Here is a 70,838-nt window from a genome sequence, read left to right as displayed (position 1 = left end):
CCTTGATAAACTTTGCAGGAGATAATTCCCAGTTCCGAAGAATTCATGCGTATTTTTGTTAAATATATCAGTAGCATGAGCTGGTCTTTCAGCTTTTCCCAGCTCCAAAGGAACAAGACTGGTCCTTCACTGCTTGCTGTTTTACCACTCTCTTTTCTTGTGACATATTCCAAAATCACTATACTTTTCAATGCAGGGATTTTTCCTTGTCCTCTTTTCCTTCACTTTTTTCCCTATTTTGCTTGAGGTAACAGAACTGCTCTAGTGCCTTTGTTTTCTCTCTAAGCTGATTCATCTCCCAAGAGATTCATTATTGTACAAATAGTTTGAGGGTTTGTTTTTAACACAAATGCAGGGTTAACAAGTTGAAGAAAGATGTGAGAAAAAAATAGGGCAACAGATCCTGACCTCAATACTGTAATCTCTGGTACTTACAGTTCTGAAATTTGTCTGATTTGGGAATATGAGCAGAGTGAAGGCACCACAAACATGAATAGAATTGGTAGAAATAGGACTAAGAATAAGCAATGAAAATATTTCAGAAGAAACTCTGGAGACTAGAGTAACAGACAGCAAGTGGAAATCCATACTGCTGGACTTGTCCAAAGTGTCTCTATTTCATTTTGGAATGATCAGGAGGATGGAAGTGAAATGAATAAATAATCTAATTAGTCAGTTAATTCATGACTTTTGATACTAATGAAATGTGTCTTGGTGGGAGTCAGGGTGTGATAAGTGTTCACATTCAAGCTGGTTTAGGAATATTATTTAAGAAAATAATCAGATGATGCTGAGTGTGAAAATAAAGTTATCCTAAAGGCTGTGCAAGGTGCTGCTGATACCAGCTGGGATCATCCCAGGCAAGGGCTTCTTTGAGTCAAGAAATGCTGGTGATTCCTGCAGGTGTGTGCCTGCATTAGATTGATGGGCTCAGTGAATGCCTTGTGAGAACTGAGCTGCAGCTCTTTGTAGGAGCTGGTTTTGCTCTTTCATGTAAATGTGTGTGAATGTTTACAATGTTTAGATAAGGTTTCTTTACTGACATGAGTCCAAAATGCAGCACCACTCTGGTGCAGTAATCTTGAACCTCCCTAGCCTGCCAGGCTCAAGAAAATGGAAATTTTTGGAAACCAAGGGCATAACTCCTGCAGACATGCTCTGGAATGCTTTCTCACATGGTTATGTTTCAATGTTTTGTGCTGACAGCTTAAAGCAAACCATTTGAAATGAAGTTTTCTCTTATGCTGACAAATTTTCTGATCCTCAAACTCATCCAGTCTCCTGGGGTTGTAGAACCTGTTTTAACCTTTAGTGATACTTTCACTTGTAACAGATAGAAATAGCAAGAACCCAGCTGAGTACAAAAAGCAGGTCACTAGGAGAGAGTCATATTCACCATATTTAATGAATGATTCTTTAGGTTTTTGCTGCCTTCCAGCAGTGCGTGCCCCTTGTGAGGGTGGCTGATGCAGCAAGCTACACTTGCGTGTCTGGATGCTCCAGCAGTGAGCAGAATTCCTGCTTCCTACAACAAACAGCAAAGATAAATGCCAGGAATTAGTTCTTGCATCCCAAAGTAGCGCTGCTCTAAAGCACTGCTCCTGGAGCCTCTGTCCCTAAACTGGCCTAGTGATTCTATAAAGACCAGTTACAAGCCAGAAAAATTGTAAAATTTAGGGAAGACTAATTTTGACCTAAATTACATGAAATAAAACATTTTCCTAGGAAATAGGCTGTTGGGAGGAATTTTATTTGCAGTTCTGTGACAGTCTGTGGGAGTGACTGCTTTCTGGAAACAATAAATGCAAGATCTGGCCAGTTTTTTCACAGCTCCCTTTTAGCACTGGACACTGCCATCAGTGGGGACCTATTCTAAGTGGACTGATAGCCAGAATAGTGAAATATTTTTTAAAAAACCCATAATCCATTGTCAGGTATCTCCCTGACGTGCCAAGGCAGAAGAGTGGCGTGATGTTTATTGCTTCAGATCTCAGAAATTCTTTAGCATCTCTTCTGTTTTCTAATATAATTTGGCTTCCCTCACCAGAAAATGAAACTTGTAGGAGCTCAGAAACCTGTGATTGTAACTTTATCAGCCTAAACCACTCAGTATATTTGTCCTTAAATGTTTTGTTTCTTTGTTTTCTGATTTTTATGATGGCAGCAATGCACTGGGTTTCACTTTCCCCAGCATCACACCCTGCAGCAGGAGCCTGCCTTGGCACCAGGTGCCCTCTGCACTCAGCAAGACCTTCCCCAGAGCAAACTCTGCCTAGTTTGGGTGGGTTTTTTGCTTATACATCCTGAAAATGAAAGTCTTAAAGGGCTTTTCCTCTTCACTCACAGGGTAAATGTCATTGTGTATATTGCTTGTGAATTTTAAAGTTTGTATAGCCAATCTTGCAACTTTCTCTGCTCTTGTGTGTGCAGCCTTTCCCTGCCAGGGCTCATAAAAACCTTTTTTATGTGCCTGGATGACTCTGGTTTGAAAGACCACCTCTCTTTTCTCTTTTGAAATGACTTTTCAATAAGTTGACAGCATGGTAAATGGATAATACACCATGTTAGCAGCACATTAAAAATCCATTTCTGCCACTCAGGCTACTTTAAAATGCTCCCAAGGATTCTAAATTGTTTTCTAATCCTGGCACTGCTGTTCCTGAAGAGCACAGAACATAAAACAAGAATTACATGGGCTCCAAACTCTCTTTACCTGTGCTAATGCAGGAAGTAACCACTTCCAGAAGAACAAAATGGAAAGAGATTTTGCTGTGAGGATGGACCCACAGCAAGGTAATGAGAGGGAATAGTGAAAGAATACACTTTAAAGTATAAACTGAGCTTATGCGGAGATTCAATAATTTGAGATGTGTTCTGCTTAATTAGCTAATTAAATTCCAGTCTTGTCATTTAAGCACTTAGTAGCATTTCTCTGTGCTCATCTTGTGAGGTTTAGCTTGGTGTGGGTGAGCAGTATTGTCCCCAGTGCAGGTATAGCACATTATAGCTCACACTTTGAGCAGGTTTTAGCATGTTTCAGAAGGAAAGATGAGTTCTGAGCATGATCTGTGTTAATATTACAATCACTCAGCAACGGTTGGTTGAAAGAAGTTTGTTTTGATTAAGATGATAGAGTTTCTGTTTGTTGTTTTACCACAACAAACTTTGTGGTAAAATGCTGCCTTTGCTCCTACTTCTCAGTTTTATGCAGAAAGCTGGAGTGAAACATAAACACTAGAAAAAAGTGGTGTTTCCCAGCCTTGCCTCAATTTTAGCATCTGTACATCATTTACAGTTATTGTGAGGGCTGATGCTGAAGTATTTAACTGTCTCCTCTGTGTGAGACAGATTTCCCGGCTTCCTGTGTTTCTGTGGACGCATTTTTGATTCCTTGGGAGCTGTGTCAGAAGGGCCCTGTCTAGAGAGGTGCTTTCTCATGTTTGCTCATTCCAAGTTCATTGTTTTGCTCTTCTCTGCTCTTGCTAAGCCTCCATCAGTGACTAAAAGTGTGGGCATGGTCTTGTGGGAGAGCGTTCTCCAGATTTCCTCTTTACCGCTCTCTTTGTTTGGTCTGGAGAAGATTTATTTCTGTTTAATCTAACTGGATTAGCCACTGTCACACTGGTAATACCAATGTCTGGATTTATCCTTGCTTTTCTCAGTCACCAAGATGGGAATCTCTTTGATGTGCACACATTTCTTGTAAAATCTTGTCTATGTGCTACAATCATCACAAACTGGATGGTTCCTTGGACATAATTATGCTCAATTACTTAATCCTATTGTTTATTTCAGTAGAGATGAACCACAGTTTCCCAAAAATACACCTATACCAAGTATTTTTCACTTAAAAATTACACAATGTCTATCTGGGCAGGTCTTCAAACTGCTTCATGCCCCCAAAGCCAGCCAACTGCATTTCATTTGGAATTCAGGGAATGCTTCCATACACTAGAAAAACAGTTTTCCTCTGACACTTCATGTTCTAGAAAAATGTCATATTTTTATTTAGGAAAAGTGACTTGTAATCACATTTTTCACTTCTTAAAAAATACAGCTTTAGGCAGTCCTGAGAAGAAAAATCAAACCAACCAATCCAGCCTAAATCAGACAACCTTTGCTACCACCACTGTATCTGTTTAGTAATTATCACAATATGTCTATGGCAATAACCCAGAGACCTGCTCAGGGTTTTGTTTTGGCCTGTCATTGAGCCAACCACACTAATTCCTGACTCTACTACAAAATTTGAAGATACCATGATTGAAAATATATTTGGAGTAATATTAAAATAAATATCTGCTTGCACACTAAATATATTAATTAAATAAAGAATGTGTATCATGCACGTATACCACACTGCAATTATGTTCTAGAATTACAGGGAAACTTAATTATGCATATATTTAAAATACAGCCTTCTCTCCTTTTTTATTCCTGCTTTCAGATGATAAATATTTGACAATTTTGTAAGTGCCTGCAGAAGAGCACATCAATGGATCTGACTCTTAATCTGAGTATTTTTTGATTTCACATAGCCTTGACTTATACTCTAGTTATTATAGTGTACAACCTCCACAATATCATATTATTATGTACAATATTATTACATTATATTACTATATTTATATATTATTATTTTATATATAATATTTCAAGTTCTTTTATTCATGTTAACTTTGAACACTCGGGTAAAAATATAAAAGCTCTCTATAAATAAAATAAATATATTAATAATTGCAATAAGGCATAAATATCTGATAATTCATATATAAAACATTCATGTTAACGTTGTGGTGTCTTTGTGGTGCTCTGTCTTCCATCAGAACCAGCTCTAGTGTTGGGTAAGGGTTGTCTCCAAGTATTTGGGGTGCCAACACCTGTCATCAGGACTCCCAGCATTCCTCATGCACCTGCTCAAAGTATTTCTTGAAGATCTTCAGGGCTCTCTGATGGGACACGTTCATCATTTTGCAGGTGTTCTTGGGTTGCTACAATAATGATAATAGCAAAAATTAGCAAAATGTTATAGTCAAAACAGTGGTGGAAATAAGAAGAACATATTGCTGAGAAGGTATTGGTGGTTGTTCAAGGAGATGTTTAATCAGAAGGACAGATCTGCATGAATGAACAGAGAGAAGATATTTGAGTATCGGGAATGCTTCCTGGCTGACTTTGATTACTGACATGTGCCTTAGGGCCTTTTCTTACAAGTGTCCTGCCTAATGACAAGTCCCAGGATTTGCCTACAGGTGATGCCTCTTTTAGGAAACTCTAACTTCCATCCAGACTCTAAGAATTCAGGTAGTTCCTGTAAAACCACTGCTGAGCAGCAGCCGTAATGCTCAACACTCTGAAACTAAGGGTCTGCAGAGCTGGCATCAAAATTTTGCTGTTGACTTTAGTTGGCCAGGATGCTGAGATGATTGATTTCATGTTATGTATTGTTTTTTGAAAACAAGAGAGTGGTACATTCACATAATTTCATATTTTTATCTAGAGTGTCCCTAATCCAGCCAGGGGAGTTGGAACTAGATGAGCTTTAAGGTACCTTCCAACCCAAACCATCCCATTGTTCTATGACTAGAAATAATTCATGAGAAACTTACTCTCTGTGTTTTCTTTAAAGTTGATGTTATGTAATCCATTTTTCTCTCCATCACAGAAATTTGGCGGTTTGCTGTATTATTCTTAAAGAAAACTTTCAGTCCTTCTATGGTTTTTTCAAGTTGACAGGGAACATGACTGCACTAAAAAAAAAATCAAGTAACAGCAAAATTATATTCTTCCAAATGAGTTAACTTTTATCTTTCAGTAAATCCAATAACTATTTTCATGCATAGCAAAAACAGAAATTCTGTGTAAATACAGAAAGTGGTACTTTCCTATGTTTTCTTTGGTTTGATAAAAAATCAGCAGGAGAGAAAAAAAACATATTTAAAAATTTGTTATTAAGGAAAATAGAGAAAAGAATTGTAAAGGCAGACTAAAATCCACTGGGGTTGCAGCTTTATCAAAACCACACTGAGTAGCCTGAGGATGTTAGTTCTGCCAGCTCCCTCCTCCAGCTATACCTCCCACACAGGACAGAGGCACTGTACCCCTCTGTCTATATCTTAGCCTTCTTTAAAGCTGCAAGCTCTAAATATTTTTTCCTCTAAAACAACAGGCTGCCTGTTCTTAATTATATTTCATGAACCTTTTTTCAGTTCACAGAACTTGAGAAATCTGCAGACCACAAACTGAAACCACTGATCAACATGGTTGTGGGCAATAACTTCTTGTGCCAACAAATTGCCTGTTTCAGACACAAACTTTGTGGTGCTTTATAACACTCAACCTGTTTGCCAAGAGGTAAGAACATTTTAGTGCTTCAAGTACTAACCCTATTCACCCACCTTTGGGTCTAAATGACAGTGATGTTCAGGGTCTGCACCTCAGGCAGTAATGCTGAGAAAAGCCTCAGAAGCAATCTCTCTGCAAGAACTTCTGAGATTGCCTTCGGCAGGAGTACAACCAAGTCTCAGAGACCACAGTCACTGAATTGGTTATTTATTTCCATAGTTTCACTGAATTTGACAGAACTGCTCATGAAAAATTAGCATATGTATTCCCTTTTAGTGGGATTAGGTCTTTTTGTAGTCTAACGCTCTCTCCCTCAAGATCTGCTACAAAGCATCATTATTTTTCAAATAATTATCAACAGCAGAATAAAGAAGTTTGAAAGTCTTACCTGAAATTTCCCCGTGGGTACTGGAACAAAGATCTAAAATTTTTAAAAAAAATATACTGTTAGAAGTATATTCTAACTTCTATTCTACAAGTCTTCTCTAAGTGACTGCCACATTGTTAAACATCTCAAACTACGTATCATCTTCATCAGGTTTTCTATTTCTGAACTTCCTTTGGGGAAACAATTACAGCACCAGCTTCTGAGGAAAGCTTGACATGCAATGCCTCGATCATCTCAACTTTTAACAAACAAAACACAGGACATACAAACTGGAGCTGAAACTAACCCAGACTTCATTTTATATTTCCATCAAAAGAACTGTAGGAAATGAAAAAAAGAGATAACGACCCACCTCTTTGTTTGTTAGAGTCCTTAGAGCTTTGAGGTTTTCTTTAAATTCTTCTGCTGCATCTCCCATTGAGCCCGGTAAGCAGCAACTCACCAAGAAGATATAGAGCAACAGCATTTTGGGTTCAAGGAAAGCTGTGTTTGATTTATGCACCATACGCTGCCTATATATACCTTGAATATTAGATGAAAGGGAAAGTTTTCTCATATAGGAAAAGGCACAAGACCATTGTGTGAGTTTTCATAGGTACTGTGGGATGCCTCATTGGGGACCGTTTGGGGGTTTCCTTCCTACTGACATCAAGTAAGGGGAAAATACCTTTGTGGATAAGAGATTTTCTTACATGATATCAAAAACTCATCACAGGAAATAGGAGCATTCCTTCTGTAACACAGATCTTTATGTGGTTCTATTCTTAATTTTAAATCACATAATCAGAGAGATGGAGATCTGAAAAGCTATGTAGTTTTTACATCCCACTCAGTAATATGCCATTCTTTGTTCAGTGGGATTTTCTAAGATGAACAGTTCAAGGCTGAGTAAAAAATACCAGTAACTTCTTAGACAGACCCTAATGTTACTTAACCAGTTTGGATTCTTTACCTTTCCTCCCTCACCCTCATTGTTTGGGGCAATTCAGCATAGAACACATGGCTGGAAAAGGCATGGATTTAATTGACAGCCCAGCAGTGAAAGCATGGCAGGTATTAATGGCTAGAACTAGCTGTCCTGGCATCCGGTGAAAACCTTGTCCCTTAATGTAAGTGGAAAAACTCTATCTACTGAAAAAACCCAAAGTGTTCAAAGATGGCTGAAACCTACTTTCAGATGACTGGCAAGGGCTTATGACAGGGTAACACTCACTCATTAAAAGGTTACAATTTTACAGCAAAATTGGAAAAATCATTTAATGATGTGAGAAGAGTCATCTGGTTTTCCATAGCTACCTGCTTGAGAGGTCCAGAAAGAGAAAAGACCTTGTGCACATCAAATTATCAGTTTCTCAACACATAATTTCATGAGCAGATCTGTTTAAGTTTTGTTGAAAATACTGTTTAACTAAGTTTTTAAATACTGTTTTTAAATTCTTGTCCTAAAATTCCACAAGAAAAGCATAACTATGAGTTAAAAAAGCTGTCCTGAAAGGATCTTTTGACCCTAACTGGAAAAGCTCCCAATAAAGCTTTTAACACTAAACTTATGAAACACTCTGTTGTCACGCCACAGCCAAAGAAACGTAAGAGGTCCCCGGATGAAAATGTTGGGCTCTTAGAAGAGCATGTAGAAATAATACAAGATATACTTCCATTCCTCCGCTGAAATCAGCATTTGGCTGCTCTTATAGTAGTTTAGACTGACAAGTTAAAAGTGTGTAACTGCTTTTGTTCTTCTGTCTACGTTCCAAACAGACTGACAGATTTCTAGAAGGGATGACATGATAATAAGCGCTATAAACACCGCAGGAAAGAGGTTGTCCCTTCTGCTCCTCAGCCTTTCATGTTCACACTCATATTCATAGATTTATGGACTCTGAAAAGCTGATAACTGCGCTGCGCAAAGGAGAACAATCACAAGCGAAGAAATAATTCCCACTAAACCATCCCACAGCAGCATAAACACACACAATATTTAAAGAATAGATTTCACATTGGTGGGAAAATAGTGTGTGTGAAACAGAAAACTCTACCAGAAACAGTGCCGAAAATGATGTCTCCTAATCATCAACTTTCGCAGAATGTTCCAGAGGTGAGACTGGCTACAGAATCAGGGTGTGATCCATGAATCATCTAAAAGCAATGTGGAAAAGTGTTGCTATAGAGAAAGCACTGTGCTGCTGAATGACTGAGTCATACTGAGGCAGCTATGGGGCACGAGGAGACACAAAAATGGAGTATAATCTGGGGTCTCCTCTCCAGAGGAGCTGTACTGGCTTCTCAAAGATGGGTGTGAACTTTGGCAATAGTTTTACAGGATGTTCAGCCAATATGGACACAAGTTTCTTCTTGTCTCGAAATCTGAAGTGGCCATAGCTTATGTTTTATGAACCTTTTTTGCACTCATAAAAGATAGGCTTATCACCAGAGTACAACTGTAGTGAAAGCCTGAATTGTTTGCCACAAAACCACCTGCTGGCTACCAGCTTCTGATAAGGTCCAGACTTGCTTCACCTATCATCCCTGTTACTCATTTTAATTACAGATGATGAGACTGAGCACAAAGGGCTGTTTTCCAAAGTTTGCCTCTGTCACCTAACTATGAACTTGAATTGACACAAGAACTACATGTTGTTTCCCTTCATGGAGAAAATACTGTCAACATGAAAATATGCTGGCAAGCTATTAATCAGTTTTGGAGTTGGCTGAAAGTGTAGATAAATTAGATTCCCAATGCTGTTGGCTCGTACAGTGAACATGAGATGGCTCCCAGCTGGCCAGGGCTCCTGGGTCAAGGTAAGGGTGTGCATGGCACGTGCAGCCTGATCCTGTGTTTATTCTGGTGGGAGTGCTGGTCCTCAGGAGTAGAATAACAAACTCCAGAGAAGCAGGAAGAAGGAGCAGTCCTCTGGCCTGGACTTTTTTTCTAACTGGATGATGAATAGGGGATAGGGAGCAAAGAGGAAGAAGATGTGGATTAAGACTGGTACAAGGGGGCAAGGAGCTCTGTTGGCTCTAGAGAGGAATGAACTTGACCAGCCAAAGGGAGTGATCCCCTTTCCTACCTCTGTTCACCTGGAACTTTCCTGCAGCCCCTAAAACTGCCTGTCTTGGTTTCAGCTGAGATGGAGTTAATTTCTTCCTCAGTATTTGGTACAGTGTTGTGTTTTGGATTCAGAATGAGAATAATGTTGATAGTATACTGATGTTTTGGTTTTTTCTAAGTTGTTGTATCCTAAGTCAAGGATTTTTTTTTTTTTTTTTTTTTTTTTTTTTTTTTTTTTTTTTTTTTGGTGTCTCATGGTCTGCCAGTGAGGAGGTACAGAAAAGGAACAGTGAAGGACCACAGCCAGGACAGGTGACCCAAACTGGCCAAAGGGATATTCCACACCATGGAACATTATGCCCAGTAGATAAACTGGGGGAGTTTCTTGGAAAGGGTTTGGCCTTGGTCAGCAGGTGGTGAGCAATTTTATTTGGCATCAGTTATTTAGGGTTTTTTCTCTATTTATTTTCATTATTATTGTATTCTACTTTGTTTTCAAACTGCTCTTATCTCAAGCTACAAGTTTTAGAGTTGTTTCTTTTCCCCATTCCACCGGGGTTGGGAAGGAGGAGCCAGTGGCTGTGTGGTGCCTCATCACCACAATATGAGCAGATATTAAAGCTATTAGAGAGTGTCAAAGGGAGGACAATGAGGATGGGGAAGGGTCAGGAGAAGAAGCCGTCTGAGGAGCGACTGCGGGTGCTTGGTCTGTTCAGCCTGGACCAGACTGAGGGGAGATCTTGCAGCAGGGTACAGCGGCAGATACCGATCCCTTCTCTGTGGTCACCAGAGATAGGACTTGAAGTAATGGCCTGAAATGGTGTCAGGGCAGGTTTAGGTTTGGTATCTTTTCACGCAGAGGGTGGCTGGGCACTGAACAGGCTCCCCAGGGAAGTGGTCACAGCATCAGACTTGTCAGTGCTGAAGAGGCGTTTGGACAAGGCTTTCAGGCCGATGGTGTGACTCTTAGAATGGTTCTTCGCAGGGCCAGGAGCTGGACTCGATGACCCTTGTGGGTCCTTTCCAACTCATCTTATTCTGTGATTTCTGTTAGGTGATTTCCAGCTGGGTTCGACACAGGGTACCGCCTCAAAAGGTCACGGCTCCTTCTGAGCCCTCAGGGCCAGCGCGGGCCGTGCGCGTGCCCGACGGCGCTGCCGGCCCCGCGGGGCGGCGCGCGCGCGGTGGGCGGGCCCGGGGGCGGGCCCGGATCCGGGGGCGGGCCCAGGGGCGGGGCCGGGGCCTGGCGGGCGCGGGGCGGCAGCGGCGGCGAGCGGAGGTGACCGCAGGGCTGAGGGAAAGGGGGCGGCGGGCCGGGGACGCGGTACCGCGGCGGGGTACCGCGGCGGGCTCGGCTGCGCTCGGGCGGCGGGCAGGGCAAGGGCGTCACCAGGGCATCTCTCTGGAAAACGCCCGCCCCCGGCGCCGCGCGGGGCTCCGGGCGGGAAAGCCCCGCTGCCACCTCTGCCTCGGCAGGAAATGCCCTTTCCCGGGCCGAGCCCCGCCGGGCACCCCCGGAGGAGCCGCAGGAGGGCCGAGCCCGAGCCCTGGGCCCCGTGGAACACCCCCGGAATGCGCAGCCATGCACACCCCACACGGGCGGGTTTGCAGTGGGTCGGTGACGGAGTCGGAATTGATTCCCCCGTCAGTGCCCGGGGCAGCTCCCACCCGCGCACAGCCCGGTGCTCCGTGCCCGCCCCATGGCCTGGGAAGGCTCGAGTCTTCCTCGTCACGGCAGGAATTAGGACGAGGTGATGCCCGAGGTGCCTGTGAGAAACAGGCGTTGGCAAAGCTTGCTCGGTGCTGGGTGTTGCAGTACAACAGTGGGTTATCAAAGGGAAGAAAATATTGCGGCTTCTCTTGTGTTTGGGGCATTCTGAAGGCACGTGCATAGTGTTTGTGAAGTGGAATAAAGGATTGTTTGGGGGTATTGTGTTTGGGTTCATGATCCATAGGATGCTTGGAGTAGTTTCGTTTCTCAGTTTGATACAAATAAGGTTTTGCCTTCGTATGTTTTGTACCTTGAGCAGTAACTGAAGAATCTTAACTGTGTTTTTAAATATATTCATCATACGTTGGGCTTTATAGGTGTTTAGTCAGCCTTCAGGATCCATTGTGATTACTGCCTAGTGGATTTTTCACAGAGCTCTGTTTTACAGGATTTACAGTGTTCACACCTCTGACTTTGGAACAGAAGTTGTTCAGCAAAAATGTCGAGCATTGAAAAAATGAGTATCCTCGGAGTGAGGAGTTTCGGGGTAGAAGATAAAGACAAACAAATTATCACTTTCTTTAATCCTTTAACTATTTTGGTGGGACCAAATGGTGCAGGAAAAACGGTGAGGCTCACTTTATGTTTGGATTTGAGCTATAAATAGGTCTGAAAGGCCTTAACATGTGAATAATAATTTCTACAGAAAGGTATTAATGATATTGCAAGTCATGGTGTTTGCTGTAACTATTGTGTTGTTTAGTGTTATTAGAAATCTGCTTTCATGCCTGGAATTTGCAGAGTGCTGGTTGATATTTTTTAATAGGAAATTGATCCAGATCCTGATTAACACTGCTTTTGCAAAGTATCATGTTTTCATGGTACTCAAAAATTGTTATTTCTCTTTCTTTACATGTCTAACTCATTTGTGAACGTTTGGGCTGTTACTGTGGATTTGCCTGTAGTCCATCTTGGTTACTCTAAATCTGTCTATGTTCTTGCTTCTGTTTTCTTAGACTATTATTGAATGTCTTAAATATATATGCACTGGGGATTTTCCTCCTGGCACCAAAGGAAAAACATTTGTTCATGATCCAAAGGTAAGTCATACTGTCTAGATGTAATGTGTATTTACTCCTAGATAAAATACTCCACTGCATTCAATTTGTAAATAAAACGGGAATGCTCAAGTCACAGCCAGCCTTGAGCTGAAATGAGGAAAGACAGAGAGCTGGGGCTGATTAGAACCCCACAGCTGGAGAGGCACATATTCCTCTGGACCTCGAGAAGAGTTTCCCTCATTCTGTTTTTGTTTTTGGGTTTTTTTTGCTTCTACCACAGGTTGCCAATGAAACGGATGTCAGGGCTCAGATTCGGTTACAGTTTCGAGATGTCAATGGGGAGCTCTTAGCTGTGCAGCGCTCCATGGTCTGTACCCAGAAAGGCAAGACTCCAGAATTTAAAACACTGGAATCTGTCATTACTAGGACAAAGTAAGTTATGAAGTGTTTCTTCTTACTTTGGCATGAAGATAAGTTTGGATTTGGTATAGTTTTATGCATCAGATTAAAGAAAATTATGTAACATATTCCTTGACATAGCTGCTAGTGCTTTCTGATTATAAAGATGTGTAGTTTCATTACTTTAATCTGTTAGGTGATTAAAAAATCTCACATCTGATAGCCGTGGTGTTAAGAAATACTCATTTATGTTGACTTGCATTTGTTTGAAAACTTTATTAGTAATAAGAGTGGTGAGGCCCTGGCACAGGGTGCCCAGAGAAGCTGTGGCTGCTCCATTTGTGGAAGTGTCCAAGGCCAGGCTGGACAGGGCTGGGAGCAGCCTGGTTCTGTGAGTAGCATCCCTGCTCATGGCAGAGGAATGAGGCGGGCAGTACAGACATTTCCAACCCAAATAATTCCATGATTCCTTGATTGTAGGATACGGTTTGAAAGTATTGTGTGGAGTATGTAGGCTTTACTTTCTCTAGTCCCATTTTCAGTTTCAGATAGTTTTTGGCCCGTGTTTAACTCCCGTCCCCGCTGTTTGAGTATAATCCTTTAGCTCCAGAGCTCTCCTGCCCCCTCTGGTGGTTCCTCAGAGTTCCAATCTGTGAAACAGTCTTACTTCAAAAATTGCCAGTGTTAAATGCCTTTGTTGAGCATGGTGATTTTCTGCTTTAAAATTGTTACTTGTTAAATTTTTTGAATGGGTATGTTCAAATGAGGTTGTATTGTTAAAACGCAGTTCACTTTTTGAAGGAGTTGCCAGTAACTTCTTTGGGGATTTTCTTTATCTCCACAGGCATGGTGAGAAGGTCAGTCTGAGTTCCAAGTGTGCTGAAATAGATCGGGAGATGATCAGCGCCCTCGGTGTTTCCAAATCTGTGCTTAACAATGTCATTTTCTGTCACCAAGAGGAATCCAACTGGCCATTAAGTGAAGGGAAGGCCCTGAAACAAAAATTTGATGAGATCTTTTCAGCAACAAGGTTTTTCCCTTTACTTTAATTAAATAAAAACTAAATAAAAAATGTCTTCTCATAACATAAATGTTAATAAAAATGTCTAAGACACTGTTTCATACATCAGTGTTGCTATATAGCCAAAGCAGCTGAAATTTTACTTTTTTTAAAGGTATATCAAAGCACTCGAAGCTCTGCGTCAGGTACGACTGAAACAAAGCTTGAAAGTAAAAGAGTGTCAGACAGAACTGAAATATCTAAAACAGAATAAAGAGAAAGCACAGGAAATCCAGGAGCATCTCAGCAACAGAGAAGCTCAGCTGGCTGCTTCTAAGGAGAATGTAATATCAATTGAGAACCAGCTTGAGCCTCTAAAGGTAATTTCCATGAGGATTATAGTACAAAACAATAAAAGAAGTGAAAGGTGGATGACTTTCTTGGTTAAAATCTTGCACTTTTGTATCTAATCCTTTGCCCTGCAGCAGAATCAAGCATACCTCAGCTCACCTGGCAGATGCTGCTCTAATCTATAAACAGTCACTGAAGGGTTAAGAACTGAATTCTTATAGCAGCACTGGGGTTTTTCAATTTAAAATCTCTCAAGTTTACCTGGTATCTAAAACCAATTTAACCTATAACTAAAACAAAAACCAAACTAAAACTTATGATTCCCTATTTTAAAAACATATTAGTGAAACTGGAGGTTTTGCACTTAAAATAATTGATGATGGGGTTCATGAAGTGATGAGAATAATTGATTATGGGGTTCATGAAGTGATGAGATATTTTATTTACCACATTCTTTTGCAGAGCTCTCTGGCAGTAGTTGAACAGAATCTCACAAAAGTAATGAGGTTGGATAATGATGTGAAGGCCCTCGAGAGCAGGAAGCGGCAGATGGAAAAAGATAATCAAGATTTGCAACAGAAGATGGAAAAGGTTGCCTTTATGACAAAAAACTTCAGATTATTTTACTTTATCAATCTGAGAAAAACAGTTTTCCAGTTTTGCTTGCTGCAGATTTTCCCCCTGTATGTCTTATTATAGAAATTCTGCATGTGAAGTTTCAAACTCTTATTTCTGTTGTAGTAAAAACTATACATTTTTAAAACATCAATAATTGACTTATAAATTTGTATGTGGTGTGCAGGTTTTTCAAGGAACTGATGAACAGCTGAGGGATAGATACCAGAACCACCAGAGAATAATGAAGGAGAAGGAGAAGAGATTGTTGGACTGTAAGCGTGATTTAGATAGAGCCACTAAAGAGTGCCAGAGATTTAACAGTGAGAAATCAGAGCTGCTTGTTGAACAAGGTATTTTACACTTTGTTTATAGTCTTGTATGTTTTCTAATGTAATTGAGATCTGAAATGGAACTGTTGATAATTGAAGTGATCTGAACTGGACAAAACTCCTAAATTGTGTATTAGCTCAGGTTCAGCTGCACAGTGGGGTGTGAGAGGCTTGCTGGTGGGCAAGTTTTGGTGTTTTTCTCCTGGAGTTTCTAAAGTGCATTTTTTCTGAGCTATAATTACAACATGTAGTACACTTTGACATCTAACAGAGAAGAAGCATGAAAGCTGGATGCCTGGCTTTCTCCACGTCTCATGTGGGGACTGGGGACAAGTCAGAGGGTTTTAAGGTAAATACTCTTTCAATTGTGTATCCTTTTTTTGATGAATTATGGGAATTTTAGCAAAGCTGTAGTAGCTGAGTCACAGAATATATGCTTGCATAAAATATGTTCAGGATTTGTTTACCTTGCTTTTGAATTACTGATCTATTTAATTAATAAAAATTCAGTTACCTGAAATAGCAACCTCTACCTACAGCTTGTTTTTATTCCCTAGCTTTTTGTACTGTTGAAAAATACTTCAAGGTTTCAAAGGAAATGTGTCTTTTGCCTTCATTTTTAAATATTTGTGTCACTTTTTCTTTGTGTGGAGGTCGCCTTCAGCTGCAGGCAGATCGTCACCAAGAGCACATTGTGACCAGGGATTCTCTCATTCAGTCCCTGGCAGCACAGCTGGAGCTGGAGGGGTTTGAGCGAGCGCCCTTCACTGAAAGGCACATTGCCAGTTTTCACAGGCTGGTGAAGGACAGACAGGAGAGGGACACAGAAGCTGCAAATCGCACAATGGTAAGGGTTTTGTTTTTAAGTAGTGTGATTTCTGTGTGCCACTGGTGTTTTGTTGGTCCATATGGGTCTTTGTGGTGCTGGGAGAAAGTGTTAGTGAGGGAGAACCAAAGCTGATTTTTTTTCTGGAATTCTTGTTTATGTGTCATCTGCATCTTTCCATGGAAGTTAGTTTTGGAATTAGGAATAGTCATCAAGGCTGTTGAACATCTGAGAGGTTCATCTTGCAGCACTCATGCAGATGGATCACTGAAAAGCTCAAAAACCTGAGGAAGAATTACAGTGGGCAGCTGGTTTAAAAATAAACAACTTTTTGTTGAAGTCATGTTCAAAATGGAGTTGCTGTCACAAAACATTACCAGTATGATGCATCTGCATTTTCATATTAAAAACATTACAGCAGATAATTCTGGACAAGGTCTAGTTTTCTCAGTATTTCAATGTTTTACTGTGGTGAATATTGGCACACTAGTATGAAAAAGTATTTTAAAATATTTTCCTGTGAAAAAATAATGAATATATTGTTGCTGATCTTCTTTCAGAGAGAATTTGCACAGAAAGAAGCAATGAAGCAAAAACAGATAGATGAAATAAGAGACCAGAAAACTGGATTAGAAAGAACCATTGACCTGAAATCAGACATTCAAAATAAGAAACAAGCAGAGCTGAAGAATGTAAAGTGTGAATTGCAGCAGTTGGAGGGGTTTTCAGACAGGATTAGTGAGCTGAATGAGGAGATTGGCAAGATGGTAAGTTAGTGTGTAATTGAAGAAATTATAGAAGCTTGAAGTAAAAGCTTGTGGCTTTATCATTAGAAAAACATACCAAAACCCATAACTCCACCCTTGATGCTTACTCTTTCTGCCCTTTTAATACCCTGCATGCTTTGTCTGTTCAGATAGTGCACCCTTTGCAGCAGGGTCTGTTCACTACCCTGTTTTTGTGTAGTCCACACACAGAATGTGCTGCTTCTGCTTGGTGAGTTGTAAACAGGGCAATAGCACAGCTGGCAGGTAGGAGATTGGTTACTCTCAAATTATTGGGCCAGAAACTTTGAATTGAAAGTTCCATACTACCTACATTTTTGGAGATAACTTGCCTGTGAGACCAGTTGGTTATAAGTGTTTTATCTGATGAAGTAAAGTTTACAAGCATTTTATGTTCCAGCTGAACAGCTGGTTATGCCTTTGCAGCCAAATGTTTTATGTTTGTTAGCAGTATATGAATTCTGCTTGACAGTGTTTTTTCTAGCTTCCTCACTTGGGTAATTTCAAATTTATTATGCACTAGATTCTAAAATACAGAAAATCAAGTATGAGTGAGCTTCTGGTAAAAGCATGAGTGAGCTGGGGCAATGCTGCATTCCAGGACTGCATCCAGCATCTGCTTGAGGCTTTCCTTGCCCCACACCAATGTCACAACCTTTGTCCTTTTGCATGGATTCTTTACAAATCTTGTGTCATTCCTGTAACAGCTACTGATGCTGCTGCCGGGCAGCTGAAGAGGTTTCTTCTGTTTTCTTTAGCTAGAACTTTATTGATTTTTGTAATTATTTGTGTCTTATGGGTTTTTATTTTTTGTACAGGAACATGAGCTGGAGAAGGCTGAGAGGAATAGCAATGTAGAAATACTGGAACAGGAAGTACAGACTCTACAAAGGGAGAAAATAGACCTGGACAAAGCTCTTAGGAGATTGGATCAAGAGATGGAGCAATTGAATCTACACACCACAACAATTACCCAAATGGAGATGCTGAAGAAAGACAAAGTAATGTTTTTTTCAATATCTTGTAAGAGAGGGACGTGAAATGGATACAGTCCCTCCAATATTTGTGTATTTTTAGGTGTTTATCAACAATCAGATGTAGAGCTTCTGTCTGACTTCATATAAACTATTAGCTTAATAAATGCATTGACAGTTATAAACCTGAAGATAGGAAAATTTCATTTAAAATGCTTCATTTCCCCAGGCAGAGAAAGAAGATCAGATTAGAAAAGTAAAATCAAGACACTCTGAGGAACTAACATCACTGCTGGGATACTTTCCCAATAAAAAACAACTTGAAGACTGGCTTCATGGTAAAAATAAAAAGATTAATCAGACAAGGGATACTCTTGCTAATCTTAAGTAGGTATTAATTTAATAGATTATTTCTCCACATATTTTTATGTAATTACGAATTTAAATGTTGGAAGGTTTAATATGTTCAAAATACTTTTTACTTTAATTCATTAGTGTGTCGTTCATATAGGTATCTGCAAAATTGTGATACAGTTTGTGCTAGTTAATAAAATCATACTATTTGTAGTGTGGCAAAGGCAGCACTAAAAGCAGATAGCAGAACAGTGATCTGGGACATCCTTAATTGTTTGTACTAATTCTAGCTGAACAAATGGGCTGGGGCTGGAAATTGGTCTTCTGATTTTCTTATATGTCACAGAGTGGTTAGTGACTATATCATGTGTGATATCACAAATTCATGTGTGAATGCCTGTTCCTGGTTTTATTTGAGTTTATAAAGCAATTAGAAAGAGGAGGAAGTTTCTTATCAGTATCTAGAAAACCAAAGGGATTTAAAATTAAACACTTATGCTGTATTTGGATGAATAAAAAGTTCATGCTATAGATTGCCTGAAAAATCAGTGAAGAAGAACTGGTGAATAGTTCTGTAATTCCAATTTCACGTAACCTTTTCATTTTTTGGTTTTGCTTCAGTGGTCTAAATGTTTGTGTTTGGGTATTAAAAATGTGTCTGCATTAATATTTCAGCAAGCAACTGGCATCAGTAGAATCTGATAAAACTTATGCCAGTAATGAACTACAAAAAAAAGAAGCCCAGTTGTCCTATCATGAAGCAAAACTTTTTGATGTTTGTGGAAGTCAAGATTTTGACAGTGACCTGAACAAACTTCAAGATGAAATTGAAAAAAGTTCCAAGCAGCGAGGTAAATTCATGTATAGCTTTCCTTTTTTCCCTGAAATACTAATTTAGCTGATCATGGACTGTTTATTCAATGTAAGTCTTCTGTTTTTCACCCAGCTGTGCTTGCTGGAGCCACTGCAGTTTATTCACAGTTCATTACACAACTGACAGAGGAGAACCAGTCTTGTTGTCCAGTTTGCCAAAGAGTTTTTCAGACAGAGGCTGAACTGCAAGATGTCATCAGTGATCTGCAGTCTAAACTGCGCCTTGCCCCAGACAAACTGAAGTCAACAGAGTTTGAGCTTAAAAAAAAAGAGAAAAAACGTGATGAAATGATGAGTCTTAAACCACTGCGGTAAAGTATTTAGGGAACCATATTGTTATAGGCTGTTTTCTTTCAAATGCATGGGGTTTGATTATTAAAAAACTATGCAGACATCAAGGAGGCTTTATTCTAGGGCTGGTTAATTAATTTCAAAATGTCATTGTTGGGATAAATATTTTGAGAGGATTTGAGAATGTATGAGGGTAGAGCCTTCCTTCACAAGAGGGCACTCTTGTTTAGTGCTTTGTACCTTCTCAGCACTTTCTGTAATGAAGTTAAAAACCAAAAGAGATTTTGTTTACTTGTTTGTGTAATCTCACCTAAACTGAGGGATGTATTGCCTTAGCTGGGTATGTAGCATAAGCTTAGTTAAATGTGGGCAAGGTTAAGGGGATACTATTTGAGCTAAATTTAGTCTTCCACTACTAAATCATATCATGGATTTTGTGATCTTGAATGTCTTCAATTTATGCTGCTGTTTCTGACCAAGGAAATTTGAGGGATTTATACTTTATTTAAGGCAAACTGTAGCTGAACTCCAAGATAAGGAAATTCCAGACCTGAGGAACAAGATCCAGAATGCAAACAGAGATTTAACAGGCCTGAAGAGTAAGGTGGAAGAACAGGAATCACTCCTCCAGACAGCTTTGTCTGAGGAAGAAGGTGCCAAAGCGTGTTTACAGGATATAACTCTGATGGAAAGGTATCAGGTATGCTTTGGTAACTTTTTTTAATACATAAAATGATATTCACTTGCATTTAAATACGTAGTTATTTAGTAATATGACAAAACTTTGAGGTCCTTATTTTAAAATACTTCCAAAGACAGTATAACATAGGTGATCTTGTACTAATAAAACTTCAGTTTACAAAAGTTTTCTTTTTTGAGCACCACACCTTGAGTTCTGATTCAATTTTGTGGTATAGGAAATGAAAACAGAGGTGTAATACAGAACTTAGCACAATCACAAGTACACCAAAGTGTTTTCAATCCTCATAGTCATTACAGGTCACTGAATTCCCAGCATCTCACATGTATTTCCTGGTTCTGTGCCATCTGAATATATGGTAAAGGGAAAGAGAAATCCTACACTTTTTATTATTCTGGCACAGAGACTGTTTTTGAGCAGTCTTCATGCCTTTATTGCCAACACAAAATCTTTGCTTGACTGAGAACCTTCAGAAGAGCAGGTAGGGAACGTGGGCCCAGGCAAAGGACTGAGAGCATTTCACAGGGTGCAGATGTCAGCAGCTCCTGAGGCTGCAACAGTTCCAGTGTTGCAGGGACAGATTGCACATGGAACTGTCCTGAAGTGGGCTGGGAATGTTAAAGACCTGTGCATCCTTATTGACTGATTCCGTACACAATTAGGAATTCCAGTTCCTAGCAGATGACATAACTGATGATGTGACTTTCTCTACAAGAGAAAGTAAATTTGAAACTCTTGAGTGCCATTCATATGTGCTAAAGGTGAAAAAATACATCGTTAAACACTAATACAGTAGTAATGGTACTTTTCCTCCTACTTTCAGACTGATATTAGGGATGTTGAACGAAAAATTGCTCAGCAGGAGGCTAAGCTGCTAGGTGTGGATTTAAGTAGAACTATGCTTCAAGTAAGCCAAGAAAAACAAGAGAAAAAACACCTGTGGGATACAGGTAGGTCCTACAAACCCGTTATTTTTATGCTAAAAGTAATGTTTCAAAATTCTTGCCATTAAAATTTTAGTTTACTTATTTTATGTTGTCAAATAACTCTGTTCTCCTTGTTCGTTGTTACTGGCTTTTGGACTCATACCAGCTTAATTTAGAGGTCCTAAGGATTACAGTAATGGTTTTAGTAACAGATTGACTCTGTTTGTTTTCATCTGCAGTTACTAGTAAAATTGAGTTAAAGCAAAAGCTCAAGCAGGACCAGCAGAGCCAGATTCAGCAGCTGAAGAGCGCAGTTAATGAGCTCAAAGCGGAGAAGCTGCAGATCGTCAGCAGCATGCAGCGGCGGCGGCAGCTGGAGGAGCAGACCGTGGAGTTAACCACTGAGGTTCAGGGCTTAGGCAGAGAGATCAAGGTGAGAAATACTCACATTTGTCTAACCCTTAGCTTTGCTGGCCTTGAAATGAAAAATAATAATCTTGTCATACTTAATATTGTCTCTAGTCTGAGACAATGGGATGGGTTTTTAAATGCTTTTCCTGTGCTGCTGTTGTGTGTCTTTGGGAATTTTCAGAACTTTTTAAATACATATTTTCACATTTCCTTTTTTTAATACACACAAAAAAGAAATAAGTAACCACATTACTTTTTTTACTGGTTGAAAAATGATTGATCTTTACCAGAATGCAAAAATAAAAACTACTTTTGCCAATTACTTTTCAGGAAGCAAAAGAACAGGTCCTTCCTTTGGATGCAAAATTAGACAAATTGCAGCAGGAGAAGGAAGAGCTAGTGAATAAAAGGACTGCAAATAATAAGGAAACACAAGAGAAGGTTTGTTGGCTCTTGGCATAGCTGTGACATAGGATTAGGTGTTGCTTTTCAGACATGGATGGAAACTGTGGTACTGAGTTTGCTTTTAGGAAACATCAGTGATTCCAGGAGGTGCTTTAGATTGATAGAGCTTTTTAGGGAAGAAAAGGAACATGTCAGTCAGGACATGAACTCAATTGTAATTAACCTTTGGCAGTCTTAAAAAAAGCCCTCTTGGGACATTTGGCAATATTTAGTGGCTGATGGCATTCTAAAGCCCTTCCTAATAGACCCAAGGAGAACAGATGACCATCCCCCCTCCTTCCCAAGAGACACCCTGGTTCTTCCCAGGTTGAGTGGCCCTCATTCATTTTGGGAAACATTTCCATGCTTGTAAGAAGTACAGGGATTTTAGAAGCTGAAGACTTTGTTAGAAAACTAAAGGGAGTTACAACAAGGAATTGTACTTTGGCAATAGTGTTACCCAGTACCTTTGATGCAGAGCGCATCTGTTCTTGAACATAAGACCATATTTCATTTGAAATCTTTCCTCTGCAGATGAATGCCATAAATGAGAAAGTTAAAGATATAAACAAGTATGTGAAAGAAATTGAAAACTACGTTCAGCAAGGAAAAGAAGACTATAAAAAGGTAATCTAAAAACCAGTCAATAAAAAGTTAGCATCAAAAGTACTTTGTCTTTAAATCATATACCATTTTCTTACTATTTCTTTAGCAAAAGGAGTCTGAACTTGATGAAGTAAATTCTCGTTTGGCTGCCTGTGAGAAACAGAAGGAAAAGATAAGTAAAGAGATGGAAGTGACCCGACAAGATGTTGACACTCAAAAGGTGGGTATATTGTTTAAAGTATACTTGGCATAGTTGAAATAATTCCTGGTTTTGGTCCTCCTTTGTGTGTAGTGGTGTGAAATTAGCTTCCTCTTGACTTATTTGATCAGTTGTTAGGGTAGCTGCTATACATGCATTAGGCTGAAAATAGTCTAGAGATTTGTATGTGCAAATTTAAAAACTATTTATCTCTATCATCTTATGGTACTTCTAAGAGTTAAGTCTGGTGGGATAGAAGTCAGCATTTTCAGGAGTATCTTATGTGGAGGATACCTGCCTTTATAAGTAAAGTTCAAACTGCAGGTACCAAAAGTTGCTTACTAGTCCACATTTATAACATACTTTAAATTCTTATGTATATGTTTCAAATACTGTTTACATTCTTTATAGGAAATATATCTTTCCCATTCCATCCCTTCAGTTACTGTCTACTGTTGTAGAACTGTGATAGGGGACTTGGTTAAATCTCATCCTTGGTTAAAACTACTTGTCCTGGTTTAAACATGGATTAATATTCTCAAAAAGAATCACTCTTGTGGTCGCTTGTGACAGTAAACACTGCAAAGTGTTATTCCAGTTTGAAAGATGAAATAATTCTGCTGATTTCCATTTTACTCTACTTCTAGAACAAGGTAAGTTGTCACTGTGATAATTTTTGTTGTTGTCAATTATTTTATGCTTGCAGCACCTTGCAGAGTTTTGCAGAAACTGATACATCATAATTGATAACCAACATAGTGAAACATTGTACAATTTCTTGCTTTCTTTGGAGCTAGATACAGGAAAGGTGGCTGGAGGATAATCTCACTCTGAGGAAGCGGAATGAAGAGCTAAAAGAAGTTGAAGACAACATAAAACAACTTATGAAGGAGATGGGAGAAATGAAAGTCCCCCAGATGAGAAAGTAAGCACCTTTGAAACAGAACGGTGTGCTTTGCACAAGAATTCATTGAACATCTGAATGTTATAGCCACTGTGTTTTATTGTGTCCTTGTCCTCTTTTCACCCCATTCATGCAGACCACTTCCTCCTTCACACCTGTGTTTGTTTCTTATCCCTATGACAACAGTGTGACTCAGTGAAATTATACACTGCTTCTGGCTTCAAATAGAGATATCTGCTCATACCTGTTCCAATCCAATCCTTTTTGTGATGTTTACTGAGAAATCCACATGTCAATAATTCATGCTTCTGGATGAGAGTATTTAGTTTTTGTTTTCAGTCTGCTCACTTAGTTCCCAGCAGCAAATTTTATGTTTACTTCAGTGGTTTAGTAGTAATTGCTTAGATAATAAACACATTTAAAAACTAATTACCTCTTTGCTGGTTCTTGCATGTGAAATATTTATTTAGCATGCTAGAGCTTACCCAATAATTCAGCTTATTTTGCTCAGTATCCATCAATAAAATTAATTTTTTTTGTTTCTATATACAGCATTTTAGCATTTGAATTTGACAACTTGCTTCTCCCACTCAGAATAATGATTAGAACATGTTCTTAAAAGATTTAAAACTATTTTTATTTCAAGAGTGTCTTAATTTCAGTATTATAGTACTACATATTAGTACTATAATTTTAGCTGTTATGGACTTTACAGATATGATACAATGAGCTGTTGTCTAACATAAACTCAAAATTAGAACCCTGATTAAAAATTTGGAACACTGAATATAAAATACTTGTGTCTCAATTATGGTTTCACAGTGAGCAGAAACGTTTGGAGGAGAAAATAGAATCTCTGAAGAGGAACCATCACGTAGCACTGGGCCGCCAGCGAGGGTTTGAGGAGGAGATTGTTCGCTTCAGGAAGGAGCTCAGAGAGCCCCAGTTCAAAGATGCAGAAGAAAAATACAGGGACATGATGATTGTCATGAGAACCACAGAGCTGGTGAACAAAGACCTGGACCTTTATTACAAGGCTCTTGATAAGTAAGTATTGTCAAATGACAGTGATTCTTAAATGTTTTCATTTTTATTAGTATTGATAACCTTGATGCAAAAGCAGCTTTCAATTTCAGGCTTCCAGGATAACTTAGAGTAAATTGATATGATACCTTGAGATATATAATTTCTCTTTATAAATTCTGGCATTTAAATATTAAGAAAACATAAGCTATAACTTCCTAAGTAAATTAATGAAACTGTCCTGGAAACTGCACAGGATTGGTATGATGTAGAAAATTTGTGAGTTAATGTCTATAATGTATATACATTAAATGCATTGATGGCAATAACTGGAATTTAATACAGTCGTAGATAAGTCTGATATTTGCATTCCCAGTTCTCTGAAAGACTTATTTGGGCTTTTGGTTGTACATGTTAGGACTTATATTTGCAGTACAGCAATAGGAGAGTGATAAGGAAAGGTGAAATCAATGTTTAAATCCTTCATTTTTAACCTGAGCCCTTCTACGTTCATTTCTATTGCGATATATTTTAACATCTTCTGATCATATCTTAACATGAATAAGATATTGCAGGTAGATTTCTTGTTTCCCATGGCATTTTCTGAGGTAAATAATTGTGTTTTGAAGAATATTACAATGTAGAGGGGTTTTTTGCCTTTTTCCAGTGTGGGTGGTTTTGTGTTTATATTAAAGAAAGTAAGATCATAAGAAACATGTCTGGCATTTGATGGAAAGTGTAGCAACTTTGTTCTTGTTTCTGTTTCCTTTGGAAGCTTGTTTGCTAGTCTTGGACTGACTAAGCAAAAAGAGCATCTCAAAATTGGTAACCATATACAAAATAAAACATGTAGCTCCCTAAAAACCCTGTTTGGTTATAATGATGGAATAGCAGTGAACAACTTGATGGACAGTGGGAGAGGATTTTGAAATAAGTGGATACAATTCAGAAAATAGAAAGCTGGTGCTCAGTGTCAGAAAGATAAAAATTAGGAGTGAAAAAAAGGGAAAGAGAGAGAGAAAGAAGTAGAAACATTTTGGTCACTGTAGAAATCCTCAATACACACGTCTTGAATAAAGTATGGAATTTTGACCTTCTGTTTAAAAGGGCTTCCTAGTGCTGGAAATAGGAGCACAGAAGAGTAATTATGTGGTTGAGGATACAGCATAATGATCAAGAAGAGAAACAAAATAAATGAGAACTTTACAAGTTGGAAGGACATTCTAGAGGAACTCTGTTCTGAGCTGGTTTGATAATAACATTAAATAAACAGAATATTAGAGTGTAGGCTAATCCAAAATTTATTGTGTGAAGATCTAAGTTGTTCAGAGTGTGTATACGTCTTCCCTTTCAGCTGTAATGGAAATGCACTCCAAGAATTTCCTTTTTAGATTTTTTTTCTATGGTATCAAGTCATCTATTGTTTCTATTTAAGGCTAAACAGGAAAACAGCCTGGTAATTTCAAGAAAAATAGATAAGCATCACTTAGCGGTAATCGCCTGAAAAATCAGCGAGACAAAATGCTAACTCTAATGGCCAAAGCTGTATCTGTGGCTGGGAAAACCAACACTCTGGGTATTCCATGCTATCAGATAATCTTTATTGACTCTATTTAGAGATCTCTGATAAATATTGATGAGGAATGCATTCTTAGGGTTAAGTAAATAGTTGAAAACACATCAATTTTCCTTAACAAAACCTATTAGAGTTGATAGCTCAGGATTCTCCTGAACAGGTGGAAGAGCAAAGGTAGAAAAGGCATATGTAAAGTCTGTTTCAGAAGGATATTTTATTTCCACCACATTTTTTGAAAGAAGACATTGCCATAAGTGAGTGAGCATTTTTTTCATTACAGAGTAGCTTTTTTGTAAAAAGACAAGTTAGAAATGCAGTGTCCTGTCCTTTTCTGAGTGTTCTGTAAGATTTAATCTGTTAATGAACTAAAGTCATGCTGCTATGCTAACCACAGAAATGAAATTAAAAATCATTAATGATATCCTGTGTTACTCTTGCTGATGAATAGAAAAGTAGTTATTGTCATAATGCCTGTTTGGGTAATTACAATTTACATTCTCAATAGGAATTCTCTGCTCTGAGGAGACCTGTGGCTCTCCTTTGCTGCTGTTGTTTGCCCTGTTGGCAGACTGTGCCAAAAAGTTACACCCCTGCTCTGGAAAGGTTAACATCAGATTCATCTTCTTGGTGTCAGGCTGAAAATAAACCTCACACATAAATCATAGATCTCTTAAAAAGTCAGGTAAAGTCATTCTCCATTGAGTGACTGGAAATATATTTGTTGACATTACTTTCCTGTTTCTTAAAACTGAGCTGTTTGTGACCATGGAATTACTTACACAATGGCATGTTGTTACTCTTTAGGTACTTCTCTGTCCAAAATAAACTAGTGTTTTCTATATATTTAGTAAAAGTATTAAGGGAATGGAAAGGGATCTGCCACCTGCTTTAAAGCCCCTTACAGTCCGTAGCAGTCCGTGGTTGCATCTCTAACAGTTGACATTTTTTGCTATTTTTTAGAGCAATAATGACATTCCATAGCATGAAAATGGAAGAAATTAACAAAATCATTCGGGACCTGTGGCGAAGCATTTACAGAGGACAAGGTGTGTAATAATTTAGGTTTTACCCATATGTATCCATTTGATATTGAGCACTGCATGTGTTTTTTCACAGGATGGGAAATAGCTGGTTCCATTCTAAAGGCTATATCTGTTCTTCACCACTGTAATCTTTTTATTGCACATTATATAGTAATTTGCAGGATAAACAGTTTATTTTCACTTTTCTGTGTTTTCCAAAGGTTAGGTTTCTTTGACACAGAACAGTGCATGAGTTCATTCCTTCCATTCTGGAAAAGTTAATCTCAGGATGGATCTATCAGTGGGAGTTCTGAATGGAATTTTTATTGTTACTCCATATTATACCTCTCATTTGCCACTAATCCTATGATATTTTTCAAGATTTTTGATAATATGCAAACTGTCTCTTTCCCATTTTCAGATATTGAATATATAGAAATTCGCTCTGATGCAGATGAGAATGTCTCAGCCACTGATAAAAGAAGAAATTACAATTACAGGGTAGTGATGGTGAAGGGAGATACAGCACTGGATATGCGAGGAAGATGTAGTGCTGGGCAGAAGGTAATGGCTCTTTGTCTTCAGTCCACAGTAACAGGAATTCTGAAAACTGAACGCAGAGGAGTCAAGTGACCAAAGAACAGGCAGCTCCAACTCTTACTTAGGATTGTTTACAACTTCCCTTCACTCTGTCTGGGTGTTACACAAAATATGACTCAACATCTGAACCCTGCTTTGGGCTGCCAAAATCCATTGTTTCAGGTGGGCACTAGGCTGCTGCCCTGCAGGAGTGAAGGGTTTGACTTCCCTCTGTCCTCAAGTTCAAGTCCTCCCTATTTTGTCTCTTCCTAGTTACCACTAAGGTTACCTCAGCTTCAGGTCTATCGATGTGCTCCCCGTTTGTTGTTTTTCTGTCTGAGCCCTTGGTCTTCTTTTTGCAACTGCATCTACTTCCAAGCTGACAGGACCTCTCTTCCTCCAAGTGATGCTGCTTTCACCTGCTGCTGACTGTAGCCTTTCAGTTCATGTCACCAATGTCACACCTAGCCATCCTTCCAGGCACTGTGCTGTCAGCTCGCTGCTCTGGGCTCTGCCCATTCAGCTCCAGTGTCACACACTGACCAAGTGGCCCGATGACACAGCTGTGACAATACCTGTGGTCAGAGCTTTTCACAGTTAACCACATCCACACATGTTGAGGGTGCTTTCCACCTGGCTGTTCTATCAAATGTGTCCTCTCCTAGAGCAGTTTAGGATGTTGCGTTAGAGTCCTGTGTCAACGAGAGTGAAACTTGAACAGGTTTCTGAGCTGAAATTCTGAGAATTCTTCCTTTGATCATGAAATGTGATGCCAGCAGTCATGATAATTGGAAAATATTTTTGGCAGCACAGTTTCCATTGAGTGTTCTGTAGTTTTTAGTAGTTCAGAAGATCTTGTAAATATGATTGCGCGTGTTGATGCAAAACTAACATAGAAGGTGGTAAATCCTACTGTCTTCCATTTTAGTAAGTCAGGAGTTCAGTAACTCAAACTTAGTAATATGCAAATTTCCACCTGCTGCAGTGGGGTGGGCTCAGTGTCATAGCATCTTTACTTCAGATTAGAATCCTTACTCCTGTGTCTTCTGGATTTTGAGTACTTCTTTGTAGAGTCAATCTTTGAATTCAAGCTAGAAGTTTCAATGTAGTTTTTTAGTAAGCAGTAGTCACTGTCATTTTGTGAACTGTCAGCACATTGCTCTGTGAACTTCAGTCACGGTTTGTCATGGCATTAAAAACAGGTTGCTACACGTAGATCCTCTGTAAACAATTTGAAGCATGAGATTTTCGTATTTTTTTCCTTTCCCTCAGGTGCTTGCTTCTCTCATCATTCGCCTCGCTCTAGCAGAAACTTTCTGTCTCAACTGTGGCATTCTGGCCCTGGACGAGCCTACAACCAACCTTGACAGAGAAAACATTGAGTCCCTGGCACATGCCCTGGTAGAGTAAGTGAACTCTCCTTGTGGTATTTTTAATGGGTATTTTCAATACCCATTGGGCAGTAGTGAATTATATTTTAAGGTGGCACACCTTTGTGTGAGTAGTTCTAGATTCCCTCTTTATCTGGAAAGGAAAAGGTATTTCTTACATAATTTGAGGGGGCTTTTTATGTGGGTAAAAAGAGTGGGTAATCAGCATTAGATTACTCGATGGTTCATGTAATTCATTATCAATAATGAAATATCTTTGTGCTGTGTATGTGCAAGTTCTCTACTGCTAGCATGGGATTTATTATTTACTCAATAATATCTCTTTGCAGGATAATAAAGAGCCGCTTACACCAACGCAACTTTCAGCTTCTGGTGATTACTCATGATGAAGATTTTGTTGAACTTCTGGGCCGTTCTGAGTATGTGGAAACATTCTACAGGATAAAGAAGAACATTGACCAGTGCTCTGAGATCATGAAATGCAGTGTCAGCTCCCTGGGCTCCTATGTTCATTAGAATGCCAAGTAATTACATATTATACACAGCCTAACCTGATCTATTATACACTGCCTGACTTGTTAGAGCTCAGTGTAGGTGTCTGAAAATGTGGTTCCTTTGTATCATACTCTACTGAAAATTTGCAACAAGAAACTGTGCGACTTTTAAACTTCTTACCTTTCTACATAGTTCTGTGCCTGGGCGTAGGAATCACCATAGTTTGAAAGAATTTAAATGAATACCACATAGTTAAGTTTTGATGTATTTTATGCTTTAAAAGTGAAAATAAAGTTGTGATGTTGTTTGTACGTGTCCTGTGGGACAAGTTGCAGATTCTCTGGAACAGCTGCAGCTCTATCTGTGGAGTAGGGCTTGCTCTCCTTCTCTGGAGAGCTACTCACCTAATCCACCCAAACTTGACAAGCTTCAAAGAGAACTTTTACTACTTTCTCTACAAGGTAACCTAACTCTGGCTGTTCAAAGACAGAATCTTCCCCAAGTCAGTTTTGCTTCAGAATAAAGCAAAGGCCAATCTCTAACCAGCTGAATGAGTGAATTCTCTGCTCAGTGAGTTATGTCGTTCTGATTCTTCTGTAAACAGGAAAATGGAACGTAGAGGTTTAGTGTGGATGCTGAGCTTTGCCTGCCCTGCTCTGGGTTTTTCCTGGAGCCCTTTTCCTTGGTGTGACAACAGCTAGGGCCCCTGCAGCTTGGCATCCCCAGGGAACCTGCTTATCCATAGGAGTGACACTGCAGAGCCGTGTGTGTAGCCTGATCATCATCCTGAGGCTGCACAAACCAGGCCTTGCTGCTTCCAAAGGCATGCAAGCCCCGAGGGAAGGAATTTCTGGGTCCCTGCTTCTTTGTAGGCAAGTCAGGGAGTGCCTTGAATTCTTGGTAGGAGTCCACAAGTAGGAGCTGGACTTGCAATTCTTTAAATCTTTGCAATCAGCAGTGGGTCCCTCCTCAGCAAACGGTGTATGACCAAAGCACAAGTTCAGAGGGAGAATCTTTAAACCACCATGAAAGGAAGTTAATTTCTGTAACATCAGGACATTTCTCTTTGGCAAATGCTTAACGGAGCCTAAGAACATTGCATGTTGTCTTTCTTCTCTCCCGGGGTGCAGATAGCCCTTTGTTTTGCAGGGATGAGGAGAGGTTGACAGGGGAGGAGTACAAGCAGACGTGGCTTGTGTAGGGCTGGGGCTGGAGCTGGCTGAGCATGATGGAGCAGGGAGCACTGAGCCCCTCACATCACACACTCTAACACTACTGCTGAGGAGTGGGATATCTGCACAGAGAACAGAGCTCAGCACACCCCAGCTCTGATTCCTCTTGCAGCAAAGGCTCTTAGACTCATCCTTGGCCAGGATGAATGGCAAGAGGTGCCTTAAGGAGAAATGGCACAAACCAAGATCATCAGCTAAGGATTATTTCCACCTGAATCTTCTGAAACTGCAAGGCACCAGTGTCAGGGTGACCCCAGTCAGTGGGAAACCCCTCAAAGAAAATGAATGAGAGTTCCTAGCAATTATGCTTCACCAATTCCCCAAAAAAGCAATGAACATGCAACAGGGGAGGGAGGAGGGGGGCAGTCGGAATAGGAAAATGCTGCTAACTGCATTATATTTGCAGTTTTAAATATGACACTTCACTGACTCTAGTAGTACTTCCTGAAGGGAAATTTTCTGAAAGATACAATCAACAGAAAAAAAATGCTTTGTCTTTTCAAATTTGCCTGTACAACCTGTTTATTTTAGCATGACATGTACACCCCAGCTCTGCACTGTCACCGGGAGCAATTTCCCAGCCTTTGTAAATCCTGTCCTGCTGTTTTTCCCAAGTTAAGGCCATGGCTCATAGTTCCTCTGTGAAGTACTTGGGGCGCATTTTTGCCTAATTGGCCTTTCCCAATTTTATCCTCACATGTACTTTGACATTAAACATTTTTCCAGAAGGTAGGGAAAACACAGCAAATGTAGTGGGAAACCAACCTCTCCTATATCAAATCAATTAAAATGATTTTTAAAAATTCACTGAATAATTTGAATAATCCACAGGCTCCTTGACAGCAAACAACATGGGAAAGAGACTCTGCCAGCCCCGTGATTTTCATGTGGACTAGAAAATAAAAAACGTGTCGTTGTGAATTAAGTGTAAGAGAAATTCCAAAAGCTTCCATGATACTCTGCTGTTGATGGGCACCTTGGGAGAGTGAGGGCAGAAATGGCCCTGACTGCTCTGGTCGTGGTGGTGCCCACGGGGAGCAGCAGCAGAGAGGCACCATCAGTGCCCCCAGCCCCAGGGCGAGGGGATGGACCCTGCTCTGCCATCAGTGTCCCAGGACAAGGGGATGGATCCCTGCTCTGCCATCAGTGTCCCCAGGACAAGGGATGGATCCCTGCTCTGCCATCAGTGTCCCCAGGGCAAGGGGATGGATCCCTGCTCTGCCATCAGTGCCCCCAGCCCCAGGGCAAGGGGATGGATCCCTGCTCTGCCATCAGTGTCCCCAGGGCAAGGGGATGGATCCTGCTCTGCCATCAGTGTCCCCAGGGCAAGAGGAGGGATCCCTGCTCTGCCATGAGTGTCCCAGGACAAGGGGATGGATCCCTGCTCTGCCATCAGTGTCCCCAGGACAAGGGGATGGATCCCTGCTCTGCCATCAGTGTCCCCAAGACAAGGGGATGGATCCTGCTCTGCCATCAGTGCCCCCAGCCCCAGGGCAAGGGGATGGATCCCTGCTCTGCCATCAGTGTCCCCAGGGCAAGAGGAGGGATCCCTGCTCTGCCATCAGTGTCCCCAGGGCAAGGGGATGTATCCCTGCTCTGCCATCAGTGTCCCCAGGGCAAGAGGAGGGATCCCTGCTCTGCCATCAGTGTCCCCAGGGCAAGGGGAGGGATCCCTGCTCTGCCATCAGTGTCCCCAGGACAAGGGATGGATCCTGCTCTGCCATCAGTGTCCCCAGGGCAAGAGGAGGGATCCCTGCTCTGCCATCAGTGTCCCCAGGGCAAGAGGAGGGATCCCTGCTCTGCCATCAGTGTCCCCAGGGCAAGGGGATGGATCCCTGCTCTGCCGTGGTCTCCTGGCACACAGGGACAGCCACCACACAGTGTGGGAGGGCTGGAGGGGAGGGTGGCACAGGAGCAGAACACCCCAGGATGCTCCCAGGAATTCTTGCCCCTATGTGATAATACACAAAGAGCAGAACCAAGCAGAGGCATTTTATGGCAAACAAGGCACAGATTTATTGCTCTAACTCACTGGGCAGGTGGCAAAGTGGTGAAGAAAGTTGTCCACTTCCCTTTTTGGTGGGAGTGGGGGTGGATATCCAGCAGGGAGACCACAGCACCCAACCTCAGCAATCCATGCACACAGCTCAGAGGAACATGCACACACTCAGATACACCATGGTTAAGAGCCAAAAATAACAAAAAAAACAAGTCAGTGGAATTGCCTTAGGGAATTGAGCTGAGATTCAGGCAGTGCCTGGAAGGGTAATTGCAAAGTCACTTGTCTGAGAGCACCAAACAGCTGCTGTGCCTGTTGGCCTGGAAGGGTTGGTTGGGTGCAAATCCCTTCCAAATGATTTAGTCTGGCTGCAGCCTCAGCCCTGGATCCACAGGAGATGGAGGCTTTGGCATGCACAGGTGAGAGGCTTCCCTTCCACCTCTGTGCCACAGCATCCATTTCCTCAGTTCCATGATTGGTTTTGCTTCATCTGCACTTAGTCAGCAAGGTGCCAACTACTTTGACTAGGAAGAAAATCCAGAGGTCTCCAAGACACTCCTGTCTAAACATTTTGTTTCTAAGTGGAATTTACATTAGCAATAGAAAACCAGTACTTGGATTTTCTGATGCTTCCTTCAGTATTACTTCTGCAGTGCAACTCTGTTGCCTGTTTACAGGCTGCTGCATAACGCCTGCCCCGAAGAACTTTGGGTTTGCAAACTTCAGAGAAGATGAATTTTTTTTGTTTGTTTGTTTGTTTTTTTGTTTTGTTTTGTTTCAACAAAAACTGCTTTATGACCTGCCTGAAGTAAAAAACTGACTTACTTAACTCACTACTCCTAGGTGCAACTTCTCCATGCAGCTTCCTCCTACATGCTGCATTTTAGGCAAAGAGCTTTTACATGCCCTAGAAATTACAATAAAAAACACAAGCAGATGAGATTATCTACAATAAACACCACAAACCAAAGCAATAAATATAGATGATGCTTTCAAAAGCTTAATCATTTGCTGCCTGCCTGCAACTTTGCATTTAAATGTCACACCAAGTATCATCTCATCTATTTCAGTATGACAGGGTTTGCTGTCCCCCTGGGCAATCTACCAGGAGCCAGCATTGACTCTGTGCCTACTGCAAGATTACACCTTTGGGGAATGCCATGCAACTTGCAAACTCCCCTTCATCTGGCTCCATCCTATTTGTTTAATTTGATCTGTGCAGGAAAAGTAAATTGCTGGAGCTGTAGTGCACCCTTCCCTCCAGCTGCAGCAGCTGAGGGAAGCAGGAAGGTCCCAGCACTGCCAGCCCTGCACAAGGGAGAACTCTCTGTTTGTAGAGCCAATGAACCCAACCACTGATTCAAGAGATACCACTTGTGCTGATGCTGTGCATTATGCTGTGACCCACATTTGGGTTTTTTCAGCTTATAAAATGTTTTATTTAATTGCTCTGCTAAGTGAGGAGCAGCATACATGGGAGAATGGCTTGGAAGGGGAGTGATGGCTTCTCCATGAGGATTTCATAGAAGGCAACACTGGAACAGTGTTGGAAATGAGAAAATGGTTAGTAGGGTCATCCAAAACCAGGTTGTTTCTATCACCTCAGTTAAAGCATACACTGGATCTCTGAGTTCTGACATTGTTTCTTAATGCCATGACCCCATCCTGTCCCTGCACAAACCCTCCACCTGCCACAGGGATGAATTTGGCTGCTAAAGCAAAGGTGGGGAGTGACTCAATTGCCAGGGAGAGGGAGCTGAGCATGAGGAGCCTGCAGGGAAAGGAAAGGAAAGGCACCTGGGAGAGGCAGGTGCCTTCCTAGCCAGATGTGCTGGGGTCCTCTTCCCATCCTGAGCCAGGGATGGCCAAAGCAGCTGGGTGGGAACATTTCCACTCCTCCTGCCAGCCCCCTGCCCCTGGGATGGCCCAGCACCAGGGTGAGGTTACTCCTGTCTGACTGGGGAGGCACAAACTCAGCCCAGCTGAAATCACGGGCTGGCATTCCCCCGTTTCCTGCAGAGCCAGGGTAGAAAAGAGGGCACTGCCACAGGGAGCTGTAGCCCCTGTAAATCTGACAGCCACTGGTCATGCCCCTTTCCTTCCACTGATTTCCATCAGTTCCACCCCTGTCCACCAATGCCATCCCATGCTGGTGGTGGCCAGTACTCCAGCCAAGCCCTCTGCTCTTCCTTTGTGTGTGGGGATTGTGGCATCCAACCTTGGCTTGGCTGCTGGAAAAAAAAAACTCATAAAATAAAAAATCTGTGGCTTTGGGCAAAGCAAAATTTCTGGGTTTGGTTGCACTGAGGATCTCTTCAGATGATTTTCTGTTTTCTGGGGTCCTCATCAGAGATGCAGCTGTGGAAAGGCCCAACCAGTGCTGGCCCAATGCTGCACCATCACCCCCCGGGCTCTGCTCCACATAGGGGCAAGAGGAGCATGATGGACCTAAAATTACCACTTGGATAATTTCTCTGAATTGGTTGGGACCTACTTGGGGTGGCTTAAATCAAGCATGAAGAACATGGGGTGGCAAGACAGGGTGGGCACAGACCTCTGGGGCCCTTCTCTATTCTGCCTCTGGCCACAGCTGCACATACATGGCAAAAACCAGCAAAAGCAAAACCATCTCTCCTATGACAAGGAGACCCAGCACACACCTGGGGTTCTGTGTCCACTCTGACCAGCAGCCCTGGGCTCATTCATGGCTGTGGTGTCCCTGCACCCCAGTCCCTTTGGGAAGGACAGCTTGACTGACCAAGGCCCTTGGAAGGAGTTCTTTTGGCTCCCTGCAGGTCCCATGCTCTGGTAGCTCTGATCTCACATGAGCCCTCCCTCAATGCTGTTTCTCATAACTCCACTTTCTAGCTATCATTTTCTACCCTCACCACCCAAAATCGTACATGTCAGCTTTTCCCATCAGCAGGTTCATGTTGCAATATCAATAGTCTGGGGAACAATTTTTTCTGCCTTTGGGCAGACAAATGCATGGTTTGCTGTGTGGGGTAATCCAAAACCATGGGAACACTCTCCACAGCCCCCCACAGCCCTGTGATCCCGCTGGGACACTGCACCAGGACACAGTGGTGGGATCATAGACTCTTTCCTGGGGTCATGGTGCATCCTGCTCCAGCAGCTTGGCTCAAGGGAGCCAGGGACACCACCTTTGGGACAGGTGGACACCACCTTTGGGACAGGTGGACACCACCTTTGGGACAGGTGGACACAACACACTCTGCACTCCGCAGCCCTGGGTATGCAGCAGCTCCCACCTGGCTCTGACCCAGCCTCTCAATTCACAGGAAATTCAATGACTGGGAACTGTCACCCTCTTTTCTTCAGGAAAACAAAGTTTTTCAGGTTAATACAGGAACAAATGGTGAGTGCTGCAATCCAGTCCTGCTGCTGCAACCTGAAGTCAATGGTCATTCCATAGAGCAGGAATGCAGTGAAGTGGGTTTGTTTGAAATATGATGTTCAGGCTCCCTCAGGCTCCCTCAGGCTCTGTGACACCTTAACGTCACTGAAAATCTGAAAAAATAAATTTAAAAATTGAAGCTTAAATGTTTCTATATTTTCTAAATTCATTTAACAATTTGCACTATTTTAAAGTCTCTAAGCAGGTACCAGCTGAAGCTGGGCTTCCCTGGACTGGGCCATGGGGAGGTGGTGACAGCAGAGCCATAAGGTGCTGCTTCACCTGTGCATGCAGGAGGAAGAAGCAAAGGAAATTTAAGAATCTGGTGAAGAAATGAGTGATTTTGTCAAGTCAGCTTTTTTCCTCACAAAATTTCTGCTGACAAGACCAGCCATGGTGGGAAATATCTATGGGGTTTTGTCTGTTCTCCTGCTCAAGAGTGTGGTGGTTTGAATCCCTCAACTACTGCTGGTTTTGTGATGTTCCCTTGGATGCAGTGAGAGGAACAGTGTGGCATGGCATGGGATAGAGTGGGATGGCATGGGATGGTGTGGAACACCGTGGGACACCATGGGATGGTGTGGGACTCCACACCAGGCACTACAGCAGCAATCCTCCCACAATGGGATTTGTGCTACAGAGCTGAGTAAGTCCTGGTTGAAACCAAATACCCACATGCCAGAAAACACCCTCAGCTACTTCTTCCTTTACAAACAAGAGCACTTTTTTTGTTATTTTCGCATATGCTCAACATCTTGATAAAAGTTTTGAGGTTTTCCTTCAAGTCTTTGACAGCTGGAGCTTGCTGGGACTACTGCTAGTATGGCCAAAGGACATGAATATTTTCTAGCACACAGTTCAGCCCTTCCTCTCCAAGAGCATCCCTGACAGGCCCTTCCCTGAAGTGCTGCTAATGCCCAAGATCCCCCTCCTGCTGGTTGTGGCTGAGCTGTAGCACAGTCCCAGCATGGCCCAGGCACCACTGGGAAAGGAGCCTTGCAGGAGGAGAGGTCCAGGGACCTGCTGGTGCCACGTCATTCCCCATGAGACACCAACACCCAAGGCAGGAGCCTGGCAGACATCCAGCCACGCACATTCTAAAGCTGATCCTGCTGCCTGACTGTTTGTCTTTTCCATTACGGAGACCAGGAAAGCACCAATGGGTGTTTATTTGCACATAAAATCCTGCCTTGACTTTACCCAAACCTTGCAATGCACCTGGTCCAGTCCTGCACACGTCCATGGTTTTCCACATGCAGCACATCACAAACACACCCAACAGTAAATAGAGCCTTGAACATCAAACAGAAATTCTCATCCTCTCATCCCAGTATCTCCTGATCTATCAGTTAGGTGATTAAGATCTGCACGTATATATAGAATAATAGATAACGTTATTCAGCGTATAGAGAAGTCTTTGCCACCATTACGTAATGCCCTTCTTTGGGGTGTCTCACTTCCCACTGCATCCTCTGCTGCACAGGAAGACACCTATATTTGGCAGCTGCAATGGAGACACGGGTCTATAAGAATGGTGCTGTCCGGAGCAGAGAGGCAGAGAGACCCTGGCCACCCAGCCCAGGCAGCACAGGACGTGCTCAGACAGCCGTGGCAGCATGCTCCCCTCACTGAGGACAGCTTTCACTCTGCTCTCCCTGTTCCAGCTCATCTCCTCCAGAGCCGTGAGCCCTCCTCCCCGGCAAATGCTGAAGGAGGTCATCCTCCAGATCCAACAGCTCAACTCACGAGTGCAGGTAACTGCTGCTGCACCTCCCAGCTCTGCTTTGCTTTCTGACCTGTTATTGATGAGGATGATGATGATGGTGATGATGGTGATGGTGATGGTGATGATGGTGATGATGATGATGGTGATGGTGATGATGGTGATGATGGTGATGGTGATGATGGTGATGGTGATGATGATGATGGTGATGGTGATGATGGTGATGGTGATGATGGTGATGATGGTGATGATGGTGATGGTGATGATGGTGATGGTGGTGATGATGATGATGATGATGATGACGATGATGATGATGTTCTACAGTATCCAAGCCCAGGTATCAGCACTGCCACCACAGTGCTGGTGCCAACCTGGGTGGTGGAAGCCCTTCCCACTGGCCCAATCCACTCCACCTGGGGCACCCTGCCCTATTTCAGCCTAGACTTTGTGTGATCAGCACTTGACTTGGTGGTACAAGCAGCTCCTGGGTCTGGGTCAGACAAAGTTTTCCACCTGATGTTAGGTCCTTTGCAGAAAAAAGTGCTGAGGAACAAGAAAACCTTCTGTGCCAGGGTGACAGAGGCAGCTTGGGGACATGGACATGGGGTCTGGGCAGTGTGAGCTGCCAGGGGGTCCCTGCTCTGCTCCCACTGAGCACACAGGGAATCTCCTGCGCCTTCCCAAACAAGTGCTGTGCAAACCCAGGTCCTGTGTCCGGGAGCCTGTTTGGAAACAATTTGCTGAAAGATAGATCTCAGTGCTGGCAGCACCAAGGGTGCATCCACACCGTGGCCTGCTGTAGAGGGATGGAGACAGGATGCCCCTTCCTGGGAGAGGGCACAGCAGATGACTCCTTGGGGATCATAATTGTGGTCTAATAATGACAGTCCCCTAACCATGGCTCTCCCTTGTGTCGCCTCTCCAGGTCCCCTGCAATGACACCCGAGTGGCACAGGTTCCCTTCACCAATCCAAAGGTAAACACCTATGCAGAGATAGGCAGAAAAAGCATTTATATTTATTATATATTTTTATATATTTGTTATATATATATTTTTATATATTTATATATATTTTTATATTTTTATATATTTATAATATATATTATATATATTTATTTTTATATATTTTTATATATTTATATATATATATTTATTTATTTATATATAAATCCAGACACAGCCAGGGCCCCATCCCCACTGGGCACAGCCTGAGGCAGCTTTACCAGTCACTGAGGGGCTGCTCAGTGCCAGCTGCTGGGGTGAGAGTCCAGCTCCATGCCCACACCTCTGCCCCCCAGCCGTGGGGCACAGCTCAGGTCACTGCTGTAACATGAAAGCAGGTTGGAAAGTCACTGTGGGACCTCCTGCCAGTCCTGAATAAGCAACTTCAGCTTCGTTCAGCCACACGGTTCTAACCATTCCCCTCCGTGTTCCCCAGCTGCCGGAGAAGGAGCTGCTGTGCCAGGCAGAGCTGGCACTCGCTGCAGTCACCAGGTGCAAGGAGACCTACCAGCCCCTCACCACCAACCTGAGGCGCCTGCACGGCAGGAAGGTGAGCAGGGAGAGGAGCAGCACTGCCCTCCCCGTGCTGTGCCCTGCGGCCCCGGCCCCACGGTGCCACCTGAGGGTACCGCAGGGCTGGGCAGGATTTGTTCTCTTGAACGGGGCCGGAGCTGGGCACTGCAGACGTGCCAGTGCTTCAGGGTAATCTGCCTCTGTGGGAAGAGGGGGCAGCTCCCACCAGCCCCAGCCACATCAGCCCAGTGGTGGTGGGAGTCACTGCTGGGCACAGGGGCCGGGGGCTTGTTCTGAGCACAGGACAATTCCTGACCTCCCGGGCCGGCATCCTCACCGCTCTGCGTTATTTGCTGAATTATTTATGAGGCAAACAAAGCATCTGTCTGGGCTGGGAGCCTAGCTACCCACCGACCCAGCTGTAACGTATTTACTCTTTTCCTTCCCCAGAACTGCCTCCTGAGCGATGAAAATGAGATCTACCTGCGCCACTTCTTGCCGGCGCTGGGGAACTTCACGCAGGGGCTGTACAGGCGCAGGGGCTGGCCGGCCGCGCAGTGAGAGGGCACCGCTGCCAGCCCGGGGCCCCGGCATCTCACTGCTGCTAGCTCCAAAATAGGTCTTGCCGAGTGGATTTGCTTTGTTTTGTTTTGTTTTTGCTCCTCGTTTCGTGCACTTCCTCAGCCCTGCTCCAGCCCTCCTGAAGCCGAGCAGTCCCGGGTGCTGCCAGGGGATGTCTCGGTGGGCATCTCCCAGATTTTCCAGGTGCCGAGTGTTAGATGTCACTCAGCCTTAGCAGGAGAGGTCCCGTTTGTACAGGGCTGCCCTCAGCTCTGCCCTGCGGCCCCGCTGGGATGGGAGAACCCCGCTCCGGGGGAGGGATGCGGGAGCTTTGGCGAGCCGGGAGCAGCAGAGCAGCCTGGAGCAGCTGCCGAGGAGCCCAGCTCTTAACTCATTCATCTGCACCTACCAAAACCAAAACCAGATTATCTGCTTCCTGTTCCCCTTAGTGACGGGAGGTTTCTTCACAATCATCTCCTCTTCCTAAAGAGATCAAAATCTAGGCTGAAATGATGAAGTTTTCACGGATGTGTTGCTAAGTGCAGCTGATGCTCTCTGTGTGAGGGCCAGGCCGATTTCTGGGAGCAGAGCTGGGGGCGTGCAGCATCCGAGAGCAAAACTGGGAGGGGAAACTGGTCTGAGGGGCTGGGACTGTCACTGCAACTTCAATGTGTCTCTTCTATTGTAGGTGGCTTTAAGTTATTAATACTGAAGACAGGAGAGTCTGTAGGATAACTTTGAATCTAATGGGTGCTCACTGGCATCATACTTCTGAAGTTTATTTATTATTATATGTTATTTAAATAACTTATTTTTATAGTATAGTGTAACCTAAAGATTCAAGACCAAAAAGTCCTGGCTGTTGAAAGCTTTTCTTTGCTTGGGACTCAAAATAGAAAGGAAAAGCCAGTATTCAAGGTTTATTTTGAAATTACATGGTAGTTCTGTGAATACAATCATATTTAAAATACTGCTACCTCATTTTAGGGAACTCTTACTGTCTGATTGCCTTTGCACAACAACGAATGAACATGTGCTGGTTTGTAATTTATTGTTCTTCTATTTAAAATGCTGGTATTATGAGAGTTAATATATTCAAATTGCCATGTATTTGAATGTCTTCATTTTATTATTTTATTCATATCAACTATACACTGATTTTATTGGAGTTTCCCTGGGCTTCAGCAATAAACGATTGAGTTAAGAGCTCTTGGTGTCCATAGTTCATGCTGTCAATTCCTCTTACCTTCAGCAGTTAATGAGGGGCATTGGGGGAGCTGCCTCCCTGGTCAGGAATGCTGCATTTCAGGGGCAGTGTACAGTAAATGTTCCCACTCTGCTGCAGGGAGCAAGGCCTCAAGGAAGGGAAAGCACCAAGGAACCCACCTGGCCTGTGGCTTAGGAAACTGGTGAAAGGAAGGGCTGGAGGAGGAAGGATGAGAGCCTTTCTTTGAGAGAGGGCCTTGTGCATGGGGCCATGGTGGAGGGAGGGGGTGAAGGCTGTGCTCTGGGGGCAGGGGGTGGGTGAAGGGGGAGCCAGAAGGAGCCAAAGTGGAGCTGCAGGCAGGGAAGGCTTGTCTGATGGGAGAGGGAAGGGATGGGGCTGGCTTATGGACCAGAACCTGCTTGGTGCCAGCAGAACACACCAAACAAATCCACCAAATAACTGCTGGAATTGTTATACATGCTCTAAATGCATGTAACAAGGGCTCAGCTGCAGCCTGGGGACTTGCCCTGGATAAACCCCAGCACTATCAGCACCAGGCATGGCAGCAGCAGAAACATGAGAACAGAACATGGACAACACCCTCGGGCACAGGGTGTGACCCTTTGGGATGGTGCTGTCCAGGGCAGGAACTCCATGACCCTTGTGGGTCCCTTCCGGCCTATTCTGTGGTTTTGTGATTCTGTGATCCCTGCTGCCATCAGCTGCCAGTCACCACAGGCAGGATGTGACAGCTGGGCAAACCCTCAAGGCCTTGACTCAGTGGCTGTCCTGGAATCTTTCTGGTTTGACACAAAGAGGGGAGAGCTGAGCTGGTGGCTGTGACTCCTGGCAGAGCCCAGGCTCAGTGGCCATGGGCACATTGATGCCTGAGAGCCTGGGCAGGATCCCTGTGGGATGGGAGATGCTTCACAGAGCCCAGGGAGCTCCAAGAGGTGAAAAACTGAGGACACATTTGTGAATCAAGCCCCTTTCTGTGGTAGGGAAACAGGGCAGGTTCATCCCTGGGTGGTGGCTGGGATGAAGGCACAGCCAGGGCTCCAGGAGCAGTGGGGACCCCGCTGGGACTGTAGCTGTCCCTCCAGCCAGTGATGGGGTCCCACTGCCATCAGCTCCATCCCTCCCTTGGGAAAGGATGTGGGAACCTTTTCATTTGCTGTTGTGTTGGATTATTGACCCTGGATGGATGTCAGGGTCCCACCACAGCACCCCTGTCACCTCCAGCTGGGCAGTGAGGAGAAAACATAACAAAAGGCTTGTGAGTCAGAGTAGGGGCAAGGGAAAAACAATCAGCAATTACTGTCATAGGCAAAAAGGATTCAGCCTGCGGGAAAATTAGTTTAATTATTCAATTTATTGTCAATCAAATCAGAGTAGGATAATGAGAAATAAAAACTAAACCCTAAAACACCCTAACCCCACCCATCCCCTCCTCCCAGGCTTAACTTCACTCCTGATTTTCTCTTTCTCTTCCAGCTGCAATTGTGCAGGGTTTTTCCCCATGGCACTGCCACTGTTGCCAATGATCTGGGCCTTGTCCAGCAGCAGGTCCCTCTTGGAGCAAATGGAGTTGGCTCCATCAGGCACTGGGAAATCTTCCAGCAGCTTCTCACAGAACCCAGCCTTGTATCTCCCCACTATCAAAACCTTGCCATGCAAACCCAACGCAACTGCTGACTTTCTCATCAAACAGTGATGCAGTTTTCCACCATGATTCAGCCCAAGCAGAGCAAAGGTTAACTTTTTCTGTGATTTGGGCATTTTCTCTTCACTTATTCCAGTTTTAGAGCTTTCCACCATGATCACTGGGGAAATCCCTGGGTCTGCAGGATGGGGCTACTGCGTCCATCACCTTCTCCAGCATCACTTCTGGGCAGGGATTCTACCACAACCACCACTCATCCCAGGCCAGTGGGACAGCTCTGGGCATGCTGGTGAGGACCCACCATCCCTGGAGGCCATGGATGCAGCCATAGAGCTGGAGCATGCTTCCTTACCTGCTCTCCATAACAGGGAGGTAGGAAACAGCACAACTCTCCACTGGCAAATCCCTCACAAAAACTCTCCACTGGCAAATCCCTCACAAAGGTCTTTTCTGTGTTGGTGACTTCACCTAACTGCATCCGGGGCATCTCGGAACCAGACAAACAAAATTACTCTCAGTCTGGCTACTACCGGATTCACCAAGTGCTCACAAGTTGTTATCTGGTGGCAAGTTGCTGTTTGAGTTTTGAGAAAAATCCCTATTAGTTATTACAAAACTCCCAAGTTTCCCAGCTCAGCGTTTCTCGGTGCCATTTCCTGTGGCGGTGCCGGCTGGTGGGGCTGGCAGAGCCCATTGTCTGAAAACTCAGGCTGGTGTTCCCCAGGCAGGGCAGGATGGACAGGGCAGGCTCCAACTCCCTGAAACGCTGGGGTAGGGCCACAACCCCCAGCTGCCCAGCAGTGACACAGCAGGACTGTCCTCACCTTTGCCCTGCACACAGCCCTGCAGATGCCACACTGCTCTGGGGTTTGGTCAGGAGGGCCCAGGTCCCTGCAGCCCCCCGGGCTGGTGCCCTGCTCCTGCCCAGGTTTGTCCCCACACGGCTCTGCCACACTTTCTGTCCCTCCCCGGGTTCAGAGACTCAGGGACGGAAATCAGTGTGCAGATGAAGGATGCTTTACGTGATCTGGAGATATTCAAATGAAACACGATAGAGGAGCTTGCAGGATACTAAAAGGAAAATAGAAAGTGTTGCTATTGGAGTGTGCCAGAGCAGTGGGCTACCCAGTTTAACCACTTCCAGTTCATGCTGCAGAGAAAACCTTGAGATATGGAGAAACAGATAATCCCCAAACCAGGCAGCCTATATTCTGTACGTGACCTGACTCCTGCCACTGTCATCTTACAATGGAAATTTCATAAAGCAAGATCAGAAGAAAATTTTGACTTGCACAAAAAAGAGTTGTTACTCTCCTAATCGGGAGCAACTTTGGAAAGTGCCTATAAGGGAAAAATAAGTTTTTCCTTCTGGTTCAGCAATTTTACGGTAATAAATTGATGTGCTTCCTCCAGAAAGGTGCACACAGTCACAGATCACCAAACAAGCCTGAGACTAAGAGCTGAAGGCTCCAGCCAAAGCAGGCCATGGTCCAGGTCCAGGTCCTGCTCACCTTCCTGATGCTGTCAGCCTGCCTGGGCGACGTGGTAACTCCACGGGTACACGCACTACGGACCAACATGCTGAAGGAGAGCATCAGGCTGCTGGACCAGCTCCAGCAGATGGAGGTAGGGCTGGCTGGTGCTTCCCCCACTGATGGGAGGGACAGACTGTTTCACCAGGCTCAGAGGGATGGATGCTGAGCCAGAGGAAGATGATGAGCTCGGGTTCACCGTGCTCCTGGGGCCTGGTGGGTGGATGGATGTGTGTCTGTGTGTGCACACCAGGGTGGGTCCGTGCTGTCTGGAGCCTGATTGCTCCTCTCCTTTGTGTCTTTGTAAAGGTTTCCTGTAACAAGATGAATGTGACAAATATTTTTGAGGATTATAAGGTAAGGAAAAACCCAACCATATAGCCCTGATGGGTACAGGGAAGATGCTGGGGAGAGAGGGCAGTGGGAGGCAGGCAGGAAGCCCAGGATCCTGCCTGTCCTGGTGTGATGCTGTGGAGGAGCAAGGAGCCCACTGTGAGCCCCCAGCACAAATGTTGGGCTGCCCAGCTGGTTCTCAGCACGCCCAGTGCCCTGCACAGGCACCCTCACCTTCCCACACCCATCTCCACCTCCAGCCACAGCAGCACTGGTGGCTTCTGGCCACCCTGGGGACAGGGAGAGGCCAGAGGGAGGGCAGGGATGGGCACCTGCACCTGGGCAGCAGAGGTTTCAGCTTTTCAGAGAGGGGAACATCTCCCTTTGCCATGGAGTGCAGGCAGCAGCTCAGATGCCTCCACACACCTATTGCATGGTGAGTGTGGGGTAGACACTGTATCCCTCTGTAGCCCCTTGTCTGGGGGAAGGCTCTGCAGTTAGCACAAGATTTAATGGCAGATAATAAGGCCTCTTTCTGCTCTGAAAACTGCTGCCTAAGCCAAGCTGCCCAGCCCCTGAGTTCCTGTTTTCACGGAAAGCCCATGCCCTCACCTCGTGCCACACCTGGTGGCATCCCTGGGGTACAGCAGCCTTCACTGGGGGCTGGGGCTCAGCACCCTGATCCCCTCTGCCACAGGGAGCAGCCCTGGCACTGAGAGGAGATGCCTGAGATGCTGCACAGCCCCACACTCACAGGTGCCCATGCTCGTGGGGATGGACTGGTCACTTGTTGGAAGATACTGCTCAGGTGAAAGCTGAGATGGAGCAGGCAGCACTGGGAACAGCCCCCGGGGAAGAAAGTAATTTTTATTGCCATCAGCACCTTATTTATTAACCCCTCATCCACGTATCTCTGCTGTCTCTGTATCTCAAAGCCACTAATGAAGGCAAACTCTTCCCAGGTGCTTCTGTTCTCCTCTGCCTGCTCAAACCAGCTTCACTCCCAGGGAGCAGCAGCTTCACAGGGCCCCACACCTGCAGCAGGAGCAGGAGCAGATGCTCCAGCACTGGGAGCCCGCTGCTGTGCCACACTGCCACAGCTTCTGCCAGGGGCTGATCCCTCCTCACCAGGAGGGATGGGAGCAGAGCCAGCTGTGCACAGAACTGGGAAGCTTCAGGGAGGCTTTGGCACCTCAAACCACAATTTTCACCTATCCTTTAGAATAGAAATCTATTATTTGTAGCGTTTTAATCTGCTGCTAATAAGCCATGACTACACAAGGGTTTCTAAAAAAGTCATTTGTCTTTTCTCAGAGAGGTAACAATATGGAGACATTATGCAAAGCTGCCACAATTGCTCAGGAGGGCCAGAGCTGCCACAGGTACCTCGAGGGCGTTTACCACAACTTGCTCAGCCTGGTCTGGGGGAGAAGAGCAAGGCACAAGGTGAGGCGCAGCTCTCCCTGCACTGCCCACAGCCCTCAAGCTTCGCCCTTGGTCTTCATTTTTGTTTTATTCTCCCACCACTGTTGGCAGCCCAACCCAAGCTGCAGAATCCAATCCCACCCCAGTGAGCTTTTTAACAGTCCTTTTTTCCCATTCCAGAAGCCATGTCCTGTGGCAGCAGGCAGCACCACCTCACTGAAGAATTTCCTCAAGGAATTACATCAAGTCCTTCAAGAAGAGTATAAGAGTTCAAAGTGAAAAAACACTTCGTTTTTAAACTATGACCCTATTTTTCAAAGATTATGTATAATAATTCCTTAAATAAATGTATTATTGGACTACACGTGCTGGCATTGCATAGTACATTACAAAAGGCAACATTTAAGAGACTTCCAAGTTTATGGGAACAAGGGTGATGTGGCTAGGAATTGCCAAACCTGTTCTGCTATGGAATTAAGCTCATGCTGACACAAGGAACACAGGTCTAAGCAGAAGGAAAAGCCCAGGAGAAGGCAGAGGGAAGATGCCAGGCCACAAGCTGGGAACCCAAAAGTACATGCTCGAGCTGCAGAGGGAGAAATCAGGCCTGGAACTAAGCAAGTTCTCTCCTGACTTCACTTACAGCCTGTATTGAAACAGATCTACATTCATGGCACAGCTCTGCGTGGCCCAGGAGTGAAGAGGCCAGGACTGTGCAGGGTTTGGTTCATGCACCAGCTGAGTCACAGCACTCTGGGGAGCTGCAGGCCATGGAAAACCTGGTACCTCTGGGCTGAGCAGCCACAGGCACTGCCAACCAACAGCTCACACAGCAAAGGAAACAGAGCAGAACATCTCCAACTACTGCAGGTAAATTCACACCACCTGCACCAGAACAGGCTGTGGCTGGCTTATGGATCACAGGAGACAAAGCCTGCTGCCCCTCAGCTGCCCCTCTGCAATGCACACATCAGAAGAGGCAGAGCTTGGGCAGCACTGACCCTGCAGGGGCCCCAAAACTGCTCTTGCAGGGCCCTGGCTCAGCCCCAGCAGTGAATGGGCTTAAACAGGGGCTCAAGCAGCTCCTCAGGCACAGCTCGAGAGCTGCAGCCTCATCCCACTGGTTTTCTCTGTAGTCTTGCAAAGAATTCCCTTGTTCTGCCCTGTCTACCTCTTCCACAAGGTCTTGCTGCTCACTGCCCTGGGGCTTGGCCCCAAGGCTCCCCCGCACCCCAAACTCCGTGCACGAACTCCTCCAGAGTGCTGTGCAGCTCAGAGCTACAGAGGCATCCCACCCCCCTTCCTCAGCCAGCTCCTGCCACAAGTGAGTTAAAAACATCTGCTGTGTATAACATCATGTGGAAAACATGCTCACAGGGCACAATTAGGAATCAAGAATTTTATTTCATGGTATGAACATGCTCCAGGGACACAATATTGATATATATACAGTATAATGAGTTAACTTTAATAAAACAAGGAATAGTCAGAAATAAACAGAGTTAAAAAAACAATAAACAGAAAGACAAATTAAACAGACTCGCAGTTTTTCCCTCTCTACAGGCCTGGCTAAGCAGAACTGAGGAGAAAGGTGAAAGCTGGACATGTGCAGACAGTGTAGTCAGTGAAAGACACTAAGGACCATTTCTCCTCCTCTTAATGGGTTAGGAACAAGTTAAAAATGAAATAATTAATTTATACAACATGAAGCAAAACTCTCATAGTTAAGGTCAGTGTTCTGGAATGAGGAGAATCTTCTGTTAGCATGATGCAAAGATGAGCACACACAGTGTTTGTTATGTAATGTGAGTTTTGATAAATACTACAGAGCACATACTGACCTGCAACAAGAAAGGCTGTATTAAGCTTTTGGAAGTCCATATAAATCCTTTCCTTATTAAAATACATTATGGGCCCACTAGACATTCACAAGTGGGCAGGGCTATAGAGAGGGCCCATGTGGTAGATCTACAAGCCAAACTCCCTGGTTTTACAACAAACTTCCCAGAACTTAACAAAACACACCACTTTAACAGGTGAGCCAAACTCAGAGGGCACATGACCATGAGAGTGTTCCACTTTATTTAAAATCATCTTATAGAGCAAATAATTTGTCCTCCAAGCCTCTGTAACAGGAGATAACCAGTTTTTCCAACCTGCCAATTAAAGGTGTGCAAGTAATTACTTATTGTTTTCCCCTGCTCCAAGGCTCACATAAACGTGCAGAGTACTAAGGTTTTCAGCAGCAGGATTGTTATGTTAATTGTATATCATATGCATTTACAATTTAAGTATTTTAGATATTTAAATATTTTAAATAGAGTGCCACTGTTCCCAGCAGTATCTTGAAGTGATTGATACCTGTCAAGTAAAAGGATCTTCAATGGTCCTTTTGAAAGCACAGTTCTGGTTTAACTCCCACAAAAACCAGATTATTCAATAAATGTTAGCACAAGATACAACACAAAAAGGAAACAGAAGTTATCCCTGGTTCTGAGAACTAGCACAGGCCACAGCTATGCTTTTATCTGCTTGGACTCAGAACTGAAAGATTTTAGGCAGCATTTAGGCCATTTTCAGTCTGGATTTTTTGATGAGAAATATGTAGTTAGAGATAATGCAACTCTATTCAAGCACATTTAAAATAAGATCAGGTCTTCGCATGCAAAACCAACCACAGCTTCAGTCAAGAAAATTTCTGAGCATTCACCTCTAAAGGCTATGCTAGAAAAAAACAAATGCTAGTGTTTGTATCTGTATGTTGTACGAATTTAGGTGACACTCCCTCCAATAGAGAGGGCAGAATGTTCTTCCAGGTCACGATCCTGAAAAAAAACCCCATTAAAAACACCAGAAAAAGCTTACAACTGGTTTAGAATAGCACTGAATATATCCCTCAGAGCAAAATATGTCCTTACAAGACCAGTTTTAACTATTACAGCTCCTGTTACAGACCCCAAGGTACCTCCAGATAACCATCACGACAACAAGAAAGGGCATTTCACTTCTTTAAGGACTTCACAGAACATTCTGGTCAAAGCAGATGTGGCTGCTAGCAAGGACTCAGGACACCTGAGGAGCTGTCTTGTTTTCAGTGCGACAGAAGGAAACCTGCATCAAGGAAACTCCATTTCTCCTGTCAGTAATCACAGCTTTTACCTGTAGTAACCCAGGTAACACCAAGGTGAGGGCACAGCCCATCCCTCCACCCTGGCACAGGAGCTGCTGGGATACCCACAGCTGTCGTGCTGAGTTACAAAACACACACAGTCTGAGGGAGATGTATTTTCTCTGTGACACAAAAGCAACATATTAAAGTGATATGTGTCTATTAGCAGCAAAAATACTGAATAAAAAGAGCAGCCATCACAAATAAATGGTTATTATCAGAGACCAAAATTTTTTTCCTCTCATCAGAGCATAGTCAGAGATGCACACAGTATACACAGGAACACAGACAGCACCAGCTGTGTCAGGAGATATTGTTCTGGGAAAATTGGGCAATTCATTTTGTTTTACTAAAGGAGAGTCCAATTCATCCTCAGTGTAGAGCAGTGGCCCAGTGCCTTGCAGCCAGGGATGAGGAAACAGAGGCACAGTGCTCACAGCCCCACAGCTGACACCAAGTCCTAGTGTTACAGCATCCTCCTTCAATTATCTCAGCTGTTCAGATCACAAAACCACTCACACAAAAATTCCAGCCCCAAAACATAAAAAGCTGCCAAAGTAACACAGCCTTAAAAGAAGGAAAAAGCTCTCTTTTGACTTAATATCCAAGGTTGCATTCTCCACAGTGCCAGCAGATCACAAACAAACTGATAAAATAAAAGAACTATTAGACACCCTTGATTTCTTCTGCACTTAAACAGAGCATGGTCCCTTCTCAGAAATCTCAAGACTTTTGTGGTTCATGTTTTTCCTATCCAGCTACTTTCTCTGTACAGCAAGACAGCAAAAAGGGAGGACTGTGTATTTGACACACAACACAACTGGGTTAACAGCCACAGTGAGGAATATTAAATAAAAAGATTTGATGCTCGTAAAAGTTTGCAGCAACTACATTCAAACACAGATCAGTGCAACAGAGGACAACAGTGAAAGCTGCCAGTTATGTGCAAAGCAGGGCATAAGTCAGATTTACCAGCCTCAATTTCAGGATTTCATTAACTGTTTTGAACTAACATATCTAGCACTTAAACACAATCTAGAACTCAATCACACATCTATTTTCTATACATCTCAACAAAGATTACCAACAAGTTTCCCTGCACAACACATTTAATATATGGAATTTCACAACCATCAATCATTTATACCAGTTTAATATGATGTTAATATAACATACAATATACAGGCAACTAAGGAAAAATACATTTTTTAAAAATAAAAAATTAGAGCCATGTCAAACTGTGCCATCTCTTGAATTCCATATTCTGGCCTTATAAACTCACTGATATTTACAGGAATTCTGACCAGGTCACACTACTGCAGCAGGGAATCAATGACAGCTCCTGGCTTGGCTGAACGTTTTCTGTTTGGAGAGCAGAAAGGAAAGGGAAAAACAACACCACACACACATCATTATGCTGTCTAGGAAAGACAAGGACAAGCCACATTTCAAGTCAAAACTACATGACATGACTTCTCCATAAGCAAAACCAACCAAACAAAAAGCACAAGAAAGCAGATGCTGCAATCTCCCCCAGCAGCCCTCTCTCTCCATCCAGTGTTGGCATTGGCAATGTGCCAGACTGTGTTAAACTGCACCACCAAATGCACCAGAACAAAGCAAGGAGCTGGAAGAGGAGAATGCAGTAAAAGAACATCACAAAATCCCCAGACAAGTCTTTCTGGATAAGATTTAGTGCAGTAAAGAGATTTCAACTTGGTTCTGTCACACCTGGCAACACTGAACTACACCATGCAAAAATTTTGCTTTCTCATTAAGCAAATGTTAGAAGATTCGTGGTAAATTTGCATATACAAACTTAAGCCTTCCCTTGGGTAAATCCCTCATTGCATATAAACACCCCAGAGTTCTTCACCTTCTCCCTGTCTTGGGCCTGGATTTTCCTTTTGAAGTCCTCGGCCTCTCCAGCTTCATCAGAGATTGCCTCAAGCTTTCCTCCGTGTAAGCCAAGTAAACATGGGAAAGGTCCACTTCAAAGGGCTAGAAAAACACCAGAAAAACTCATGAGACAAAATCATCAGAATAATTTTATACACTGATCAATGATGCTTTCATGAGACTACAAAGACTCATTTCTTCAAAAGAAAAGAAAACTGAAATGGGACAGTTTGGCTCTAAACAGAGAGTGGCAGTCTCAGGCAGGACTTGGGCCTGTGCAGCTCAATACATTAATTCAATAGTCACTCACATCTTTCTCTTTTTTATCCAGGACAGGCGTCTGTTTCCTCATATTGTTTCCTGTATATGCAACACATTTCTGTAAGCACAAAAAAGGTTTGTTAGTAAAGCCTAGTGTGCACAATAAAACTGACTGCAGCTCCACCAGCTTCTTCCTGGCTCAATTAAACCCCTCAGAAGCTCACACTTCATTAGCCTGTACACAAGGCAGGCAGCCATTCTTACCAGCTGCCACTCCCCTATGTCTTCATTCCAGTGAACGTAGTCCTCGATCATTTGCTAGAAATCAGGACAATGAGTGTTAGACTTGCACATGCACTTTCCAGAACATACATCCTAAGGCCTGGACAAGCTACTTAAGAACAGTCTTGATCCCTTACAAGTTGTTCCTATCAGGACAGCTATATCCTGTGCAAAAAACACCCCATTTATACTCTGAAGACTACAGAAGAGAAAAATACCATTCCCAAATTGTATACACTGGAGAGCCCCCTAGAGCATGGGGTTTCCATTATGCCAACACTATCAGGACAGCAGTAAGCAAACACTGTAATATGGAAAAAAATGAAAACTATAAAAAGAATTTCCCTTACTTTTCCCATTAAATAGTGTGCATTATATTTAAGCTCATTGTGAACTTTCTGTACACTGGAGTCACAAAGAATGTCAAAGATCTAAAAATCAAGTCTTTGTGTTAATATCAGACATTAGCAAGCATAGCTTGAAGCTAGTGGGGAAAAAAAAAGATTTGGAACAGACTCACTGCATGGGCACACAGTGCATATACCAGTTAACTGTGTGGAGAATGTGGTTTTCTTATTTTTATAAGCCTTTAGGAAAACACGCTGCAGGAGAACTGAGCTTAGCCCAGCACAGCCCCTGCCCCAGGCCCTTTGCCTTCACCTGGTAGTCCCGAGGAATGAAGTTGTCTATGATGAGAATCTGAAGTCGAAGCTCCCTGCTCAGCTGCCGAATGTTTTCCAGCAACCCTTCAATCTCTCTCTGATGCTCTTGTTGTAGATCTCCCATCTGAAAACAAAACAGGCATTTGAGAGGCATCAGACTTACCTTAAGACGTGCTAACAGCCTAAGGAGAACAGTCTTTTGTCTATATGAGGTTTTTGGAAAACAAAAGCAAACTCTGGTTATTGGTACCAAAATATCTCTGAACAATAAACCCTCTGAAACATTTCAGCTCAGAGATGGCTGAAAGCAGCATCAAGTTCTCAGTTTCATAAACCCAAAACTGGCCTTCTGCCAATCCAAGCTGCTTCAGCTAAGACCAGAGGAAGAGCATGAGACAAGGCAAGGTATCCTTGGCAAGGTTTCAAGGGAAATCTCTGATCTCAAAGACCAAATGCATTTTTTAATGAAACAGAAACTCCAGCCAAAGGATACACTGATCCAGTAACTGAGGATGAGGTAACAAGGGCATCAGTCATAAAGGACAGGCAGCTCAGAGCAGAGAAGCCTTTGGGCTGCAGCAAAGCAGGACATGGGGCTGCCAGCAAGCAACTTGCATTATATTTCAAAAATAACCACTGGTTTTTCTTGAAGTTCTTAACATATCAGGGTCTCACACATAACCCTTCTTAGCCTGGCCTGGGGAAAAGCTCTACAACATGCTGTTCTAAAACTCCAACTCCAGTCTTAGCATTTTTGAATTATATGAGCCAAATGCACAGCACAGAAAGACATTTCTAAACATACAGCACATTTTCCAGCATCACAAAGCTGATGGCTTACCCTTCCCAGCTCTAGTGCCTCCCAGGATCACTGGCTGAGGACTTTAGATACTAACCTCTGACTTTGCAGCCATAAGCATGGTCCAGACTTTCTTCATTTTTTTGGTTTTCCCCTGTGCTTCCTCCTGGAGGTTGGTGTACTTCTCCTCGATGTCCAAGCGTTCTTGCTGTGGACAACATTTTAGCACAGACACACACACATTAACAATCACAGAAACTCTCTGCAACAGTATGAACAAGAGGAAAAACTGCTTGAACAAAGCATTTGCCAAGAGCACAGAGCCCTGGCTGAGCCAGGCTGCCTCAGACCTGCAGGGGTTGCACAGTCAGTGAGTGACCTGTGGAAGGGTGGCTTCTGCAGTGCTTCCAGAGCAGAGCCACACCTGGCTAACATATCCTGGCTTGTTGTGCCATTGCTGTTTGCAGACAGCCACAGCAGAGAACCCTACCTCCTTCTCCTCGAGCTCCTTGCGAAGCTGCTCTGCTCTCTTCCTTCGTTCTTCCAATTCCATGTTTGATTCTTCTAGAAGCTTCTCTTGCTCCTCTGCTTTTGCCAGCAAGTCCACTCCTCCCACAATCACCTTTTTCTCTAATGCAGACAGTTTCTCCAACAGGGACTGGTGCTCTTGCCTAGACAGACAGGTAGGTGTGAGACTTCCTGTCCTACCGTGCTCAAAAGGCATCGGGTCCAGCTTGGTTCTATAGCCCAGACAACACTCACAGGGCTGGAAAAACTTGTCCTGCTGCTAAGGATTGAAGTGGAAGTGAGGCACTGCAAGTGAAAGCAGCAGGTTCCCCAAGCTCCAGCTGCCACCACTTTCTTTCAAGCAAAACCAGGTCAGCAGAGAAGTGCCTCCCACTGCAAGTCACCTCTGTGAGGGGCTGCAAGCACCCGGTGACATCACCAGGCTACTGAAGGCACCCTCTACCCAAAAGGGCCCTGCTAACACAGCAATACCCAGAGGCAGCTGCTGAAACAGAGGAGAGTGAACAGAGATCAAGGCAGAGCAGCTGAAGTACAAACCAGGAATGCTGGCTGCTGCTGGAACAGTCCATTTGCATAGGGTAGTGTGACCTCAGCAGTTTTTGGCTTCAGAATAGAGCCCCCCTACATCAAAATTACATGCTTGTGACTGCTGCAGGAAACCTGGCCTCTTACAGAACAGTACTGCTGCTCCTCACAGGTCTTGGGAGATTCATTTATGTTTCTAGGCTATCTTGCACAATTAAGTAAAGTTAAGAGAGGAAGCGGCAAAAGGATAAAAGTTTGTCTTTCCCATATACTCTATGCACTCAAAGCAGAGTAAGTTCCTCCTTCACCTTGAAAATAGCAAGGGATGATGTTCACTTGCTACAAAGTTTGACAGGCACCTTACCATGCATCTCCAGATATTTGTATGATTAAGGAAGGAACAACTCGCACGACCACACAAACTGCTCAGAGCATGGTACTCACTGAGCTTTGAGCAAGTCTTTTTCTCTCTTCTCCAGTTCAGCTCTGGCTTTATTTCTTTCTTCTTCTTCCATATCAAGCTTAGTTTCAAGAGCTTTTCTCTCCTCTTCAATCTTTGCTTGCATCTCTACCATCTTATCAGGGGAAACTTTCTTTTTGCCTTTGAAAGACATGGGGAAAACAAATTAGTTCACGGAGAAGTAAAACAACCTCTGTATCACAGTATTTTTTCCAAGTTCATGTTCAATACTTGCATTTAACAAAAATTTCATTAGGTATCAGCTTCAAAATGAGCAAAATTCAGTCCTTCAAATCCCATTTCAACATTGGGCCAGTAGTTACCAGCTCCTACAGAGCAGCAATGCTGTGCAACTAACACTGGAACCTAACATCCCCAAAATATAAAACATACAAAGAACACCTGGAGAAGAAACACTGCTTGAAGAGAAGCCCAGTCTGGAAACTCTGATGTTCTAACAATGCAGATCAGGCCAGACGAAGGGAAACACAAGACTGCCTTGACCTGCACTACAAGAGCTCAGCTACCAAAAGTTACATACTCAAATTTCAGATTAGCATCTTCACCATTCCCCTCATTCATTGTCCTCCTTACAGGCTCACCTGTTCCAAAGTGAGCATACAGAATACAGATACTTTTAAGAACACACTACTATGAAAATAGAGAAATTCAGAACAGCCCTATGAAAACCAGGGAACTAAAGAAACTTCTTGATGATACTTGGTGTATGTAACAGTGAATACTCACAGATTTGGAAGTACCAAGCTTCGCTTTGGTTTAACCAGCTGTGTCTTTACAACAGAACTAACACAGCAGCCCACCATGTCCATGCCTTGGAGAGCTACAAAGGGAGTTGCCAGAGCAACTCATTGAACCTACTGACCTCAAGATTTGGTCCCAAACACCCCAAATTTGAAACAAAGCATTAGGCTGCTGCTCTTGAAAGCCACTCTGCAAGTCTTGAGCCTACTTTCTTTGCAATGCCAGGAGTGGCCAAGGCAGTCGAGCATAGAGATTCTGGGGGGTTATGTGGAATGAGGATGCATTTCCTCAAATCCACAAGTCCTAAATATCCATTTATTCACAAGTAAATCCATAATTTTCTTGTTTTGCTTTTCCAGATATGAAAAAAACCCACCCTATAGAATGCACCTGAAACTAGCAGGAGCCACTGACTGCCACCTGACTCTTTTCCATAGTGACATAATGCCAAAACACATTCAAGGAAGCTGTTCAGTAAAAGGCTTCTCCTCCTCCATTCCTCAAGATATTCAGCTTCATTTATATACATATGTATGTATTTTATTTATAATCATATATACATGTATGCTCCAGCAAAGTGTCCTGCATATGGAAACATGCATACACATATTTTCACATCTGCATATATATTTCTTCATACACACAAGAGCTCCAATTACTTTTGTTGCAAGGCAAGGACCTCACTACTACAGCAAACAACATCTTCATTGCCATCTGCTAGACTTCAGAATCAGATAATGAGCACTTCTTTCTGGGCTTGTGGTGCAAAAATCTCTCACTAATTAGTATTTGAGTAAGAGGCTTTCTGGAAGTGCTATACAGAGCTCATCATATGAGATAAGCCAGATAAAGACTTCTGACTATTAGGACATAGCCCTATATATTCTCAGTTTAGGAGAAAAAGTTGAAGTGAAGCAAGTTGTAAGATCCTCTCACAAGCTTTGCAATTGTAAGGAGGTGAAAATCAATTACACCAACCTGCTTGATCTTGCATTAAGAGGAAGTAGAAAGCAAATCGCAGAGAGGCAGCAAACACATAAAAAGAGGAGGAGAGAAAATGTTATTGCTTTGGTCATTTTGGACAAAGATCATCAGCAACAGAACAAACACCAAATTTCACATTCATGTTTCTAGGGTAGAAAATATGAGATAATCATAACAAATAACCCCCCTAATAGAGCAAACACTAACACATCATGTTGCACTAAAGCAGAGACTGTGTCTGTACTTCAGAGTGCTTTGCAAACCCAGGATAATCTTCAGCTCACTCTTGCATTCTTCTGCCCATTCAATGCAATGCTGGATCTAAACACAACATTAGGAGCCAGCTGCAAGGATCATGACCTAAGAAACAGTTGAAGGGGGTGTATTTCTCCCTCAATTAACAAACTTAATGCTCCCCACACTCAAGAGAGCCAATTCTGTTATGTTACCTGTGAAATATTAGCATTCAGAATACATGTTCTAAATTTTAACCAAGATTTTCAAGCCAATTCTTTGCAAGATACAAGACAGTTGCACACAGGGAGTCTCAACACAAGATTTCTCCATTCAATTACACAGGGGATTAGTAGGTTAATTTGCAGTAATTGGTGCTTCCATAGAGGTATAGAGCCACTTTTGGTTATTCAAGCAAGTGCAACAAAAAAGGCAGGACAGGAAAGGGGTAATGAAAGACACCACATGCAGAAGGGTCACACTAGAGGACAGTTAATATCCCAAACCACAAAAAGCTACACTTATCCCAACTGCCTTAAGCCCAGCACAACTTCCCCACAGGAGCTACCTCCAAACCTGAAGGAGATGGACTCATCCACCTGCTGACACATCAGCAGTTTGCTATTAACTGTCCTCAGCCAAATAAAACACTCAGGTTCCAAGCAAGCTTTAAAGGAGCAGGATTGAAGCAATCAAACTCCCAGGCTACAGCCATATGTCCCACTGAAGGTCTCCCCTGGTTGTGCTCCTGCTAACCCTGCCTGCTACTGCCCTTCTCTGAGCTGAGGCTTTCCACTAACATCACTGTGTAACAGTGAGTGAACTGTGCAGCAACACTCTCCAGGGCCTCTCCACACAGGGAGAAGAGGGGAGTGCTTCCATCCAGGATCAAAACAACACCAGCTGAAGTCCCCACAAGCTGAGTCCCAAGAAGTGATTTGTTGCCTCAATCCTCAATTTGTTGCCTCTGACCAAGAGCAGCCCAGACTTTCCTAATTACTACATCAAAATCTGGATCTCCTGTTCCTTTGAACTAAGTCCCACAGAGATCCAGAACTTAGGATCATGGGGCACTTAAACCCCAACCACCAAAGATATTTTTTTAAGTATCTGCAAAAATAAAGCTGATCAACCAAGCATTGCCACATTTTCTTTGTTAGTATAAGCCTCATGCTGTTTGACTGTTCTCCAAAACTAATTTTGAGAAGGCAGAGTCCAATACAGAATTCATCTCTAGCTGTCCTGTTTATGAATTCATATTGTAGCAATTCCTATTAAAAAGTTAGCTCAGTTTTTCCCCTGTATATTAAAAGGTGCACTTAACACAAGCTGCAAACTGGATTTTTTTAACCTATTATTTCTCAATTACCTTTAAATCTTGCTCAAGCAGCCTACTGCATTGTTTCCTATTCTCTCACATACCTGGCTAACAATGTGCACGTTGAATAACTGTTTCGAGCATGGAAGCAGCAAAGGAAAGGCATGCCTTAGCAGAGTTACAGCTTGAGGTTTATCTTTCCAACAGACACAGCAGGGAAGAGTGCAACATTGCAAAATGGAGTGTGCAGATTATGGAAAGGCCAAAGCTTAAAGGACTTAAGAGCTCCCACTCACTAGTGAAGGACTTATCCAGAGGTTTCTCTATGACAGAGCATGTGGAGTCTGAACTACTGCTGCTGCTACTGCCTGGAAAACAGAAATGCGTCCCACAGAAAAACCCAGAGAGGAAGAAACATGCAGATGGGAAGTTAGTTCTAAAGGAAAGAAACCCAGAAGAGCCAGCAACCTAGTTCAAAAAAGCACAAGTTCCCATTAGGAAGCATTTGCTAGGATCCCTCCCAGACTCAGCTTGCAAAGCCACCACTTCCCAGCACAAAACTGCATGCTCAGAAAGACATTTCAGTTAAAACCCATCTTAACCAGACTACAGCTTAAAACAACATGCCAAGGCAGCTTCCATTTCAAGCAACAACAGCAGAGAACACCAGATCACAGTGGAGAAGGCTGTGGCTATCTGCCAGAGCAGAGGATTCAGTGACCATGAATCCTTTCCAGTCCTATGCACATGGCAATGTGCACTTCTCACTCTGGAGGGCAGAACCAGCTTGCACAGGGACAGTCAGTGTGCACTCCTGTGAAGCAGCTCCCTTAGGGAACTTAACTAGAGTAGCTTGTTTGGGAGTTGAATAAGCCAGTTATTCACCCTCTACTCCTTCCAAGCAGCACTTTGAAGGTGGTCTCCTCTTGGGAGGAGATTTGGGCAGGACATTTGGAGACAGTGGTCAAGCTTTCCACTTCTAGAAATAACCAAAAGGTGAAAAATGAACTTGTTACAACTATCACCAAAGGCATGGCATCATAAAAGTAATTTACTACTACTTGGACAGACACCAAAATGAATAAAGTACACCTAAAAGCAGGAACGCTTTAACAGGAATTTTTTTTTTACAGATGTGGGTGCTTCAGGACAGGAAGGCAGTTTGAATGTCAAAATGAATTTACTAGAGAAGCTGGAAGCTGGGACATAGCACTGGGCTTGGTTTCTCTCCTATCCATGAGGAATAACCAGTAGGGTTCTAGGAGTACAGCAAGCTCCCAAGAAGCCACAGCATCCCATGGTACACAATGACCTGCAATTCCAGGTTCAGAAACATGCCCTGGAGTTTAGGTGATACACAGCAGTTTAACACTAAGGTGGGACAAAGCAAACTTCACCATGGGATTTTTCACACTGCTCCCCAAAAAAGTATGTTCTTGATGTCCCACTAAGCTTTTCAGCTAGCACAGAGACACCCACAGGTCAAGTTTTCCCTCTATCAATATAAAATAGGACATCAGAAGAGTCACTTACTGAAGATCTGTAAGACAGATGAATCCTTTGCCTAAACCACAGCCAAAATTCCCCTCCAATCATACCCATGGCTATAAAAACCACACCTGCCTACAAATGATCTTTGGTGTCTTCTTCCTCCCACCTCCTGAGCAGGGGAAGTTCCACACCAGCAGTCACAAGCCATACGCAGCCACCTTGCGGCACCCGAGCCACCACAAAGGATGATGTCACAACAAGCACAGCTACCCGAGTGGAAGCAGGCACCACACAGCTTTGGAGCTGTGATCTACACAGACGGCACCAAAGGGCTTCGTTTCTAGGAGAGGCATGATAATTGCAGCGGCATAGGGCACCTCTACATCTCCTCTTGTCCTCGCCTGGCTCTGGCTACACTCCCTACAGCAGCCTGTGGGGCAGAGGGGACTGGAGGCACTGACAGAATCTCTGCTGCCTTACCGCGCCGCTTCTTCCGCTTCTCCTCTCCAATCTCCCCGTCTTCATCCTCCTCTTCGGAATCGCTGGTTTCGGAACCAGAGATCTCTTCCCCTAGAAGAGAAGAGTGTGCTTCTGTCAAAAGCTTTCCTTCACCTCGTAACAGCTTGTTACTGTGACAGTAGCATTTGTCCAAACACAGCAGTGCCTGACATCAGCTTACGAGTACCTGCAGAAGTCCTTAACTGTTGTGCAAGCAGACAGCTTGCCATGGCTTAGGAAACCCAAGGACAATCAAGATAAGGAACTGAATGCTGTGATGTCAGTGTATATGTATTAAAGCTCAAGAAGTTGCTTTTTATTAAAATAGAGCATCTTTGCACAGTTGAAGCTACAAAGTTTTCTTAGAGGATTCTACCATACCTTCTCTTCCACCTCACCTTCTATCTCAGATGAAAGAAAAAGAAAGAAGCATTACTGACCATTTCCTGCTTCTCCTGAATGGGACAGACAAAGAGCAAGTCCTACTGGAGCTACTGGCTACAGCTGTTCTGTGAATATCTCCAGAGAGAGATGCTATGAATCTGGTTACTGTTTAGCAAGCATCCCTCTAGTAGGATCACTCCATGTTGATGGACTAAGAAGAGACACAAGGCTACAAAGTTACATGGTTTAAAGAAACTTTCTGGTAATCTAGTGTTTAGAAACCCAGTTCCAGCTCCACAAATTTGGTTCAATTTTCCTCCTGATAAATGCATCCCTCCTTCGCAATCAGAGAAGAAGTGTGACCTGTTGTTACAGTTCAGTTTAACTTCCTACACCATGTTAGTTGTGTCCAGAGCCCCCGTGTTCGCTAGGGAAACCCAGGGAAACCTAGGCACACTGATCCAGCCCAGAGGCCACCACTCACCCTAGTGCCAAGTGCCACCTAGTGGGAAAGCCGGACCCCATGAGCAGCCTTAGGCACCTCTCCTGGCATCCAGCAGAGCAAACAAAACCAGAATATCTATCTGCACTAGTGGCCAACCTCATGTGATACATATTCCAGTAGCAAAGATGTTCCCATTCAAGCAGAAGAAGCATTATGCAGAGAGGAACACAAGCGGAAAGGAAAGTCTCACCTTCTTCCAGTTTTTTCTTCAGCTCTTCAATTTCTTTCTGGAACTGGCGGAGCATAGCATCCTTGGGATCCTCATTAATCCTGGCCTTGTTCTTTATGTTCTTGGCTCTGTTTGCATACCTGAGAGTGCTGATGGTCTCATCGTAGTTGTAATCTGCTGGTCCGATGTTTGCACACTGTGATACATGGAGACCAAGTTACTGGAGGACAGTGTCAGAGCCCAGCACAAGGCACTGCAGGAACCCAACCCCAGCTCTGACAGTCTCACACTGCTACTCCTTCCCAAGCTTTCCTGCTGCTTCTACACTGAAGCCACTTTTGACTACCCAAGCACAGGTTCTGTTTGATCTCACGCATGTATGTCCACCTGTGCTGTGTTTAGAACCTCATCTACAGAGGCAAAGAGGAAAGACAGAAAGAGATGCACACAGAAGGCTCTCTAAGCTGCAAACATCTTAGGATTAGTGAGGTAAACACCAGTTTGTTCAAGGCACTATGCTATCCCTGCAAAGATGCAGCCCAATAGCTGGCACTGGAAAGAGCACCTCTTAGCTTACCATCATGGTTTTGGAGTTGCCCCCCAGGGAGTCCTGCAGCAGCCGTGTGAGTTTGGAGTTACGGTAGGGCACGTGGGTGCTCTTGCCATCCACCAGGGCAGAGATAACATTGCCCAGGGTGGACAGAGAGAGGTTGATCTTAGTGGCTTCCTTCAGTCTCTGCCCTGTGGCTCCAGTTTTTGTCTGTCTTTCAGAACCCTGCAAAGGGAACATGAAGCAGGAGTTAAAACAGATCCTCTAATACATCTCCCTCCAAACAGAATCAGCTACATGTGAAATCCTGCTAGCTGTCATGTCACTAACCACTTCATCCATTATTAGAGAAACAGGCTAAGTATCTCAGACATTGTTAACAAGTCAAACAGATCTTCAACAGAAGCTTCCAGTGCCAGCAAATTCTGGATTGCTTAAAGCAATGCAGCTGGGAAAACGGAGATTTTCCTCCCCATGAACAAAAATGTTATGGGAAATCAGTCAGCAGTTAAAAGGCACCCCAGCTGGAGCTGCCAACTGCCATCTACAACCCTTCCTATCAGCAGAACAAGAGAACACTGCAATTATTTTAAAGTTTCATAGAGCATCTTATACACACAACATGTAAATAAGTTAAAATGAATTTAAATAAGTTGAATGCCTCTAGTCTCTGTTTTTCTGCATCTTCCCCAAGGAAGGATACCTCAGTGTAAATCTTGGGCTAAAGCCATGTTTTACCAGCACAGTTACATTGGTTCAAACTGTGACACCAGAGGGAAGGAACCTGCAAGTGATGAACAACATGGTCACAACCCTCTGGAAAAACCTCAACAACCCAAACCAAATGTCTTGCCAGAGACTTGTCTGGTCCTACTCACAGCAAGGTCAACGAGGTGCAGCTTGCCCATGCGCACGTGCATGTTCCCATCCACGCCCTTCTCACTGCACTCAATGGTGATAGTGAAGATGGCGTGCGAGCGAGAGCTGTGCTCGTTCATGTTTGTGGCACCAACAGAACCTTTGAACAGAGAAAAAAGCAGTGATGTCTTCTGAATTAATCACATGTTCCTCTAACCCTTCCTGCTTTCAGAGGAGAGTCATTCCCACCTCTTTACCTAACCCTGTATTCCAGAAGATGGCAAAGGGATGCTCAGACTCAGCAGCAAAGTCTATTCTTGGGACACTGAAGTTGCACTACAGTTCCAACCTGGACTGGTAGAAGGTCCTGCAGCCTGCTATAGCTCTAAGCCAACCACAGACTCCCAAGACCAGCAACTGTCCTCATCTGTTTAAAGATCAGTAGCCTAAGGTGTTCACAGCAGATCCCTGAAAACAGTTGTATTTTGGGAAATAAGAACACAATAATCCATGCCCAAGGGCAACAGGAGTCAGAACTTTAAGTCATTAAATAATCTGAGCTTAACTAAGAAGTCTTCCAGAACACAAACTACCTCCCACTCGCAGCACAGGGCTGATGCTCACCCTGATCAGAACTGAAGCAGAAAAAGGATGAAGAGATACACAAGCAGTTCTGACAACACTGACTGCCCTCACTGCATCCTCCCTCTGCTGATCCCACTGGCACTGGCTGATGTGGGAAGCAGAGCCCTCTTTACCTGCCCCTGCAGAAAAGAGGTTTGGGAGGAGATACCCCTATTGCTCTGTTCAGCCAAACACTCTTCCCAACAACAGGACTAGGATCTCCTACTGTGGTCTGGCAACCAGACCCTTACTCTGTCTGAGCTATAAACCTGCCCACAGCAAGGCTACGTACGGTTCTTGTGGCCCAGAGTCATGATTCTGTCCATATCATCTGCATTGTTTACAACATAAGCTGAAAGGTCTTTGATATAAACTCCCACATCAGGTCTCTCTTTCACCTAAGAGAGAAACAGTTCAGACTGAGCATCCCTGGGAGATCCCCAACAGCAATTCTAGTGACACTGTAACAGTATAGTGGTTTACTGCTCCATTTTCTGGCTTGCACATAAAACCCTCCACTTGGAATCAGAGCAGATAAGGAATAAAGACTCATGCATGACAATATACTACTGTTTTCCTCTGGGGAAAGACATGATTTTAAATCCTAGTCTCTAATTCCCAGGACTGCTGAGGGGCCTTTGGGGTAGAACTGCAGGTACAAAACTGCCTCGGGTGGAACAGACCAAGTGGAAGAGATTCAAAGAAGCCAGCAGTGACATCCAGCTATTGCATTGCAAAGGAAAGAGGACTGCTAGGAGCCCAACCTCCCACTTCCTACAAGTGCTTCTCTGATCTTTAAAACAGAATATTGCCCTCATTCAAAACCAACAGCACATTCAGAAGACGAGGCTCACCTCTAACCTCTGTGTCTGGTCCTTTCCCAGCAGGTCCCGCACTTCCTCATTGTAAATCTCCAGGTAAGAGACACGAACTAAAAACCTGCAGATGAACAGCTGGGTAGTTCACTTAGCAAAACATTTGCTGAAGTCCCACAAACACAGCCACAGAGTGCAAAGAAAACAGTGAAATTCCATCACAGTCCTGCTTCCCCTCAAGAACTGCCTAAGTGGGAGCCTTTCATCTTGGGAGGAATACCATTTCTGTTGTCATTGTCAAGGTCAGTGTCCTGCTACACATGGACACACATTAAAAAAAAAAAAGACAGAAGCAGTCAAGGGAAGGCATTTACCTTGTATCCCCCTCTGCCTTGGCAATGTGACCAAATATATGGGCAAAGGAATTGGGAATGATGCCTCTGAGCTCAGGAACTGCTCGGACCCCTTCCATGGTGAAGGTTTTGCCTGTTCCAGTCTGCCCATATGCAAAAATAGTACCTGAAGGATAAGATAAAAGAACAAACTCTAAGAAGTTGAGTCTTCTCTAAACTCTAACTGCATTGTTACTTCATCCCTTCTTAGCCTGATGCACCAAACACCTCTATTTTTATGGAGTTAAAATTTCCACCCACTCCAGTAGCTACTGGAGTACAAGGGTGGAGCAGCAGAAAGGCTGGGCAAAACCAGCAAACAGGACCTGTCTGCTGCTTAATGCAGCCTGCAAGGTGTCTAATAAAAAGTCAGCTTGTTTTAAAAGTGCAGAGTGACTAAAGCATGGAATGCTAGTGCACTTCAGTTCCACAAACAAACAATGCAGGCAAGGCCAGTTAATAACATGGTCAATTAGCAGCACATGATTATACACCAACAGCAAACCCAACTACTCCTAATCATTAACCCACAGCAGAAATGGTGTGAGGCTTCTGCTGCAGAGCCACAGCAAAACCCCAGCTCTGAACCTGCAGGTACAGCTACAATTTGGACTAGAGTCAGACTGCACAAGCAGGCATCCACAAACATTACTTAAATCCTAGACTCTGGAATGCCAAAAATATCCCAGTTCTTAGATTTAACCTAGCATTGCTGAAAATCCACGTTTTTGTTACCAAGCCACTGACATTACAGATTGGAAGAACTGAATATAATATTTCAGCTGGAAGAGATGTACAATGATCATATAATCCAACTGCCCAAGCAATCCAGAGCTGACCAAAAATTAAAGAATGTTGTTAACATATTGACTAAACACCTTTTAAATTTCAACTTGGGGCAATGATGACCTCTCTAAAAGCCCTGTTCCAGTGTTTCAGTAAAGAAATGCTTCCTAATGTCCAGTCTAAACCTCCAGAGGTACACCCTTAAATCATTAATTTTCAAACCATGAATTTTAATCAGCTGAAAACAGTGTCTGTTAGCACAAGAGATTATCAGGCATTTTACAAGCCTTGGAAAACTTTGTAAACTGTTGTTGTTTGTGGCACACTGTTAAGGAAAGCAGTAATCAGCTTTCCTTTATATATTACATTTCCATGAATAACACACACAAATCATGACTGTGCTCTTCCCAGCTGCAGGAAGCAACAGACTATCTGTGGGGCAGGGCAGATGTGTTTAAGTGGTCATCTCACTTTGAAAATAGCAAAGTTCAGAGGAAAGAATGCAGCAGCTCCATGCAGAGGTCTGGTATGCATACCTAGTGACAGCCCAGCGTGGCAGCTCCTGGGTACTGAAACTGTACAGTGAGGAGCTGCTGAGAATTCTGATCATGACATAAGTGCATATCTTTTGCAAAGAGAAGATAAGCATAAAAAATTAAGCTCACTGACCTCAGTGGAGTCTCCTTCATCACTCAACTCCCACTGTTAATGACAACAGTGGGTACAACCACTGAGCATTCAGAACAGCAAGTACCTTCAGGCTATTTTAAGTTAGAGGCCACAACAGAAATGATCTGCGGCTACAGCCCTCAGAAGGTGAAACTCCCTTAAACAAGATCAGCAGGAATTTTAACAAAGCAAAGAATAGCAGACAGGATGGGATTCTTCCCTTAAAACAAATACTTACCATTGTATCCCTCTAGGACAGAATCTATAATAGGTCTTGCTGTTAAATTATAGACATCCAGCTGTTTACTCTCTGGTCCAAACACTGTGTCAAATGTGAATGTCTTAGGAGGTTCATTGGATGAGTCTGTTTTATGGACAGTTATAGTTCCCCTCATCTCATCCACATTCACTGCCATCTTGTAGCCCGTAGCTTTCTCCCGGTCATTGAGAGGCCGGCAGCGAACAACCACCTTGACATTGTCACAGCTTTCCGGCTTGTCCGGCTTCTCAGGCTTGTTAATCTATAATTATTAAAAAAATATACACAGGCTGTAACACTAGTGTTAACAAAGAATCACAGAAAGGTTTGGGTGCAAGAAACCCAGTTCCACCCCCTCCCATGGCAGAAACACCTTCCATGCGAGCAGGGTGCTCCAGCCTGGCCTTAAACACTTCCAGGGACCAAACAACCACAGCTGCTTTAAGTAACCTGTGCCATGGCCTCACCACCCTGACAGGAAAGAACTTCTTCCTAATACCAATCTAGCCCTGCCATCTCCCATTAAAAACTATTTGCGTTTAAGCACAAACACTGTTGAATCAGCTTGGGCAGCTACATCTCCAGAGGATCATGAACTTGGGGACTTAAAACCAGGACTGGTTTATAATTAAAGCTGAGAGAACAACACACTTATTCAGGCAATGGGATCTTCTTCTGTTTGCCAACACAGAAACTGAACAAGTAAAGCTTGAGCATTTCACATTCAACATCATCTAAGAATTTTTTCAAGAAACAATTTCACCTTGCAATCTGCAACAAGTTTGCTGGAATTCGGTGCAGCCATGACATTCTTCTCCAGTAACACTGACTATACACTCTCAAACCTCATAGAGCACATAACTAAATACCAGAGAGTGCTGGCTGAAGGGAATTCATTTTAATTACAACCCTCAGTGTAAATGCTCAAGTTTAATCCTTTAGAAAACCTGAATGTTGTATTATGAAACCTCACATTCATTTTCTTTCATGTAGTTACCAAAACAAATCTTGAAGCACGGCTGATGAATCTAGTTAAGCCTGAGACACTTCCCTGGGCTACAGTTGCTGAGGCTAAGCATTTAACTACTCCTAGAGCAGCTATATTGGATGTCAAGCCGAAACAAACGCAGTTTCCAAGCGCCTCTCCCTCCAGCTGCCACCTGCCCCGATTCCTCCCAGGCCTCAGCAGCGGCTTTTGCCGTCCTGCTGAACGCAGAGAGCGGCTCAGCCCCACTTGGGCGGGGGAGGGACGGCACATGAGACGCCAGCCAAAATAAGGTGCGGGAATCGGCTCGTGTCTCCACGAACCACCCTGGATAGGGGACGAGACCCTCCGGGGCGGCCGGACCTTCACTCCCCGCTGCCAAGGTGCTGCCACCTCTGCGGGGCCTCGCGCCGCCCGCAGCCCCTCATCAGCCCCGGCCCCGCTCGGCCTGACAGGCACCGCCCGTCCTGCGGCTCCTGCGCGCACATGGGAACGGAGGTGACGCGGCCTGCGAACCCCGGGCGCGGCGGGCAGAGGCGCGCAGTGACCGGGCGGCCCCGGGGGCCACACCCCGCCTCCCTCCCGGATCTCACCGGCATGGCGATAGCGATGGCGGCGGCGGCGGCAGCCCGGGGCAGGCGCTGGCACCGCGGAACAATAACGGCACCGCGCCTGCGCCCGCCCCGCCCCGCCCCGCCCGGCGGCCAGACCCCGCCCTGCGGTGCCCGCGCAACCAATGGCGAGCGAGGGAAGGCGGGGCCGAAGGGAGCCCAACCAATGGCGGCAGCGGAGCGGCGGAGGGGGCGGGGCACCCCGTCGCCATGGGGACGGCGGGGCGGGCGGGGCGGCCTGGACACCGCGCGGGGAGTGATGAGAGCCCTCAGGGCTCTGAGGGGCTGACAGGGCTTCGAGCACCTGACAGCGCCCTTGAGAGATCTCCGGCGGGTTTGGCAGGGCCCCGAGCACCTGATAGCGCCCTTGAGAGATCTCCAGAGGGTTTGACAGGGCCCCGAACACCTGATAGCGCCCTTGAGAGATCTCCGGAGGGTTTGACAGGGCTTCGAGCACCTGATAGCGCCCTTGAGAGATCTCCGGCGGGTTTGACAGGGCCCGAGCACCTGATAGCGCCCTTGAGAGATCTCCGGGGGTTTGACAGGGCCCGAGCACCTGATAGCGCCCTTGAGGGATCTCCTGAGGGTTTCACAGGGCTCCCGAGGCTCTGACAAGCCTCCACTGCTCTGGAAGGGCTCCAGGGGGTCTGAAGGGGCTCTGGGTGTCTTGACAGAGCTGCAAGCCCCTACCTGTTCTCCACACAAGGAAGAAAATCCACCTCCTTCTTTTGCTGACTGTAACGTTTTGAATTGCTGATGAAATAGAGGGATTGCAGAGTAACCTAAATATAAACAAGTAATACAGTCCACGTGGTGCATAAATCAGTTAGTCCTGCACTAATAAGGCACGTTTCCAAGTAATTTGTCATTTAGTGTGACGTTTCACAGCATACTGCTGGGATCCTCCACAGCCTCACCTGCTCCTCTCCTGCTCGCAGCATCTCAACATCACACTATCCCTGTGCCACTTATTTACAGGAATTAGATTAAATTATTCCAACAACCTGACCTTGTCCTTTCATAATCTATGTCCTTAAGAGTCAAAGACAATTTTACTCAGCAGGACAGGTCCATGAACAGTTTCCCCAATAGCAGATGCCCTGAATCCCCCTTGTCTCTCTCCCCCCAGGTATTTCTGCACTCTCAAGTCCTGTTGGCAGGTCACAGGGCATTGTTCCAGCCCCACTCCTGCCCTCGCAGCCTTTGCTGTGGACCACCGGGGCCTGGGATCCCTGGGTAAGGCCAGGAATCCCCAGCACCAAGCACAGACACAAACCAAGGGCTGTGCTTCAGTTTGTGATGTATTTTGCCAGAGGGATGTAAGCAGGAGCAGGAATGTGGACAGAGCTGATCTGTACCTTGCAGACCTCCCCACCAAAGTGACCGGTGTATCACAGGGCTGGGAACACCGAAATGACAGCACAGGGCCATTCCCTCAGCCCCAGGTGTGCATCACGGGTGAGTCAGGAAGCTTGAAGACTGGCTATGCAGCAAAGTCTCTTTGCTCTTCACACACTGCCACGGTGTTACTCAGAACTATGCTGCACGCACAGATGCATAAACTAATAATTTAGCACCAGAAAATGTATAACCCAAGGGGCTGGTGAGAGAACAGAGAGTAATGTGTAGGCAAGCAAAGCTGAGGAATAAGGAAAGATACTGGAACCAGCTTCCCACAGAAAATGCTGCAGGAGGAGAACAAAGGGGTCCGGGATCTGAGAGGAAAACTGAGTAGCTTTGAGACATGGAGAGATCCTGGGTGGAAGAAAACGTGGGGTGAAAACGGATGCTGGCAGAGAGGTCCAGCCCCGGGAGGGGACAAGGGTGCGTATGCTCCATGAAACACAGGGAAAAGATACTTCCTGTGACTGGAAGGAAAATAGGTCCTGGCAGGTGCTGGGATTGTGTGGATCCAGCAAATACGTGTTTTGGAGCGGGCCAAGTCGAAGAGAGGGGACAGCGCATCTGTCAAGGGAATAACCGGTGCCAGACAAGGGGGCAAGCAGATTTGGGGGCTGTTCTGAAGGTTGTATGTAGTGTTTATCACCGTGGCAGAATTTCATAGATCCCGGTAGGGCTTTGCCTGGCACAGTGATCTCTGTACAGGTAAGGCAGACCCACACGGGCTGGGACAGCGCTCACTGACAGCTCCACTTGCCCACGGGGCCCCCGAGAGACGAGAGGGGTGCTCCAGCCGAGCGGGGATCGGCACCGAAGTTCCCGGCGGAGCCGTCCCTGGGGGCTGGTCCCCCGCTGGTACCGCCCCTGCCCTCCGCCGCCATCCCGGGGCGGGCCCGCAGCGTCCCCAGCACCGCCCGGCCCCGCCCCGAGCCCCACCCGGCCCCGCCCCGAGCCCCGCCCGGCCCCGCCCGGCCCCGCCCCGAGCCCCACCCGGCCCCGCCCCGAGCCCCGCCCGGCCCCGCCCCGAGCACCGCCCGGCCCCGCCCCGAGCTCCGCCCGGCCCCGCCCGGCCCCGCCCCGAGCCCCACCCGGCCCCGCCCCGAGCCCCGCCCGGCCCCGCCCCGAGCACCGCCCGGCCCCGCCCCGAGCTCCGCCCGGCCCCGCCCGGCCCCGCCCCGAGCCCCACCCGGCCCCGCCCCGAGCCCCGCCCGGCCCCGCCCCGAGCACCGCCCGGCCCCGCCCCGAGCTCCGCCCGGCCCCGCCCGGCCCCGCCCCGAGCCCCGCCCGGCCCCGCCCCGAGCCCCGCCCCGAGCCCCGCCCGGCCCCGTCCCGAGCCCCGCCCGGCCCCACCCGGCCCCGCCCGGCCCCACCCGGCCCCTCCCCGAGCACCGCCCCGAGCCCCACCCAGCCCGCCCCGAGCTCCGCCCGGCCCCTCCCCGAGCCCCGCCCGGCCCCACCCGGCCCCTCCCCGAGCACCGCCCCGAGCCCCACCCAGCCCGCCCCGAGCTCCGCCCGGCCCCGCCCGGCCCCGTGCCCGGTACCCGGCCAGGCGGGCAGGGACGCGGTCGGACGGAAGGGGAGGGAGCCCCTATCGTCCCCCGGCGCTCTGCAGGGCTGGAGGGGCTGTCTGAGCGCTGGCGGTGCGGGAGCTGCTCGGTGTCGTTCTCAAGGACAGTCGAAACTAGCGGGGGGCGAGATTGTAATTGTTATCCTTCCCCT

The 70,838-nt window shown here is 44.6% G+C and overlaps 3 protein-coding genes across 3 annotated transcripts; 2 read left to right on the top strand and 1 right to left on the bottom strand.

Moving 5' to 3' along the window:
- The first annotated feature begins 11,010 nt into the window (after positions 1-11,010).
- On the top strand, positions 11,011-29,941 carry RAD50 (RAD50 double strand break repair protein). The gene is made up of 26 exons (XM_063413539.1): positions 11,011-11,061; positions 11,942-12,121; positions 12,510-12,593; positions 12,835-12,986; positions 13,798-13,983; positions 14,129-14,333; positions 14,767-14,895; positions 15,107-15,272; positions 15,905-16,098; positions 16,638-16,844; positions 17,681-17,863; positions 18,066-18,223; positions 18,866-19,041; positions 19,137-19,374; positions 19,865-20,054; positions 20,878-21,004; positions 21,220-21,413; positions 21,722-21,832; positions 22,370-22,462; positions 22,548-22,661; positions 23,438-23,565; positions 24,367-24,591; positions 27,104-27,189; positions 27,587-27,729; positions 29,017-29,150; positions 29,465-29,941. The coding sequence occupies exons 2-26, from the start codon at positions 11,993-11,995 to the stop codon at positions 29,649-29,651; spliced, it is 3,939 nt and encodes a 1,312-aa protein (XP_063269609.1). The 5' UTR covers positions 11,011-11,061; positions 11,942-11,992; the 3' UTR covers positions 29,652-29,941.
- Positions 29,942-44,434: 14,493 nt separating this feature from the next.
- On the top strand, positions 44,435-46,518 carry LOC134559276 (interleukin-4-like). The gene is made up of 4 exons (XM_063413883.1): positions 44,435-44,575; positions 44,791-44,838; positions 46,129-46,260; positions 46,423-46,518. The coding sequence occupies exons 1-4, from the start codon at positions 44,435-44,437 to the stop codon at positions 46,516-46,518; spliced, it is 417 nt and encodes a 138-aa protein (XP_063269953.1).
- Positions 46,519-47,623: 1,105 nt separating this feature from the next.
- KIF3A (kinesin family member 3A) lies at positions 47,624-67,822 on the bottom strand. The gene is made up of 17 exons (XM_063413281.1): positions 67,701-67,822; positions 66,102-66,384; positions 64,391-64,535; positions 64,056-64,140; positions 63,494-63,599; positions 62,598-62,737; positions 61,747-61,944; positions 61,191-61,365; positions 60,094-60,183; positions 54,809-54,965; positions 53,802-53,982; positions 53,409-53,519; positions 52,511-52,636; positions 51,833-51,886; positions 51,618-51,686; positions 51,285-51,409; positions 47,624-50,770 (listed from the first exon to the last, which is right to left on the bottom strand). Exons 1-17 carry the CDS (start codon positions 67,704-67,706, stop codon positions 50,722-50,724), a joined length of 2,100 nt encoding a protein of 699 aa, XP_063269351.1. The 5' UTR covers positions 67,707-67,822; the 3' UTR covers positions 47,624-50,721.
- Between the last annotated feature and the right edge of the window lie 3,016 nt (positions 67,823-70,838).

The sequence above is a fragment of the Prinia subflava genome, chromosome 16 (assembly GCF_021018805.1).
Source record: "Prinia subflava isolate CZ2003 ecotype Zambia chromosome 16, Cam_Psub_1.2, whole genome shotgun sequence".
In the NCBI taxonomy this organism is placed as follows: domain Eukaryota; kingdom Metazoa; phylum Chordata; class Aves; order Passeriformes; family Cisticolidae; genus Prinia; species Prinia subflava.
Note: the sequence above shows the minus strand (reverse complement) of the source record. Positions and strands in the feature narration are given on the sequence as shown.

Coding starts and splice junctions, on each gene's coding strand:
- RAD50 (XM_063413539.1), top strand. CDS start 11,993: ATGTCGAGCATTGAAAAAATGAGTATCCTCGGAGTGAGGAGTTTCGGG. Junction 14,334..14,766: donor ACCAGCTTGAGCCTCTAAAG/GTAATTTCCATG, acceptor ATTCTTTTGCAG/AGCTCTCTGGCAGTAGTTGA. Junction 21,414..21,721: donor GCTTAGGCAGAGAGATCAAG/GTGAGAAATACT, acceptor ATTACTTTTCAG/GAAGCAAAAGAACAGGTCCT.
- KIF3A (XM_063413281.1), bottom strand. Junction 64,536..66,101: donor TGTCCTAGAGGGATACAATG/GTAAGTATTTGT, acceptor CTTATCCTTCAG/GTACTATTTTTGCATATGGG. Junction 61,366..61,746: donor GCAACTCCAAAACCATGATG/GTAAGCTAAGAG, acceptor CATGTATCACAG/TGTGCAAACATCGGACCAGC.
- LOC134559276 (XM_063413883.1), top strand. CDS start 44,435: ATGGTCCAGGTCCAGGTCCTGCTCACCTTCCTGATGCTGTCAGCCTGC. Junction 44,839..46,128: donor ATATTTTTGAGGATTATAAG/GTAAGGAAAAAC, acceptor GTCTTTTCTCAG/AGAGGTAACAATATGGAGAC. Junction 46,261..46,422: donor GGAGAAGAGCAAGGCACAAG/GTGAGGCGCAGC, acceptor CCATTCCAGAAG/CCATGTCCTGTGGCAGCAGG.